Below are 70,463 nucleotides of genomic sequence, written 5' to 3' on the forward strand. Positions count from 1 at the left end.
GACTGATAATCCAATTTTTCTGATTTTTATGCAATAATCCAAATTTTCATCGATAATTGTGATATTTCAAGGTTTTCCAAGCGATATGCCAAGTTTAACATTGAAAAACCTTAATTTTCGGTTCATAAATCTAGATTATCGGTCTATATTATATTTTGCATCATATTAGTCGACATTTGGCTTGCCATAGAACGTAGAATACCAAGGGAAATCCCCACAGCTCGATCAACGCGGCGATGATGTACAGTACGTATGCTCATTTCAATAGTCCTGCACGCACATTGATCGGTTAGGCTGATGAGCTACATTGAGGACTATTTTCCTTTGTTTTTGCAAGAGAGGTTCGTTTAGCAATTTATGTGAGGTTCTATTAAGAGGCAAAACATTCCAAGAAGGGCATAATTATGTAAGTTACCACTAATCCAATTGATCTTCTACCAGTGAGTTAGGCTATCAAGCCAGGTCAAGCATAACTTAGGCTAGGCTACAGGCACTCTTAACGTTATGTGGGTGTACTCCGTGTTTATATACTATACACCTACATAACGTTACGAGTGCCTGTGGTCTAGGCTACAAGACCTAATTGTTACACACTTTTACACACTCAGCAACACTATTACGTTTAGTTTAGTAGAAAAAAAAAAGGATCAGGAGAGACACTCTCAAGTCCCAATCATGGACCTAATAGGAGAGGATTCAGGAAAACAAATTGGAGAGTCAAACAATCAGACCTGATTACAATGCTTAAACTTAAAGGGTGTGAAGACTTGCGCAAAAAGAAACCCTAATGCTGGTAATCTGACCTAGTTTTGAATGAGTTGTAACAGAAGAGTTAGACACCACCATCGATCCCTGAATATACGCACACAGCTTGCTACCTTTGGTAATTAAACACTAGTGTACAGTCAGTACATACAGCTTGGGTCAATACCCACAGCACAGTGTACTAACGATACAGCGATGGACATCTCAGGAGACTCAGGTCCAGCTTAAGATACCAAGGTATCATGTTTCATTACTGTCTGCATTTTGAAGCAACAGAAAGTTAACTTTTTCAGAGCGCGGTTTGGGGTGAGTCTTCAATGCCTTTAAAGTGCTTGTTCAAACCATTCTAAACCCATTCACACTACTGCACTCGCTTTCTCAGGCAAACCGTACCACTTATTCACAACCCAATTAGAAAAAAAGTTATGCTGAATATTAATCCTACTTTATGACTTTTGGTGTTTAAGACGGTGACCTCTGGTACAACTACAATTAGAAAACATGAACAAGTCAGTGAAGGATAAATTGTCAAAACCAAACACAATCTTGAAAACCTGAATCAAGTCACCACGTACTGTAACCTCCTAATTTCCAGTGTGGTGAGATTCAAAAGTTGTAACCGCCTACTTTATAATAAGATTCCAAGACTCCACAGTATACTCCACATGAGGCCTTAACAACTGCTTATCATGCCTAAACAACTATGTCCTCTTTCAGAAAACTGAAGTTCCTTTTGATCATACCTAAAACCCTATTACCTCTTTTAGCAGCTTCAACACAATGTTTAGAAGGTTGCAAAGATGAGTTAATGTAGATACCTACTGTAGGTCTCTTTCAACAAAGGCCTCCTGTAACTCCTCACCATATGATAAACATTGTAGAGCTATACAACTTTTGGTTACTATACTGGTCAACTATTTTATATTAATTGGACATTGCATCATTCATATTTGTTTATTTCACTGGTCTATTTATTGTTAACATGTACTTAAGGCCTTCATTTTTATTAAACCTAGGGGCCTAGAGTAAATTCAGCAAAATACTCAAAAATACCATATGATGGAGGGGTTAGTTGTAATGTACATTAGCTGGTGGTGTGTGGTACTTCACTCCCATGCCATTTCCTACCTAAATTATGACTGGACTTTCTATGCATATACTGTAGATAAGTTTGATAAAAAAATGCCCTTCACCAACCAAACAGGACAAGCTCTCAAGGTTCTTGTTGCTTATATTCAAGGGAACATAGAGTATCTTGCTTAATAATGTATGTTAGTTCCGGAAAGTTTTGACAAAATTTGGCTGCTGTTGCATATTGATTAAATCCCTTTTTTATCCTTGCAGATACTGGTATCCCATGTCTGTCTCAGTTGGACGTTCTTTGATCTTTTCGTCAAGGCTGCTAAATCTAAGCGTTCTACGTTATTCTGTCACTACTGACTGTGGCAGAAAACTATTCAGCCCACAGAGCTTTTCAATGGCTTCCAGCATTGCATCAGCTAATATTGCAGCCCAAGACTTTCATGATTTCCTTGTATTAGACTTTGAAGCAACATGCATCAGGAATGGAAGGCTCGCTCCACAGGTAAATTATCATAATTAAACATGTAAAGTAAGTGATAAATAGTCCATGAAATTTTGAAGAAAGAACCAATAGGTTTTTAAGTGCAAGACTGCACTTGCAAATTGCAGTATGAAACCAGTGGCATTTCCCTTGGGAGGGTAGAGGGCTAGGCTATTCAAAAACTGTCTGGTTAGTTACTACCCTCCTCCCCCCCCTCCTCTCTCCCAAGAAATAAATTAAAATTATGCTCATAATTTTTATTTTTTTATATTTTTATTTATAGAAAACAGATTCTTCTCCACCCTCTTAGTGCCCCCTAAAAAAAAAAATGTCTAGCTACGCCCCTGTAAAGAACATGTTAAAATATTAGATTGTCTGCTACTTTTCAATTTCATAATGCAGTGTCCACAGGTCTGTTATGTATGCTACATGCATGCTGGTTCCCTCTGCTATCTTACAGTACTGTTTCTTTGCTTACTTCATCTGTATAAAATATATATATGATTTCGCTTCCATTATGTGCCTTAAGGTAATAGGTGTAAGCCCTCAATTTTAGTATACTTATAACCTTCGTCAAAATTTTTTTCTAGGAAGTTGTTTCTTTATCATGACTATAATGTCTTGTTTGTTCTTCTTTCTCATTCAAGGAAATCATCGAATTTCCAGTGTTGAAGGTATCTGGTAGAACCTTTGAAGTTGAGTCAGAGTTTCATACCTACGTAGAACCACAGGTACATGAGGTTGGCGAATTTTGCACCGAGGTAGGTTTGATAAGCATCAGATCATATGCATTCCATTGGCTCAATCTTCTGATGTACAACAGTGGCATGCACAAAGAAGGGTACAGGGGATGGGGAGGGACAGGAGATGGGAGCAGGGGCACAATGGCCCTCCGCCTCCCATTGTCAGTTGGGGCAAAAAGGTTCAGTCGGGTGATTTTGGCATTCAGTGGAAGACTTACACAATCTCACGTCAAATATCTATAGCATAACCTTGCGTTTAGGTCTATATATAGACCTAAATCTAATTATTAAGTGTTTTCTATGTACCTCCACCTTTATAAAATCCTTGATTTGTCTCTGACCTGTCCCTTAGAGATTCAGCTCCCTAATTAATTCAGTCTGGGATGGTTTAATTTTTCTCCTTGTTCCTCTCAGCGCCTTCTGTTTACATATATAGAGATCTGGAAGAGATGTGATTAAATAATGAACTATGTTTAGAAAAATAAAGGCTCATTGCAACTTTCACCTCAACTTCACTCTTTCCTTCTTGTTTTTTTTGCAGTTGACAGGAATAACAAAGGAAATGGTGGCCGGAAAACCTCACCTACCAGATGTCTTAGAGGTTTGCTTTGTTTTTGGGTGGTTTTGTTTTGCTTAAAAATGGTTGCTCTCCACTGCATGGACATCTCAATACAGACATTTTATACAAAGATTGACCAGATTAGTATATCGTCTTTACATATATACTTTGAGCCCATTCTGATCATGATTGCTGACAACATCGGACTTTGAATACAAAATTTGTTTCAGGAGCGGGGGGAAGGGGGAAGGGGGCTATGATAAGCCCTTTAGATAGTAGAATGGTGGCTATTTATTGATTTCTTGATGGTTTTCAAGGGTCGTAATTCCTTTTTCATCATTTTGGAACCAAATCAGGGATTTGCAGATTTTTGCTACTCTAAGTTGACTTGCCATAACAACAACTAAAACTTGTTCGTAATTCTCGAAGCAAGTTGTGACAGATAAATCACATTAATAGTCCACACCCTAACGAAAACAGATGACACTTGCACTCAAGCAAGATTAACCTTTGACCTTTGTATTGAATTCACTGATGATTGGAGAAAATAGGGGCCGATTGTACAGATACGACGTTGGCACTTACTGCAGCTAATACTACACATAGCGATACAGAGACAGGGACAGCGATAGCGGTTCCATCTGTCCAAAAATGAACATAAGTTAGCAGCCAAAGCAACCAAAACCACTTCTCATGAGACCATATTTGAGTCCAAAGGTGTAGCATGCAAGATAATGTGTGGTTACAGATCAAAATGGTATCTTGTTAATTTACAGAAAGTTTTTGGTAAGAGTTACACATGGTTACGGCGATTAAACAGCAAACGACAGCTAATAAACAAATCAAAAAGGATCCAAAACGATCCTTTCAATTGATTGAATCTCAACAGTATCTCTAAACATTGATGTTAATCATGAAGCAAGTTAATTTTATTCACAGAAGAGTAAGAAACCCAGTGATATTTAATGTATCTAGAAGACACATCAACAGCCGCCTCAGTTTAAAACAAGTGGCATTCTGAAACTAACATTAGCAGTACATCTTTTCTGCTTTTATGCTATCCTTGTATTTTACACTCAGCAAAAGAGACTTAAACATTGATGATCATTATGATCACTGCATCTTTAAATCTATATCTCCCAGTGTTCATTACTTGACTCTTTCTCAAATTTCTATCTGAGAGTGTGACCCCTACTGACTCTAGTGCTATTCTGTCTGAGATCCCTACAGTGTGATCCCTACTGACTCCAGTACTTTTCTGCCTTAGAGTATGATCCCTACTGACTCTAGTGCTATTCTGTCTGAGAGTATGATCCCTTATGACTCCAGTGCTTTTATGTCTTAGAGTATGATCCCTAATGACTCCAGTGCTATTCTGTCTGAGAGTGTGATCCCTACTGACACTAGTGCTATTCTATCTGAGAGTGTGATCCCTACTGACAAGTGCTTCTCTGTCTCAGAGTGTGATCCCTATTGACGCTAGTGCTTTACTGTCTGAGAGTGTGATCCCTACTGACAAGTGCTTTTCTGTCTGAGAGTGTGATCCCTACGGACTCTAGTTCTATTCCATCTGAGATGGAATCCCCTGAGATGGAATCCCTACTGACTCTAGTACTATTATGTCTGAGAGTGTGATCCCTACTGACTCTCTATTGCTTTTCCAGTTCCACACATGTCAATGGCTAGCTTGTTGTTGGCCATTACCAGGATTGTTAACCTGGTTCCATTTACTGGCAGAGTATTCCATCTTGTCTCTGTTTCATTTATTACAGATGTTTCATGACTGGATGCAGAAGGAGGATCTTTTATCCAATGAAACAAAATCAATATTTGTCACCTGCGGTGACTGGGACCTGAAAACAATGTAAGTACACAATTACTTTAACACCCGTAAAAATAGAGAGTGCATATTATGTGCTAAATTATTCAGGTAAATATTATACATACATATTTTTGACCTTGTACAATTAGAACCCATCAAAAAAAAAAAGAAAATAAGCCTAATCTGGTATAAATATTCTTCAGGTGCATGCTCAAATTTTATTGCTTTATCATAAGAAATAATACTTATTAATAGATTTGAAATCTATTTTAAGACATTTTGGCTAGGATGGATTTGAAACCTGTGACCACATGGTGCTCTATCAAATCAGCTATCAAGTACTCATAGAAGGTGGTGATCCCTATTTCTAAACCATTTCTTCACTAGGGTGCCAGTCAGAAATTACGGTACCTTTTCATACCGTTAAAGCAGGGTTCATACCCCAATTTCATTGGGTAAAACCCAGAAGGGCTGGGAAGGGGGGGGGGGATTTCAAGAGATTTTATTGTTCATTGTTGCCATACATAGACAAATAAACAACAGCAAGGGCGGCGGAACCGGGGGGGCACAGGGGGCACGTGCCCCCCCACTTTTCCTCAGGTTAAAAATGTGCCGTTTTTCTTCATAAAAATTGAGGTGTCTCAAGTTAGCAAGAGGCCAGGGAACCAGAATGAACACTCGGGAAGGGCCGTTTCCGGCCATCTGAGGGGTTTGTAAAACCAAAAATTTTCTTGTACGCTCCACGCCAACCGATGGTGGCGCTCCGCTCAGATAGACGTGCATACAACTTTGCAAATCCTTGCTACGCCCCTGACTTTTAATGAATTTCTGTGCGTCAACTCAAAGCTATTTCGAATGAAAAAAAATGGTTAACATATTTACAAGAAATAAACTCTAATTCGGAAGATCCCTACATTAGCAACTAGCATGATTTCACCTCATTTTGTCTCAAAAGAAAACTTGTTCCTTGTTTCCCAATTTGCACATTGGATATTGCAGTGCTAGTATGCATATTTTCCTTGGGGGGGGGGGGGGGCATTGATGGAGTGATGTGTATACGCAAATAAGATAATACAATAAGAGTTATAAAGGGTACTAAATATAAGGCTGCATCAGTCCAATCGAATTTCTGCAAAGTGCCCTTTGATGTCGGTGCCCCCCCCCCCCCAGATTAAAAGTGCTTCCGCCGCCCTTGAACAACAGGAATGTAACTGGGAAAGAATAAACAAATTTGAAAAGGGACATGGCTATTATACAAATAATGAATGGTTATGAGTGCAATAGTGCAAATATTTCATGAGATGAAAGATGTAATTTGTTCCATTCAACGAGGCGCAGTCGAGTTGAATGGAACAAATTACATCATTCATCTAATGAAATATTTGCACTATTACACGAATGGAAACCATTCATTATTTGTTTTATACAACACCTTTAAATTTGGATATAATTGGATGTAAAATGCACTCATGCAACAGATTGTTTTGAACAGACAGGTTTCTCTGCTTTCTTACCATTGAAAAAAGTGCTATCAAAAAAGTATAACACATGGTTCTATTTCATAGAGTGCAATAGAGCGGATTTTGCATGCAATCGACAAGCAATTGACCAATCAAATGGCCGGAATATAATTAGGTGTTGTATAATATGTGATATACCACAATCACTTCTGAAGGTGTTATATTAAATCTTTACTACATGTAATCCTCATTCAGGCAGCGGACAGGCCTTTCAACTCACAAGTCATGGATAACAATCCTGTTCTTGCCAAATATTTCTTTCCCACTTTTGCAAATCTGGAAATTTAATAAACTCTCTGGCAAAAATGATCCATTCTGAATCTCTCTGGGTTGTAGTTGCGTATGATATCTGGTTAAATCCTTCTGTGCTACTGTACGATATATATGCGAGATACAGTACTATCTTGTTATCTTTGTTAGCACACCCTGCAAGGAAGTGTTTGCAAGAAAGGCATAACTTATTCCTGATGCCTCTGATCAAGCTCACTACAGCTAAAGTTTCTTTACTCATTAATGCATCTGTATTAAAGCTGATGTGATGGTGATACAGATCATTGCAGCTAATTAATCTACATTAGTCCTGACTCTTTTTTGGTGTCATAAATAGACCCTCATTATCATCACATTAATCATCCTACTCATTGGATTTTTGTTGGCCTTGGTAACATACGATGAGGATGTTCATTTATTGCAAGTGCTGTAAAACAGAGAACCGTTATTATTAGTGCATTTATAATATCTTTCTTTATTTAATTTTTAACAGGTTACCAGGACAATGTGACTATTGCAAGTTACCCATCAAACCATACTTTAACCAGTGGATTAATATAAAAAAGGTAATGTCCAGGGTCAGATCAAGTATTTTAATTCCATGTAGGATGGTCAAGGAGCTACCTCTCCCAGAATTTTTTTTTTTTTTTTTGGGGGGGGGGGAATTTTTTGAACATTAATGATTCATTCTCATTGAAATAAAAGCCATAAATCTAGGTCTACATAGGTCTACATGCAATGTTGTGCCAAGAACTACTTTTAATTTGTTTTGTGGGGCTTGGCAAGAGGAATCGGGGTAGGGGAGGAGGGGGAAGGAAATATTCACCTTCACGCACCCCATGGATCCATGCCAGATATAAAATAAAAACATGGAAATACACTTGTTAACAGACTTAGAGCAAATAAGGTTAATCATCATTTATAATGGCACCTGAAACTTCTTAAATATTTCATATCTTCTGCTATAAACAGGAGAGAGAGGATAAAACCAAAATTGATATGAGTGTAAACTACCAATTTTAAAAAATACTAGTATTAGATAATATTTAATAAAGAATGGAGGACAGATTCTGCTTAGGCTATCCGATAACAATTTCTGTGTAGAATAGAAGGATAGACAATAGCTTGTACCATTTGATATGTGAAAGATTGACTCACGGTGTAACGATGCTACTTAGTAGAAATATCAGACCTTCACAATTTTGTCACAATATGTCAAATCATAAGGTTTTCAGGGATCAAAAGAGGAGTATTGATAATGGATGAACCCTCTTGAATCAGAGCAAATACATGAATATACAATTTACCTCGATACATCAAAATGATAATATTCCCAACTTTTTGAAAAAGTGGTACAACATCACAGCCTTTTTTGTGATATTTAATCCATTTGTGGGAGAGAGAGAGAGAAAAAAAATAGTAAAGTTTGTGTAGTTGTCTGTTTTTATGTAGATGGTGTTTCATGGTTGTTTAACCAACTCATAGGAAGATTGAACACCAACCACCATTTTCAATCTACACTGGCTTCCAGTGAAACAAGGGATTAATTTCAAAATCTTGCTGCTAACTTTTAAATGTCTCCATGGACTTGCTCCAACATACTTACGAAACCTCATCCAGGAGCTGTATACGCCACATCGTTGCCTCCGATGCAGTTCGAAATCTTTACTGCATGGTTGCCCCTTCTGTGTCCACAAAGTCATACGGCTCTCGCTCATTTCAGTTCTCTTCTGCTATCCTCTGGAATGGCCTTCCGATCGGAATTAAAGAAGCTCAGTCTGTAACCAGGTTCAAAACACTTTTTAAAGACTCACCTTTTCTCACTTTTGTAGTTTTCCGGCCTTTCAGCGCATAGAGACTTTAGTGTATATTTGCGCCTTATAAGAGTTGTGTATTATTATTAATATTATATTGTAATGACACACTTCCACCTACTTGCTAGTGTTTGGTTCTTTTCCTAGGGGTTCTCAAGATCTTGCTATTTCATTATCACTGATATTGTTTCTTCTGCAGCCATTTGCTCGTGTCACCGGAGAATACCCTAAGAGTATGATGGCCATGCTAGAGAGACTTGACCTCAAGCATGTGGGCAGACATCATAGCGGTCTTGGTGAGACATTTTTGTCCTTCATTTGTCTGCAGCAAAATTCAGTGATTGTGGACAAATTGAAAAAGGTCAATGCCAAATAGCCTACTCCAGAGCACTATGCATATTGGGGCTTTTTTGTCCGGTAATGTCCCCCAGGTGACAACTGAAATTTAAATTGTGGTGATATTCTTATGATCATAATGTCTTCTGCATATTTAATAGCTCCATAGAGTCAATTTGTGCTTGCTGGACACATATTTACATTAGCATCTTCCTAATTTTTTACATTTTTTACCCCAAAATATGGAATTTGAGCGTAAAAGCTGCAGGTGCATGTAGTAAACCCTGTCTCCGACACTCACGGCTGGACAGATCGAGACATCTGATTTTTATTGAAGCCGATGTAAAAGTTTACAAACTTACAAACTGGACAGTGGCAATGACCCCTTCAAAATTTGAGGGGAAGAAATTATATTGCACCAAAAATATGACAGAAACAATAAAGATCTACCAACTACTTATCAGTTGCGCTGACAATTCCAACTGCAGTTTCACACCTGGATCATATGATCAAAAATTGGAACCTCTAGGAACTGAACCGCAAGAGAGACATACAGTTATTATTTATTATTTAATAAAACTATATGTTTTGTTAAAGAAAAAATATCGTTGTTCAGATTGAGATAAGTTAAATTTAAGAAAAATAGCAAATGAAAATAACAATAGAAACAAAAGGATTACGGTGGTAAAATTACTAGTTTATTGCCATTTTGTAGACATTTTCTCCTCCTCACGAAGTCTCCTTTTGAAATTGTTTGCAGATGATTGCAAAAACATTGCCAAGATACTAAAAGCCATCGCCGAAAGGAAATTCAGATTCATACCCACTGGTGCAAAAAGATGATAAGCACAGAAATTTCGGACTTTATGAAAGCTTTGTAAGTTTCTTTGAAATACTTTGTTTTCATCTAATTTGGTTGATTCACTGAATTGCATAAAAAGGCTGTGTACTTCATGGGATCTGTGTGGATACTACATTAGGTGATTGGCTTTACCCTTTAAAATATCTCCGATAAAACCTGACCTTTTTATAAATGATCAGATATTGTCAGATATTAATGTGTCTTCAACATCGGCTTGGTTAAACTTTTAACAACTTAGTACACTCATTCAACAAGTAAATTGTACTTGGAAAAATATTTAATTATATTTATATTTTTCTTTCTGAATTTACACTGTCTGTGTGTGAAAGAAAAAGTGTATGCAAAAGGTGTGTGAAAAAGTGTATTAAAAAAGGGTATGAAAACAACTTGTATGAAAAAAAAAATGTCTCTGTGACAAATTTCATTAAGTGGAAAACACTCTGATCCTTTTGTTTTTCTTCCACAATGATTTTGATAGATCTGTCGTTAGTTAAATACTGAGATACTCATGTAAACCTATAGAACAATCAAAATATATTTTCATTCTTGTTAGTATAATTATTAGTAATAATTGTATGCATAATCCACCTTAATTGTTTTACAGATGAAATGACGCCACTTCATGCATTTCTCTCATTCAATTCCGTCAGCCTCAACCTCCTGTGTCTTGAAATGAATCACTAAATTGTGCGGCAAGATTTGAATTCAACTTATTACAGCTCATCTTTGAATTATCCTGAAAGCAAGTTCAAAGGCCCTCTCAGATCAGACATCTGTGGAATGCTCATGGGTGTAAATCCAGCTCACCAGGGCTTGAATCTAGGTCTTGATGCTCGATATCATATTTTATTCTAAGATCACTGCCTTTATCCAATCAAACTCCATCTCACAGGTTTTTGTTTTTAGGCTTAGTATCAGCCATCCGGATCATTACCAAGCTTCTTGTAAATGTTTTAACTTGTTTGTATTCACTTTGTGAACTGTTTCCTGTATCGTTTGGTGAGAGAATTTCAAATTTCAAATAAAATAAAAGAAGCTTGTGTTGCTATTGCATTGGGAAGCTATAAGGAATGTGTACCTGACTGCAGTTAAAGCCATAGTAACTCAAATTATAGGTAGTCGGACAGCGTGCATGTGCTTGAGACAAGGGTCAAGTTATTAAGAGTTCACCAGTTTGAATTCTTTAGTGTGGGAAAGTTGACATGTTGCATTTTTTGAATGGCATTCGCCACAGTGTGGTGTTTCTTGCATAAAACTGTTTGGTTTCAGCAAATGTAACCGATTGCAGGGAAATATGATGTTATATCAAGCACCAGTTGTTAACATAACATTTTCATTGGTTGTTCAGTGTGTGGGGGGTCAGTTGTATGACTGAATCTTGACGACTATCCAAAACTGTTTCAGGACACAATTAGTCAGGGCAGTGTGTGGCCAGCTGTGCGGGATTGACTTGAAAGTGTAATAATTACGTTCATATTAGTTTGTGGCATTAAAAGCCGTAACATATTTGTAACAACTTTGAGAAAAGTCTTTTTTCCTCGTTCTAACTATAGTAAAGTTATCCCTTTTATTATTTTCAACTCTTTCATATTGTATATGTATCATTTGCCTCTAGCCTTTCTACAACAGTCAACTTTAGGATGTTTCTACATTGTAGTTCATTGGTTAATGAAACAGCCAATCATGTACAAGTTCTCTAGTAAATGAAAGAGCCAATCATGTAGAAGAAAAGCAGTTCATAACTAGTATCAGCAAAGACCAGTTTCATTGATTTAATCATTGTTGCTGATAGTTAAAAAATATCAAGTAATGACTTTTATTCGCAAGTTTAAATGTTATATGTACATGCTGTCTATAGATACTATATGACATCTCAGTTACAAAAAATGAAAGATTTAGTACTCATTTTATGCATCTAACAAATGCATCAATATATGCACCAATGGTTTTGTGTGGGGACCAAGAGCTAGGTTGCATACTCTATGCCCTTGTTTTTACCAGTTCACTCTGCAACAAAGAGCTTATAAGTCTGTGAGCATTGCTACAACCACTTGTCTATTACTGCAACAATGAAACTGTAGAAGTTCAAGTATTGATGAAATTACTTCAATTACCAGACTTTTGACAGTGGATGTATAAGGAATCTTGGTTCAAATTTGCTATATTGATTAGATGATTTGCCATGTGCATAGCATAACATACTATGGCTATTTCATTTTAGTTTTTGAATTCATTGATTTGTTTTATCGCCAGTTGTGTACAATGGGAAAGGAAGTCTCCTATAAAGTCTTGAAAAGACTTAACAAGGTACAGTAGGAGACTCCTTGGGAGAAAAGAAAAGAAAAATGTACAAATATATATAATACAGAATATATACGTAAGGATTAAATATACAGTAATAATATCCTTAATGATGCTGAGATGGATATGTGAAAAGATTATCTAATACTAGTACGAGTTAATGAATTCCTTTTTCAAATGTCTTGTGAATGTGGGTTTTGTAGTTATAGACTTCAAATTTTTTGATAGATCATTCCAAATTTGTATTGCTCTGTTACGAAGACCGAATTAAAGTGAGGAAGTCAAGTCGTTTCATACTAAGAGGATTCAAGTCAAAAAGTCAATTATAAGAGGAAGTTATAAAATCATACTGTGGGCCTTAAAGAAAATCGTATAACTATAAGGTTCAAAGAAACATCTTTGTAATTCTATAATAGTCTGGTGGATGGCAAATAGTACATGGAACTAGTACTAGACAATCATATGACTAAGGTTTAAAGAAACATCCTTGTAACAGTCTGGTGGATGGTAAATAGTACTGGAACTAGTACTAAACAATCATATGAGTAAGGTTCAAAGAAACATCTTTGTAATGTTATAACAGTCTGGTGGATGGCAAATAGTACGTGGAACTATAGTACTAGACAATCATATGAATAAGGTTTAAAGAAACATCTTTGTAATGTTATTACAGTCTGGTGGATGGCAAATAGTACATGGAACTATAGTACTAGAAGTACAATAAATGGATCAGGAGATAATACAGCACATGGCCCGGATCAGGAGAATATACTGCATGCGAATAAAGAGAACATATTGGATCATCATGAGAACATATTGCACATGGATCAGGAGGACACACAGCACGTCAGTGGATCAGGAGAACATACTACACATGGATCATCTTCAGTATTGTGACTCAATTATCAGAGCACTTAGCCATGCCCTAGGGCTTATTTGTCTCTTATATTTTCTGGGTATACATGTGTGTCATTATTTGTCTTTAAGAAATATTTGGGGTAGAGGTGGGGACAGTGGAGGGAGAGTGTAAGTTGTGTGCGTTGACATAATTTTTTTTTTTTAGAGGGGATCGAGCTAGGGGGTGGGGGTGGGGTTGTAGAGCATTTATGTAAAACTGTTTCAATTTATTTTCTTTCCACAAGATGGTCTTTTGTTCTTTTTTGTTTACTTTTAGCCATTTTTGTACATATGATATGAATGACTTCTGCTCTTCGTGAACCAAAAATAAATTAATCTGAAAACATGACTGATCGGTCTTTGATGAAAAAGACTCAAGATTACTTTCTTTTGATATAAAAAACACAGAAAAATATATATTTAACTAAAAAAATGGTTATATCTAATTAAATAGATAGGGTCACCTTTCAGGCTTTCCTTAAAGTGGTGGAACTTTTAATTGAGCTTTGAAAGGGTAACAACCGTGCCCCTGTCCCATCCCAAGCTCCATTCTCCCAGTTTCTATTCGTTACTAGAATTGTAACCATGCATCGTTCTATAGTCCATAACAAAAATCACGTACTGTATGGAATAGTTAGGTACTCGCTTGATTATTGAAAGTTCATTGGGTGAAAATTATACAATAGGGCGTATCTGACATGCTCCGTATGTATCATAAATATCTTAAAACTGGCGTCCGAATACAAGCAATTCAGTTCAGTCGGTAGGCATTAGGGCACTTACATACAAATTGCTAGCCTTTGCCGTGTGAGTAGCAAATCCTCAATGTGAAAGTCAGTTAAATTAACGCCTGTATTGTTATGGGACTTATGGCTTTTCGTGATACTGGTTGCACCCACTGTTACGAAGTCGAATTTTAGGGGGAGGGGGACGAAAGCGAAAAAAGCTGGTTTAAACTCTCCCTTGGGAGGGCTCTCAGGGCGGCGGGAGAAAAACTATGTTTCGGTAAGCCGCGTTAGGTGCAAACAGCCAACTTGAAATCAATCACAGTTGACATCGTGGATACGGTCAACGCGGAGTAGGATTCTGTAAAAGTCAGTGCAGCTACAAGAACACAACATTGTGCCACGAAGCTAACAGCAGACCTCTCTCGTTTAAACTCAATACGTAAACACGACAACGATTCCGCTGTTACACTTATTCTGAGCGAAGCGAACCTTAAATGAATGGCAGCAAGTTGACTCAGGGCCACGTATCTTGACACTCCAGAAATGACAAGAATATCGCTAACGTTGCCATCCCGATCTCGATAGGTGTCTGGTGATATCACGAAGATTCAGTTTGCGTCTGAAGAGGGTTAAGTTTTGCGCAACCTGTGCTCCTACGAGATTCGTAACTTATTCCTAGCCTATCGCGCCAGAGCCTTCTCGCCTAACGTTAGACAGAGCCTAAGCAGTTAAGGTCCAGCCTAGCAAATTTTGTTGCTTTGAACCAAATATCTGTACGGTTGAAATTCAACTGGGTAATGTTAGTCATGACTGAAACACTTCAGTAACATGTGAATGTAAGTGGCTGTTCAGAGACCTATCACATTCAGAGGAAAGCAAGTTTAGTTGTGTTCAGTCTAGTCACTTCATTCTCAAGTTAAATTAGGATACAGTTGTATTCAAGGACAGTAGGTTTGTCATCAACTGTCCAGTATCAGTAAGTTTCACAATATTTTGTGTAAGAGACCCACCATTTTGAAGTTTTGGTATGGTTGCAAGGTACACCTCGTGCCGTGGTAGCCCTAGCCAACACAGTTACCAACATTTCCATCCTCAATGCAATTTGTATAGATCATTATCAAATATCATGAGGACTGTTCAGACAACTTCATACCTCGACCTACCAGGACCAGTAGCCTACCACAGTATCAGATCTTAAACAGAACTTTGGAGGTCAAAGTCTATAGTGATATCTAAACCGGAAACGGACTCTGGTAACTCACAATGGCCCATGTACATAGAGACATAGGGCTCTCCAGTGAAGGATGGAGGATCATAATGTTGTGTGTTTTATGGTATATGAGTAGCCTTGGACAAAATGTCATAAACAAGCACCTCTTTCAGTACTTTCCATATCCAACCACAGTTTCCATGGGTCACATGTTAGCCGTAGCAGTACTTTTACAACCAGTGCTTAGAGTTTGGAGAGTACCTCAACCAGAGAGCATTGACAGGAGACATCTACTAATTTTAGTGCTTCCACTAGCGTTTGGAAAATTCTTCTCATCTGTGTCAGCAGAGTTTAGTATATTAAAAGTTTCTGTATCATTTGCACATACTGGTAAGATCATGTAGTCATTTTTTATTACTTGATTAGGATTTTTGTACATTTTTATATATACATGCAGGGTTGTCACCACGCCGGGCGGTGCTACCCAGCTCTCAAAATTTCCGCCCGGTACTCAAGGTCAATTTCAGCCTTACCGCCCGGCATAAATTAGCCTACAGTACCGCCAATAAGTAACTTGGTAAAGATTAGCGCGATTCAGTGCAAAACGCAGCTTAACTGTAATTAACCCCGCTCCAAATAAAGGAACGATATATACTTTCTCCGCACTCCAAATAAAGGAACACAAATTCCCCTCGCTCGCTGTTCACCACCGACAAAATGGGAGTGAACCGATCGATACAACGCTATTCATAGCGTGGAGGTAGGGTAAACCGATCGCTTGTAACCAACACACATATGCATCACAATTGTTTATTGTAAACATCCAGAGTAGGCCTACGAGTACGAAGTTTACGAACTTAGACTTAAAGAAAGTTTTAAACGAGAATAGTTTCGTGTTGAAGGGCAAAACATTTTTATACGTGTTTATTTTATTCCCCGATATGTTCTGGTTACCAGAAGCAATAAAAAGCAAGAAGGAAACTTCGTGCCTTATCCTTACGGCGTAACACTAACAGACCATTTTTTGTATTAACATTAGGCCTCGCGTTTTGTGTGGTGTTTAGGCACATTAGGCCAGTGTACGAGTACGAAGTTCACAACTTTGACTGAAAGAAAGTTTTAAACGAGAATAGTTTCGTGTTGAAGGGCAAAACCTTTTTGATACGTGTTTGTTTTATTCACCGATATGTTCTGGTTACCAGAAGTAATAAAAAGCAAGAAGGAAACTTCGTGCCTTATCCTTTCGGGGTAACATATCATTTTTAAAAGTAACATTAGGCCTCGCGTTTTGTGTGGACTTTAGGCACATTAGGCTAGGAAACGTTGCACTGAGTACTGTTCTAAAAACATGTCGAGACAAGACTCGGTGCTTTGGATTCTGTTCGCTGTTTCGCTATGTAGAGACGTTCCACTGCCAATCGTTTCTTAGCGATTTGCCAAGTTTAACTAAGAACAAGTGTTTCACACACATTGTAAGAATGTTGTACAGTACTGTAGCATGCAATTAAATCACAAAATCTCTAAATACAAAAAATACCAAAAAAGATCCCAGGAAAATTCAGTGATGCACATGAAAAAACAAAGGTATCTCAGGAGAATTTTGAGGATCAAAACCCTTTCTAAATGCCACCATTTTGCATGTAGGCACCATCAGGATTTGAAAAATTTTCAAAATGGGAGGGGGACACCCCCTCCCCTTATACCCCTCCCCCCAGGACGCAGATCACTGTCACAAATTACCCGGCTCTAAAAATGGTCTGGTGACAATCCTGTATACATGTAAAATAATTTGCCCTACTAGTAGTTGTCACATAGTGGTCATTCGTGAGAACTCAAGTAACTTCAACAAACATTATAATACCACCCGCAAAGCATATTTCCTCATTGAACCATTATCGTATTTCCTTTAACACAAGTTTGTACATTTTTGTTTGGATTGCTTGTGTTCCTGTTATGACAGTATCATGAAGTATTACTTAAATACCCCCTTACCGCTCTTTCAGCCCTAGCTGTTAGTTTTATATGTGCCACAAGAGGAGTGATTTGGTGTGACCTACTGTACATACAATATGCAACCTGGAGAATGGTTTCCATGTTCAGTAAGATTCAGTACAAGTTTGAAAGTGTCCAATATTATTGTACTGAACTGTACACTACTGTACATCGAGTTTATTCTTTCCTTTTTCAAATTTCATTTAATTGTTTTATTTTCTGTTGATAATATTTACTTGTTTTGCACTTAACTCTTGTTTCCTTTTCATTTCTAATTGAACAGTCAAAGCAACCATGCCAATTTTTACAGTATTCCTCAGTAGAATAATTTTGGGAGAGAAGCAGACTCTAAAGGTAAGTTTTTAATAGTTACTTTTAAATACTTAAAAAACAACATTTAAATATGAATTGTTAGCTAGGAAAAATATTAAATTTGAAATATTGTCTAGCAGTTTTGAAGGCTCTGATCTTTTTCTCATAAAATAAATAAATTCATACAATATTTCCTGTGTACAAAAAAATGCTTGACATAAATTCTTTACTTGTCTTTGCACTGGTACACAGCATTTTGCGATGCTAAATTAATGGATAAATTATTCCCTGAAAGTTTGAAACCATAAAATCCAATAATGGTCATTCTGGTTCAACTTTGAACAAACATTTCTTCGTTCAAATTCCAAGTTTATTTCTACCATTTCATAACATGCATTTATAGAATTTGAAGATTCATTAATTTTACTGTACATACTTCCATCTACAGTAGATAATGCATGGATTGGATCGTTTACTCAGACTGATGCTGATGTAGGATTAATTAACAAAACAGATGTGGTTGGTAGAGAAACCAGAATAAGCAGCTTTTCTAGTCTGGTCCCCCCCCCCCTCTTCCTCCAAAAAAAGGGGGTTAGGGTCAGCAAATGACTACAACAGAGAAAGAACAGTTAGAGGGAAAAAAATGAAAACAAGATTGTGGAACAAAATAAACCTCAGTACAGTACAGTACATGCCAATTCTGACATCCTTTTATATGAACATTAATTTACATTTATATAGACCTGTGTACAGTATATCACCACTCATACGTGTACAACATATACATTTGTATACATGTGCACATATACCCATATATGTACACAATTACACATGATACATACATACACTAAATATAATGTGTAGCAGTTTTGTTTTCTTTAAGAAAAAGTAGTGGAGCCAGGATAAGCTACATACTGTAAAGAGAATTACATGACGTTGACTGCACTCAAGAGCATTATAACCAACACTCAAATATTTTTATATTTTGTCTATTACTTGAACCATCCTCCATGTCCAGGAACAATGTGGAGACCCTATAAGCTGAATGAAAAGTATTTACCTTGGATAACTAGTGGTACTGTACTAATATTAGCCTAGTAACTTACTAGAAGTAATGGCCACTACAGGTGACATTTAAATGTCACGGGTGCATTGGCATATACTGTATACTAAAAGTATCCATTATTGTGAACTGAACCTCCTTCACTAACAGTGAGTTTACCAAAATGACTTGCACAAAGATGTTTTATTTGCTCTGATCACAACCTACTTGGAATTCTTAAATGTCATCTACCGTTATGTTTTAGACAGGAAAGGTCTATCAATTTGATCTTTAATGATCCCATTGTTCCTTTCCTGTGTTTATGGTGTTTTCTTCATACTTCCTTGTGGTTCCAGTTTTAAGTAATTACCAACTGTGACCAGCCGTAACATATAAGAAATGAATCATTTGCACAGAATTTACTCCTCGGTATCTTTGCTCCTGTTTAGTTTATAATAAGGCTTGTGTACAATAAACAAGCAATGGGGTTCTCCGGCCACGCCCAACATTGACACAGGGTGCCGTCATATCGAGTCCTTGAAATCTAGTTTTGAAATTGTAGAAATTGTAGTGACATTTTCTGTTCTTGAATTTTTTTTTCTTTTTTTTTTTTCTTTTTCACAGATTTACCTGTCTCTGTTTCCGATTATAATTGGGGTTATGATTGCTACCTTGACTGAGCTTTCCTTTGATTTTTTTGGTTTAGTAGCAGCTTTCGTTTCAACTATAACGTTCGCACTACAGAATGTTTATTCCAAAAAGGTGAGTCGGTATATACATGTAGTTTGTAAAAATTTGAAAATTTAAGAAATTTGCTCAAGAGTTGCATGAATTTACAGCTTCAATCTAGTTTAAGTTCTTAGCATTTCCATGAAAAGAGTGGGTTCATAAAAAATAAATTTCTGTTAAAATTGGCAGATTCCCAATGGGTCATTTATGTTGTTGTATAAAAATCTACATGTAGGGATATGGAATGGGTCTGATCTATCTTCTTGAATATTTCAACCTTTTTAGAATAATGGCAGATGAAGATTGATGAAGTTACAGTAGGATCCAAATTTTAGGCAGAAAATACTGATTTAATTGCTTCCTGATCTCCCGTACGGTTAACAATGGATATTTTAATGATTTGGTGGTTAATTGAGCACATATATGGCACTTTATGTAAGATATATTTGCAGATATTTCAAAGAAATCTTTATTCAATACACTTTTAAATGAATGTCACATGAGTAAACCGAAGGAACAATTTTCTCTCATAAACATAAAACACAAGGATTTTAATCTTGTTACAGTAATACTAATATTATTGAATTTTCATTCCTATTCATCACCCTAACTGTGAAAACAAATAGAGGAATAATTATATGTGTCATCAGTGTATGTTAAAAATATAAGGTAATGGATGTTTTAACGTGTGTAGCAGTTAGTAAACCATGTAACGTGAGTAACCACGTAACATGAGTACTGTACCACACAAGGTAAAACGTACAGAGTTTATGTACTGTAGGTGAAAAGGAACAGGCGCTAAATTATTTTACACATTCCCCTGAGTGCACAGCACCTTGCAAATCAAGGTGGCATACAACACCTTTACCCATCATGCAATGCAGATCTGGTGCTACCTCAGGCTGTGCACACACATACTGTACGTTCTACCTGTACACCTGGCACTGCACAATTTGCAGTATGTATAGCAAAAATGACTTAAGTTAGGTCCACTTGAAGAGTGCTAGTCCAAAAATCGCATCTGGTAGTATACTGCATAAAAGTTTAAAGTATGTGATGCAGTTTTGCAAGACTACAGTAGCTACAAACGCTCACTTTTCACTGGCTTTTGTGTTTCTTGGTTGGTTATATAACAGCTCAGCTTTTATTTGTTTGTGACCATGGAAAAGAGTGCAGGAATATCTGTCCAACTTATTCTTCCGAAAACCTTTCTTGTCATACAGTATCGTTAATATCTGCAAAGGACAACATTTGCAACTGCTCAGAAACTGGACACATAGCATTTCAAATGCATCCCACTACTGTACAGTACTTAAACATGGGCCATGCAATAGTATCTATGTATACAGTACAATATACCAGAACAGTTACATCATTGTCAAAGATACTTCTGCGGGAATTGTTCAGTTTTTGAGGGCTCCTCTGGAAAGCAGTGCTTCTGCACTGAGCAGGACTATCGTCATTAAAGATTACAATAATAAAAGAAATAAAAACAAGATTTTCATCTGATTTTTTTTTGGGTCAAAACATGTAAAGTACTGTATCTTCACTGTAGATGTACCAGAGGTACGGTAAGGTATGCAGAAAATGCAGAAACTATTATAATTTGAGGAATTCATGTGTTTAATGAGGGTGTTAAAGATATTCAATTTTAAAATACAAGTTTGATAAGTGCTCCTGAATGCTCCTTTAAGGCTAATTAAATGATGTCGTTTGTGCCCCAGTTGAGGGCTAATCATCATCCAGTACCTACGATGACAAAAAAAAAAACGGTTAATTTCATCAAACGACTAACTGCTCCAGATGAAAAGCAATTTGTACTTGGCAAATTTATAATCATGGAATGTAAACTCGTTACTTCCAAATATTGACTATTCTGTGAAGTTTCATTGATATTTTGTTGGCTTCAGATATGCTCAGTGCTGTAATGATGCTACTGTACAGTAGACTACAGCACTACTGTAGGCAGTCCAGGACACAAATTATTGTCTGAAGAATGGTACAGAAATACACGTAACATGTACTGACCGAAGGCATTCTGTTATAATTGTGCTTCAGTATATGAAAATAAGTGTTCTTGCTTCTTTCGGTCATTTAAAACAGAAATTAATATGGATATAAACATATTACACAGATTATACAGAAAGCCACCCAAAAAAAATCATGATAATAATAATGATAAAAAAAATAATTTAAAACAATCTGTAATGCAGAAGGTGGCCGTCTGTGTTGAAAGCATATACTGTATGCAGCATCTCTCATACCGAACATAAATATGACATTTTAGCCATTATTTACCTTGATACCACAACAGATGTTACCATAAACCCCTGCATATATATATTTGCTTTTGTTCAAAAGTAAGCCTTTATTGGAATAGCCTACATGTAAGAATAACAGATGAAACCTAAGTACTTTACATTTGCATATTAAAGCTACAGATGTAAGTTCTCATAAATTTTTTTTGGGTGGACTATAAAACTATGTACACAGGTGGGTTTTTGTTTATAAGTATACATTTTTTTATTTTTTTTTATTTTCGTTTCTTTCAGGCATTACGTGACATTGGTATACATCACTTGAGACTCCTGCTCATGCTGGGTCAACTTGCTGCTCTGATGTTACTCCCTATTTGGGTGGTTTTAGATTTTCGAAGAATCGTCAGCGATCCAGAATTGGTAAATTGGACGGGGTCGTTAAATCTTTGAAAAGTCGGCCAGATTGTGCTCCAGTCTTGAAAAGGGATAATACTCTGCAATCTGAGTTGATAGATGAGCAAAATATTGAGCTGGAAAACTTGGGGATGTGTATATCGAATAGAAGATACGAATATGTCAGATTTGGTGATATTTTGTGAATTGCATCTGGTAACATGTAGATTAATGATGTGACCATGGCAACTGAGCCAAAAATGTGTCAGTCTGCCTGTTATTTATAACATTTCAAATCATCTAACTACAGAGGAATATTTTTCTCCAAAAGTTAATGCTAAAAAAAATATTGACAGCTAGAATCAAACAATCCAATCACGTCACAATTTCAAAGATAAGTCAACAAGAAGATTTTAACAGGAAAGTAAAAGTAAAAATTGAGAAACATGGTGACATCATAGACCTATGGCTGTGATCCAGCTTCCTGGAGTAAAGGAGGCTTAAACCTGTTCAAATATCTTACATTCAACCAACTATATCTACAATAAGGGAGAAGATATCGATATGTGGTGTCCAAAAGACTTCTCTTTAAAGATACAGGATAGTGTGACATATCTGCCACAGGAATACGCCTTTAACAATCCAGTACAGAACCATCTTGTGTTGCACACAGTTATACAGTATACAATGAAGTTGGTGTCATTACTGTACATACTCCGCAGCTTGACGTATAATGTTACAGTACCTGGTGGGATTAAAGCGTAACTAATGCCTTAAATCATGTTATAATGTACTGGTCACATGTTTTCTCGTAGCAAACTCAACACATTTCGTCTTTTTAATAAAATATCTTATCACACATGACCTGTATCACTCACCTTGTGCCTGCGGATAATCAAGTTAAACAAAACGTGGGTGATCTTTAGTCTCTGTCTGTTGAGCTGTTAACATCATGTCGAAAATTAAGACAAGCCCTCCTTCCTCTCATTATGGAATGAAAAAAACACGGATAGCTCAAAAAAGTAAAATTTTGGACTTTTTGACCGATAAAGGAGGAACATAATCTAAGCATCACTGTGACATTTTGCTTTCGGCTTCATCCCTTGCCTCTTTAGAGATATCAATATATGTCAAGTTTTGCATGGTTTTTAAAGCGAACTCCAAGCAAGTGAATACATTACATTACAGTGGTAAAGATGATGGTTGGGTTTCCTGCTCCAGAATTCCAGTAACCACCAGGACTTCCAAAAGTATCTCTGTCATTTAGGCCTGTAGTAACGAGATTATGGCTGTGTTTAAAGGGTGTGAAGACTCGCGCAAAAAGAAATGTCTAATGCCGGTAATCTTACCTAGTTTCGAATGAGGTGTAACAGAAGTGTTAGACACCACCATCGAATACCAGAAAATACACACACAGCTTACTACAGTCGGTAATTAGACACTAGTGTACAGTCAGTACATACAGCTGCGGTCAATACCCACAGCACAGTATACAAACGATACAGTGATGGACATCTCAGGTGCAGCTAAAGATAACAAGGTATCACGTTTCATTACTGTCTGCATTTTGTAGTGACACACACAAAACTTCACTTGCAAGCAACAGAAAGTTAACTTTTTCAGATGGCTGTACGCGATTTGGGGCGAGTCTTTAATGTCTCTATTACGGCCATTTGAGAGTAGTTGAGAGAGTGGAGTATCAAGGAGGTCTTTGGAGGAAGAAGGAGTCCTTCACCACCGACATCTGAACAAAGCATCGACTAGGACAAGGGAGACGGTTTTATACTGTTCTTTGAAGATGTCACCGGTTAAAAATATGTTAAAGTTTGCTTTATATACTCACACACACACACCATTCAATGTATAAATGTGACGGCAAGTACACAAACCTGGAGTTTATAAATGGTGTTCGTTCACACTTTCATTAACGTATCTTTCTTCTTTCACAGATGGCTAGTCCTCTCTGGACACAGATCCTGACTCTTCTATTTCTAAGCAGTTTCTTGAATTTCTGCCAGAACATTTTTGCCTTCAGTGTCTTAAATCTGGTGATGCCGTTGAGCTACTCTATAGCGAATGCCACTAAGCGGATAGTGGTCATATTCCTCTCCTTGCTCATGCTCAGGAATCCGGTGACATTGACCAACATCTGCGGCATGACTCTGGCTGTAGTTGGAGTAGTCTGCTACAACTTGGTGAGTTATGACAAAATGAGACGGCAAAAATAGCCATTTTGTAGTCCGAAAAACAAGTTTCGGCTGAAAAGTTGTTTGATGTGTTTGGTTTCAGCTGAAAAGTTGTATGATGTGTTGGGTTCATGACTTTTGTGATATTCTGAACAAAACCATGTGGTACTTCAGACATAATTTGAATATTGATACCAAATCAGTTCACAGTACATTGAGTCTGATAACTACAAAACATTTGACAGCTCATATAGTCATGAATATAGGTTGAAATCACTTACTAAGTACAGATATATATGTAGAATCAAGATATTTGATGATGTCATAAGCAACCGTTTTCAACATTGTGCCAAATTTAATCATTGCTTAGTGTGAATTTTGTGGTGGACCTCATGAAGCAGGTTGTGTACCTAGGCAAATGTATTTTTTTTTGTTCAAAAGGGAAATGAGACATTACAGATTGTGGCAAATGCAACTTAAAACTAAGGCTTTTATGAGATAAGAGGTGAAAGCATGCTTTGTTCTAATTGGTCAGTCAATGAGACCAGCAACAATTTGTACCATTGGTTGGTGGAGGGTTAATAGTGAGTGGACAGAGGTAAATCTTGACCTCATGAAAATATTGCAAGACCTCAAATGCAATGCAGGAAGTTTTGGGAGAATTGCCAGGAGTTTTTACAATCTCTCAGATCTCTTTAACCCAGGGGGTGGTTGAAAGTAATTAGCAGTGAAGTTAAATGCAAATAGTTTATGGAGAAACGCAAGGTGTTACCTATATTAATATTAAGAGTGGCGTCAGCGATCAAGTTTCCAAATCAATCAGAGCCTTTATTACTGTAACTACCGACTGATTAAAAATTCATTCGGGCAGAATTTGGGGAGAAAAGAAAGAAAAGCAGGGCAGGGAATAATTTACTTTGTGTGTAGCAGCTTGGAGTATATTTGTTCTTTCTCAAAATAAAAACAAAAACAAATACCAATGGTCATCATACAAATACTGCAACACATTTATCCAAAATGTGTCCTAGCTTGAAATTAGCCCATTCTACTATGTGAGACTAGATGATTTCCTACAGATTCATCATAGCATGGTCAAGTACGGGTGTTAGTTTAAAAAAATTGGTGGTACTGTAGGTTGATAAAAATTGATGACACTATTTGTATGACTTCAATCTTAGATTTTACATTATGTACTATCGTTCCTATACGGTTCATTTACCAAATTTCAAGTTTCAGGAAGTTAAACGATGAAAACATTTGTACGTGAATAGTTGATTGTTGAGCTTTAACAGTGATTAAACAGTAATAAAGGGTCAGGTCGACGGATTTGTACGAAACTGACGTTACAATCCTTTCTAGCTACCTGTATAATATTAGCAATCTTTGAATGAAGAAAGCCAAGGCGATAAGTTTCAGCAGGCTTGCAATTACATAACTTATAATGGATGGGGTTCTCCAGCCACGAACCAAGTCAACAGATGGCGCTGTTTCATAGGACCCATCTAGTTCAGCAAAACTTGACAAGTTGCAGTACTGTGAGTTGATCACTAGTACACTAGTCACTCACCCAGCTCATCAGTATTAGAGCCCATCCCATAGGGTTTGCATGCTTGTGGGCGCTTTCACCGGATCACGTTACTTTGATTCAGAGATATACGTCATAGCGCTTTACAATATCTCTGCTTTGATTCAGAGATCTGTCAACCGTATAGCTCACTCGCAATTAGGACCGTCATGACAGCGCCCTCTGTTGAAAGGCTGCCGACATAGTCAGTTTGAAAAGAACTTGATGAAAGCGGCCTGATGCTCTGAACTGTAAAAAAAAATATGAAAAAGAAAAACATAACAAAGTGTCTTCACTACCTACAAAGTAGAATAGAGGAATCTTGCTGGAATGTAAACTCTAGTGAATCTAGGTAAAAGGGAAATGTTACGAAAATGCAAACAAGCTGCTTTTAACAAAGTCGTATGAAATGCCTGTACCTGCAGAAGGTAATTATTCATAGTATGTATTACAGAAGACTTCATTGATTGGGAGATGTTGTTAGCACTGCTCACAAACACTGATTCTGAAGTTTGTATTTTTTAGTGCATCCATCGGTTCTTAGAAAATCTTTTCACTCTTACGTCCAGGTCTTTTTTTATTCCTTGCCCAAGGCAAAAGGAATCTATGTGTTTGTGTATGTGACATTTGCTTGTAAACGCTCTTAACTTCAGAACGATAACTGGGGTATATTTCATATTTGGTATGTAGGTCAGGGTTCATTCAAGCTCACCAGGTCTCAAACCTTGAATACTGTAAATTTCCGGATAGAAAACTGCAGTAGCTGGTATAGATGGCTATGGCTTCTCTGTATTTCATGAGTATAAGAACCCTATTGTTTTAAGTGGAGGGTACAGGTCATTTGGGTTCAGCAAAGGTTACACTCTGGAAATTTTAAACATGCTTGACATGATACGACATGGCATATGACTTTCTTATAATGAGTAAAGAGCCTAGTAATTCTTTTTGAAGGTCAAAATTCATTTGCGGTCATTAAGGGGGAAGTGGTAAATCCTTAAACAGTATTGTAGCAGGATAACTTTGTTTGCAAGTTGAGACTTCTAATTTGCTTCAAGTCAATGATTGTTTAAGGCTAGCAGAATTCAATCCCTGAAAACCTTTCTTCTTAGAGAGTGGCCATTGATTAGCTTTGGATTTCAGCATGACCATATTGTACAGGAAAGCACATAACTGGGCAGATCTTAATTGATATTGTTGTTATGAAATTGAGAAAGATTTGCATCTTTAAGAATCTAATTAGTACAGTAATTCCTGAAAAGTTTACACCATGTCAGGGGTTATTTTACATTGCTCTCACTACCTGTATCTTGGTATATATACATTCATGCTCTCGCCTTACTTAATTGGTACAGGTTGAAGATGCTGTGTAAGATGTATTTATGTTTAATCAGAAAATACTGCACAATATATTAAACTGCTCGGATTTCTCAATATTTAAAGACCTCAGGGATTTAATCTGCCACAAACCTCTTGACCTAACCCATGTACAGTTGCTCCTATTAGTGGTGTAATTACAACAAGTACATTTAGTAAAAGATATTGTCCAAACATTTGCCCAAGTATGATGCTGATGGAAGGTCATTTGAAATCAACAGAGGTCAAAGTCTGGAAATCCTTGTAAGCTTGCAAACTCAATTCTTTGCTATAACACTAACTGTTATAGGATTTGACCTTTCCTCTTTTAATTGACTGAGAGGGTTTTCCACTCTCACTAATGACTATCTGTTATCAACATTCAGTAGGGTAATACCAAATTGCATGATCAACTTATCTCTTATGATGTTCTGGTACTTGACTTCAGGACACATTTTCCTCAGTCACTCTACCAATCAGGTGATTCCATACACAATTTCAACTTGTAAGACAAGGAATCAGTAAGCCTGCTGGGTTTCTTCTTTCTTGTTTTTTGGTTTTGATAAAGTGTTGCTAAGCATTTCCTTTGTTTGATTTAAGTGCCACACTGCCAGCATCCCGATATTTCATGACAATACAGTTACTATCACAACGAGAATAGACATCCGATCTGTATTACCCAATATACAGAGAAGTTTGCCAGTTGGTGAAAACGGTGTTATCATCCACGCTCTGAAACAGTATGTCTGAACAAACTGATACAGGCTGAATATTTCTTAATCAGTTTCTGCTTCCATTGTGTTACGATTGCAGCAGGAAATCAGTATGCTATATGCCATTGACAGGAAGTTCTGTGGTCTAACATCTAAACTTAAAGTAAATAATAATAATACTGAGTAATATTTATAATAGCGCATAATCAGCAAAGCTGCTCAAAGCGCTTTACAAGTGTAAAAACCTAACAACAAATAGTAACAAAAACCTAAATATTAAATATATATAGAACCAAGAAGGCACAACATGTACAAGCCTTAAAGCAACAATATAAAAACACCCATATACTGTATATACTAAATGAAAATAATTAATGCCCTATCCGCATATTTAGTCCAAAGCGAATTCAGAAATACGTAAATAGTAAAATAGTTTTAAACAAAAAATACACAAAAGATTAAAACATAGTCAATAATGAAATATAAATAAGTAAAAGCAGTGATAACAGTATAAATGGGCTAAAAGGCTGGAAAAGTGAGTTGGTGGAGAATGGTAGTGTGTCAGTGAGGTCACTGGGTCAAGTTCCATTTCTTGACAATCATTTCTGTATCAGTAATCAATAATCACTGAATATAACAGGATGCAGTCTTTTCCTGAGCTCAAAATCAAACTGTAACTTGTTTTTCTCCCCTCTCTCCCTCTCGTAGTCCAAGTATGAGGCCAGCTTGATGAGGAAGAAGGAATACCTCCCGATGGTGGCCTCGGACCTCGTCGACGGACGTCTCATCTCGCACGAGAAAGAAAACGGTCACGTATTACATCAGGTGTGATGTCATCATGTGCATACTTTTGTTGTAATTTATAACTATAATAAAAAATTAAAAAATGGTCTTGAGGGTTTTTTTTCCCTTTCAAATTAGTGATACTGTAGATAACCAGAGGAATCACCAAAAACAAACACTTCACCAAAGCATGTATTGTAGATATATCTGAGTTTTATAGGTTGAGAGAAAATGGCATATATATTAGTAACTTTTAAAAAATACCCCAAGCACCCAAAATGTTTTTAATCGTATGCACATGGCTTGTGAATGTCAGAACTCGCCTTGTCATATAATTATTGGTGCTAAAACAGCCAGTATAACTTAAGTTAATTTAAATGTGATTGAGAGGCCCACCTTTGTTGATTCCTCATCTGAAAAGGTTTGACGTAGAATGGTACCTTAGAGTTGCAAAATCTTTTAATTCGAAACACAGTGTTTGGGTATCTGTACAGTGTGTAGGAATCTGTACAGTGTGGCAGCTGTGGGCGAGAGTGGTCCAATTAGGTTGGACATTTTGGACGTAGAGTGGATAGATGATGTCACCACTATGTCTGTACTCTTAAAAACTTTGCTGTTTGTCTCATGGTATCAGTTTTAAATGTCATCTCTCTGTAAGTCTGATATGTATATGCCTTGGAATTTCCTATTTTTGTGAATTTTTTTTTGTGAATTTTTTTTTTTTTTTAGAGGGAAGGGGGGGTGGTATTTATCATTAATATGAAGGGGAAAAAATTCCTTTGGACTATGACTATAAAGTAACCAGTATTTTTTGTACTTCTGGAATCAAACATGTACTAGGTACTGTATGCTTGCCACTCATTTCTTACTTTCAAACTTTTAAACATAACATGAGTGAATTCATGGAACACAGCTGTCTCTTTTTCTTGTTTTTCATTCCTCTCTTATCCTTAGTTTGTTGTAGTAGTTTCACTTTGCATGTCGTTATCCTATTTCTTATCTGTATGTAATATTGGTTTTAGTTGCAAATTTTGTAGCAAAAGTTAGTATTATTTCATGCATCGGTTAAAAATCTGGGTTATTACTTTTACTTGAATAAAGTTAGCCTCAAGAGAACAAGTTGGAAATAAGTAATTGACTGGAATTAAATTCCAAGTAGAATAAGTAAACCTGTATAACAAATTGAGGTTGGATGTCAAAACTTAACTTGAAATAGTTTCTCACATGAATATTTTTCAAAAATATATGTTTTGTTTCCTATCATTTTTATTTGATCTGTTTTTTTTTTTTCCATCTTCCTTACATTATACAGCTGACATAAATAGCTGTTTGGGCATGTTATTGTTTTATAAAAATAAATATATATATAATTGGCACTATTGATAATATCTTGACAAAATAAAAATAACTGTTGGTAAAATTGGAGTGAAGGTAGGATATATAGTTTGTAAGGAATGAAAAAGATAGGAAAGAAAAAATGTATAAATTCCTTGATATACTGAAAGCAAAGAGCCTGAAGGTTTATTGTAAATGTGTTGTGTATAATGTTGGACAAACGTGGGTGAAATATTCTCTGTGATATTTCCATTCGTCAGTTAGATATCATGTGGAAATTGTGATGAAAAAAGTCAGTTGTAACCCGTGCTGACAGGAAGATCAATTCTTGTGAAATAAAACATAACCTTTAGAGATTTGTCATATTATGGACAACCTTATTATCAGGATCATCTGGACCTCTTTGATCTGGGATTATCCCATATCCAACATTCCAAAATATTCGTCATTTCCTAACACCCTGAGGATACAGGGTATCCCAAATGCCTTGAATCTTATTGACAAAAATTTTGGTTTTGTCATTCATGTTTATCTATCTATAAAAACGCATCGCGCAGCACGATGCAGGCAAATGGAATCGGTACTTAGACGAATGTTACAGGAAGACTAATATCATTCTCCATGTATTCGTTTTTCATATTTGAACTACCTCCGATCCTGAAATGTCCAGATGTATCCAGATTTTATCGTTATTAGTAGCAAATCTATTGAATAATGCTCCTTCAGTGTATACTTTTCATACAAAGCAATTATGGTCACAGTATGTAGAGCTGAGTTTTAAGGGAAAGTGTGAAGTGTTTCTGAGACAATCAGAGACATTGCCTAAGGTATTTAGGCAATGTCTCTGAATGTCTCAGAAACACTCTACCATCCCTTTAAGTTTATAACTTGGTTTTTACTGTCAATTTATATTACATAAAAGCTGCATGTCGTGTCAGATTTTTGCCATAAATTCGGTCGCACCTGGAGAAATGATTTCTTACTCTTTGTAACAGGTAACGGAAAGAAATTAGGTGCTTTACAGTAAATTTAAAGGGCTGATAAACAAAGGATTGAAAACATTTACATAATTTACTGGGACACAAAACTTTCTATATTAGAATTTACAGTTTTGTAAAAAGTTTCTAATGACTGAGAACAGCCAAATGATTGTCCAACTGTATGCAAATATTACACGACATGGTCAGAACATGGCAGCCTTAGACCTTTCTTCAAACCATAGCTTTACCCTTGTCGAAACAAGCAACTATGCTATTCAGACAGCGATAAAAATGGGGGTCTCCAGAATTCCCCAGGAATGACCGGCAAAACGTTCTTAGTAATTATACCTCGGTTCTATAGGATATGAGTATTAAGTGATTAAAACTGATATTTTACTAAGACTAGTCTAAATATTTAAAGAGTAATATCATGGTTCACATCAATATTTTTGCTATACTGCAAAGCACAAATAAGATATGGCTGACATGTTTTCTGAATGACAGAAATTATGCTCAATATTTGTACACAAAAATAAAACCTATATTCAACAGTGACATTATAATTCATATGTCGTTAATTTGTTGACGAGTCACTAAACATTCAGTTGGGTCTCTTTCCTAGACTCCCATTGCACGACCTTGGAAGCAAAAGGAATTTTGTTAAAACTACCTATTTGTAGTTTTATGATATGGGTACTGAATAACTGCAAAGTGCTATATGACTGGCTATGCTATCAGATTTGTGTTCAATATCTTTTGTTAATTTATACTCAATTGGCATATGAGGGGGTACCTTTGCAAATTTCGTACCACATTGTTGATAACGTTGAATAGAAAACTGAAAGTGAAAAGGTTATACATAATAATTGCTCGTACAACCTATAAATGATGTTCATATCATCGGACATAACCCCCAGCGTTGTCTAGTTGGAGTAAGTTTCCTTGTATAACTATATTGTTATACTGTTGGGCAGGTCACTAAGTACTGAATATTCAGTTTCGGCTGTTGGGGCGGTTCTTATGACAAGCCTCCGACACACCCACAGAAGAAGGACTACATTTAGACTTAAGTGAATAATGCAGGTAAAACTCCACGTCATTTGAAATGAAACCCTACCCTACTCTATTCTACTCTAGCTGACAAATTTGTCCCTGCAATGGTACATTAATACCGGCATATATGATTTTTTGCAAATTAAATACCAAATTGTTGATATTATAGTTCAGGGTAAGCTGATGGATTTGTACCTGTAATGGTACATAAATACCGGCATGTATGATTTTTGCAAATTAAATACCAAATAGTAAGTATTATAGTTCAGGGCTAAGAGTACTGCTGCCATCATGTGCATATGCTTTAAAGTTTGTTTTCACAGCCTATGTAATATGGCCTGCATTACCAAATATAGTTTGATACCTGCGAGTTAAGTGAAGTTTAGCACCGTCGGTCAGGGACGTAGCCAGGGGGGGGGGGCAGGGGAGCGTCTGCTCCCCCCCTTTCAGTGTCGAAAAATATGTTTAAAAACTTGTTTTTTTAGCATGGTAATTTGTCAGTGCTCTTTTGATCTTGAATACTCGTCAGCTGAGTTAACTCGATTATAATCGTAGTAACATTCAGGCCTACTGATTCAACTACTTATACTTAGTTTGGCAGCTACAATTAGCTAAATGTATAGCCTATAGCAAGCCTACAGTTGGCCACTGCGTAATAAAATACATATTGCCTACCTAACCGCACTCGATGGGGTGTTACGAACCGTATGCACAACGACGTCGACAACGTTTGTTCTCATCCTTTCTATGATTCGTCCTAAGTTGTTGCACGAATAGCATGTTATGAAGCTAAGCTAGCAATCGTACTTCCTATAAATAAGTATTGTACTGGTAAGACACTGCGATAACGATATTTGTATTTAGGCCACTGTACATCTGGCTGTCGTACAAAATATGAAATTTTATATTGTCCATCAGTTAAGTTCGTCAAATGTATTTAAGTCCAGACATTGGACAATAAACAATAACCATCCTACTGGAAAAGTGTAAAAGAGCATTATGTTTGTCTTTCTGATATATTATGTAAAAGAATTCAAACAGGAGACAAAATCTGCTGATAATATATTATCATATGATAATGATGGAACTGGCAAAACATTGCACCAGATCGCATCTAAGGACCTTCAATTGTTCAAAATATCTCAACCTTCCCTTAGACCCCTCCCACATATCAATCGCAAAAAGTGCTCCCCCTCTTTAAAATTCCTGGCTACGTCGCTGCTCTATAATTGTATGATTGTATATTCCTGATACAGTGTTTTTGTAATAACTGGGTCTGATATTACTCAGTGGTGTGTTTTGGCGAGAAAATATCTGTAACAGAGGTCTAGTTAGCTATTTCTTTGTCAGATCTACCTCTCTGCTGGTTGAGTTACACGGTCTTTTATTGAAAGAGAACGAACAAATTGAAAGTCACCATTATTACATGGGGTATACTGGAAATCTTCGAGCGTAACACAGTTATACACATTGTTATATCGCTCCAAAAGGTTTGCACTGATAACCCCCCCCCCCCCCCCCAACAAAGAGCCACGTATAAGGCTCTGCATGTCAAATAAACTGACAATTCGTCCTCCCCTCTAGCTATGTACGTGAAAAGAAATTGAAGAAAATATGTTCATGAAGTTACATTAATTCAGAGATTCTTGTATCACAAAGGTGCTTATGTATCACCAATAAGAATAAGAACTAACTCTCTCCCAAACCTGATTCGTGTATAGAAGAGGATTTACAAAAAGTTTTGTTTTGTTTTCGTTGCTTGCATCGGACAACGCTGGTACTGACGTATTTTTTAAATTAATTTTGCTTTTCGTCTTGTAACACCGTTGGTTCAATGGGGTCCAAAATGATCGAGTTCCTAGATGGTAACTGTTTTCTGCAATATTGTGAATACAAACAAATATTTAAAAGTTGTATCGGTCGGTTTATGATCAACTTTATTGATGGTATCCCATACTTCAATCCTAGAACTATAAGTATAGGTTATCAGTATCACCTGTCAACTGGCATATTGTTTTCATGTTGTATTGTTTCCAATCTGCCCATGATTAATACTTAATTATAAAGATGTGCCTGGTCGACGAAATATAGAATTATTTATTTATTTGCTCGTTAACATGTCATTTGTCAATTGGTGATATTTTCTTTGAAATTGATAAGGTTTTTTTTTTTTTTTTTTCTATACGTACAAGTAAGATAATATAGTAAGTGTTGACAAACATGGTTTTGGATTGGGTCACAAATCCTCCGTTCCCTCCCCCATCTTGCCCCCTCCCCCAGAAAAATCAATTAAGATAAGATACAGTCAACAGCTTTGGTTGACAGGTTTAAAAATTAAGGCAACTGTATCAACTGAACCAAGGTTTAGACAGAACACATACACAAGTGTATGTTTACATTCAGATTATGTACCCCATTGCTTTTTTTTCGTCATTGCTCGAATCCAAAAATAATAACCTTTTACCAATACTCCTTAACAATATAATATATTTTGTAGACTTGTTGATTCTTTTCAAATGACAACTATATAAGGACTTGTAATTCATTTGTTCAAGTCCTCGGAATAATAATAATAATTCGAAATAATTGCGCACACATGTGTGCACGCAAATATATTCCACGAGGAGTTGCCTTATTTTCATTTTCTCAGGAACAGTTTCCAATCTATCAGGGTATTTTGCCATTATCTCTATATTGTATCAATTGAAATGTAAAGAGGAAAAAAAAAGAAATTAAACTATGCTAAAATTGTCTGTACATATTTTAGAACTCTTGTATGTAGGTCAATTAATTAATTAAAAAATAAAGGTATTGTGAAGATTAGCTAGTCAAATGGTGCAATTGGTCATGGACACTTTTCCTTTTCAAGTAGATATCGTTCGCCCTCCTTTTTGTAATGTGTTGTTTGATGCTTTTATTTTGTTAATACATTGAGTAAATGTCTATTTTGCATCGAGTTAGTCCATGTAGCCTCTTTGTACTGTAGGCTGCTTGGCCTTCAAAGGAAATAGTTTTACCAACAAATAGTCTGTTAATTCAGTCCACGAAAATCGAACCAGGTAGGATAAACTTAGCTATTAAACGATTGGTTTGCAAAAGACGAATATAGAATTTGCGGGACACAAAATTGTCTATGTAGATTCAACTAAACGGTTAGTAAGGAACAACCCAGACCGTTGTAAACATACAGAATGATAAGCTATCTTGATAAGCTATTTTGAAGGTGGACACATTGGGTACTGTGTAAGGAAAGTAACCCAAGCCTCGGCAGGAAAACTAATTGGAACCAACTGTATCCACTCTCAACCTCAGCCACCTTTACATCGGGGCTGTAACGATGACACGTCAATTGTATAGGCTTAATTGTGGTGTTATCGAATCTTGTGCAAATGTTACATCGGCTTTTGAAAAAAATTCGAGCATCTTCTGTGAAAGCCAAGAGAGATTGTTGTCGGACAAAAGTGCCAACACTTGCCCCGCCTCAGACGGCAAACTCTATTGCGGCTCCCTCGCCCCTATGTAAGTCATTCGGGGGAATTTAGAATGGACTCTCCCCTCAACCTTCAAACCTTGAACACGTCACTGTCTTGATTAGCTGGTGGTCTATCCCCAATTTGATCAGTGCAAACCGCTCTTTCCCTTCGAACATGCCTATACCAATACGGTTAGGCCCTATATGTTGGAACTGCACTGCTATGGGAACGCCCACATTTATCCAACGTACAGTATATAGTCCTTTTGTAACCAACAGTCTGTATGCCCCGATGGCTGAATCCAAAAAAAGTCAAATCGACGCCGATACAATTATTCAAACTTTATTTCAACATAGTGAGAAAAAAAATACCAGCAGTTTAACAAAAACAAATTATAAGATAAACAGAAAACAGATAGAGAAAAAAAATACTAAAAGCTTTGTTAAGTTGTCTTGTTTTTGTTTTGCACAGAAAGAAGAAAGGCGATAAAAACCAACTGAGGCTGGTAGCTCTACAAACCCCATAAAAACAAGAGACAACAATAAACATATACTTTTATACAAGCATACACACACTAAACAGCTCAATAATATATGTCACGTTAAAGTAGAAATTTTGATAAATTACGACACGATATCACGTATACCAGCCGACGTTGTTTTTCAAACTGTCTGTTCACTTAATGATCGACTTCGTCATCTGGGTCGACAATGACAATGAGGTTGGTGCAAAGTTCACGCGTTTACACGCGCACCAACATCACTGGTTCAAATATCATCATTATCTGTCTGCAAACTTTGACACATTATGATCATTTATCATCTGTCCACCCTCGGGAGTATTGCCACTCAATGAAACATTGCCTTGTTGGTTTCGATGATACTCGTAACCTTTGCATCCACGATGGCGTACGTGTGTGTGTGCGTTTGTGACGCCCAGCTTGTACGATATCTGAAGAAGGGAAGGTCGGACCAATTTCATACTTGGTATGTAGAAGTACCACATTGAGTCCAAGAAGCCTGTAGTTTTTGGTGGAGGTCGAAGGTCGTTCATCAAAGGTAAAATTGTGAAAATCTTGTAAACATGATATTGCAAGAAGGGAACGTTGCACAGATCTCATATTTGGTACGTAAATGTGCCATGTCAAATTTAAGGAGCCCATTACATTTATTGATATTAGTGGAGGTCAAAGGTCATTTGAAGTCAACAAACGCCAAACATTTACTTCACTCCCCTCTTACCTGTCTCTCTACACTAACACATCTCCTAAACATAATGTCGCAAGGGAAGCTTGGAAAGATCGCATATTTGGTATGTAATTGTACCACATTGAGTACAAGACGCCTAATGTAGTGCCATTGGATGGAGGTCAATGGTTGTTTGAGTTCACCAGGGGTCACCATGGGTGAAAAACATGTTTTACACAATATTTCATCAAGGAAAGGTGTCATATTCAGTATGTTGATGTATCACATTTAGTACAAGAAGCCCGTTGTTGAGGTCAATGGTCATTTCAGGGCAGCCTGTGTCATTGTGAATATATTGTTTGTCACAGCAAACTGCTTTTCACTGTATTACTAAGATCAAGTTTGTTGTACACCCTCACTATACATTACGTCAGATTCATGATGAAAACTGCCCATGTTACATCATCGAAACCGCAATGCATTTTTGCATTCTGGTTTTAATCGAGAAATGTTTATATGGTAAAGAACACTTTTGGAAACATCTAATGATTTTATCACAATTTCGGGCAACACTGTTGAGAATGTTCAATGAGTATACGTGCTTTCTAGGGAAAATGTTTAGTACAAAATTCTCCCTAGCTGTCCTGATATTATTCTATATAACTTCTACCCCCCCCCCCCCGCCCCTTCTCCTGCCCACTCACAGTTTTATACATAGAAAACATTCGTAGCCTACGATGAAAATTCCATCGATGACAAATTCTACGATGAAAATGTCGTTGATGAAGTGTTAGTTCAGTACCCTGGTTTACGAGTAAGGTATATATGAAGAGAAAAGCAAATTCTTAAAACTGGTAAAATAAGGGTTGAATTGTTTTTAATCAAAGCAATATTAATGGCTCATCATTACATTAAAATCCTAAGCTCTTCGTGCTATTCGTGGCCTCTCTTCATTGTTTAAATTTCATATTGAAAGCTATATAAGCTTTATTCTATATAATAAATAGACTATAATAATTTGTAAACTCAAATGCACTTTAAGTTGCACGTAACTATCAGTATCAGTAAATAAAATGAATACAAGCACTTCATCAAAATAAAATCCATAATTTATGTTAATTAGATGATCTCAAGAAGTAAATGACAAAATAAATATTTTAACTGAATATTAAGCAATAGCAGCTGCCCCCCTCCCCCTCCCCTCGCCCCATATTCTTCCAAATCTTTTGCGAAGACCTCTAAAACCGATGAGTTCAAAGTTTTCCGCACTGACTCCAACGTACTTGTAGCCAGATCAAGAAAAACAAAATACTCAAACTCAAAGTACTTTGTCTGAGGTTTCTATAAGAGTCCTCTAAATAGTTCTTAGTTATTGAAGAGTGTTATAACATTAGGCAACCAAAATGGTTCAATGATGGACCATTTAGGTCGTTACAGTTGATATATATAGTTAGAGTGAAATTATTATTTCAGTGGACAACGTTGATTCCTTTTACATTTCGGTTGACTCCATGACTATCTGCACAACATGTTTAGGTTGTTAAAAAGATAACTTTAATCAGTTTAGGCGCAACATTTACTTTGATCTGTTGTAGACCGATACAGAAGAAATGACCACTTTCAGTTCAGTTTCGTAATTCTATAGACAATTGCTTTTAAGTTTTTTTTGGGGGGGAGAACCCCCCCCCCCCCAGCTTAAAATAACTGAAGTTCATTGCTTGAAGTGACTGGACTGTATATAGTCTAATACACAAACCATTTGTTCAGTTCCTTAGATTCAACACAAAATGCATCGGGAAAACACAAGACTTTATAGCTTTGAAATGACATGTTTACACATTCACATGGACAAATGATGTTGAATGTCATTCAGTAATGATCTGTTGTTTATATGAACTTAAAAGAACGTGTTTTTTTTTTGAGTTGCGTTCTCTTATAATTTATATAACATAGGGGATATATATTACAATTAAGGCCTGCACTGGAAGCCTACCTCATCATCCATCGTCAAGGGATTTTAACATAGACTTAATACCATTTAAAAGTGACTGGTGAAAGTGTTTTTCTTTAGACGCTGAATGGCTAGGGAAACATTTAGGGACTCGCAGTATTTCTTTCTTTCTTGCACTATAACCATTGGCGAGATTACAGAGGGGCAAGGAGGGTACCGCATCCCCCATTTTTACCAGGCCTTTAGTTGGCTTTTTATCCTATTCGATCGGTAATTTGGTTGTTTATGCCACAGCAATACTGACAAGTTTTATACTAATTTATGATATATAATTTGTAATGGAGAATGTTGTTAGCCGGTGTGCCACATTTGAGTGTGTCAACGGGCGCCGTTTACAGCCCTTCATTGGTGGTAAGATTGACCATTTGTTACTTTAATTATGGCAACACTTTAGTGAAGATAGCATAATGACATTTCAAAAAACACTGCTAGTACTGGGAAATAACCTAAAACTATTGCACCATATGACATTTAGTGGCTTTATAAAATCCAAACCTTTCTATAGGGGAGGGGTCCCCCTCCTAAGACCCCACCCCCTGGTTTTCCCACTGCTTTCAGACATTAAGTCTCGCCCCTGACTATAGCATATAACAACTAATATTCTTCCTATATAAACTAATTCTAAGGTCTCCTACATATAGTGATAGGCCTACATGTTTGCAATTGTTGCAATTTTCAAATGCTAATACCACTCTAAACTGCCCTCCCATACCATGTTCTAATGCATTCGTACTGAGAGTATGAGCAGTTCCTAACCTTTATAAGTTGATAGACACATGATATTTCTACTGTCAGTACGAGTGCTTTGACGCGGAACATGAAAGTACAGTATAGAAAAATCGTCCCAACTGGTTACAGGGCCAACAAATATAATTTGCCTTTGAGCTAAAATGCTCGTAAAAAGGAACTCCATTAGACAGCCTAAGACAAAAAAACAAATCCATGTGGAAAAATATCACAGTTTTATCATTTCTTCATAGAAGTTATTCATGATAAAATGTTTAGTTCATCTTGGAGAGGAGTTGCCTTCATTGCCCTACTAGGTCCAACTACCAGGGAAGTGTACCCCCCCCCCCCACCTCCACTCCACAAGAGTTTACTTCTATCCCATTAACAGTAGTCCCACCTCCTACGTCCCCTTACCAAAGATGTTTTCAAAATTTTCTCAGAATTCCTTGCTAGCATTCCTTAACTTTAAATTATAAAGTCTTGTTTGGTAGTATCCCCACTAGAATAATAAAATGGGAACAGGCTAGACTGAGTTATTGAACCCTTTGTTCGTTGTCTCGCAACTTCAGTAAAGAGAATTAGGCAACAGGTGCATTGAAGATTTAAGTGTATTTATCTGCCGTTCGCTCTCCCGATGGCGATTTGTCTATATCTCTGAATATATATATATACATACATATATATATATATATATATATATATATATATATATATATATATATATATATATATATACAAATATATGTATATATATATATACATATATATGTATATATACATGTATATGTATATAAATTAGAGCGCATGCTCACTTGTACGTTGGTATTGTTTAAAATATCATTGTCCTATTGTTTTTAAGTCGCCATGTTAATGCGACATAACTCCATAAATTATGATTCATTCCTTTCCAATTCAAGATACCAAACTATAAATTTGAACTTCAACAGCTGTCACAGTTATGATATTTTATTTTACGTTGAACTCATCTTTTGTTCAAATTACCTTTCACCTACAAAAAAAAGAAAAAAAACTTGCATAACTTGAAGTTCATATAGTGTTCACGTACCCATTCTGCGAAATTGTAGTACTGACGGAAGAAGGAAAAATCTGAACAAAATGTCAGTGAATGCGCTTTCGAAAATGAACGAAAATGAAGTGTCATTCGATCAATCGTGTGGGTGTAGGAACAGATGGTTGGGCAGAGGAGGAACCTGTCCTCCCCCCCCCCCCTCACTATGGAGTATGTTTCAAGTAGGGATGCACTTCACGGCAGTGCTAAATTATACATTAGATCTATTGTATACCGTAAGCAAAAAGGGAGCCAGGTAATCAAATGATCAAGTTCCATTTAATATACCTCAAAGACAATTGATTTTGTTTTCTCGGAACACAAGTCGACATTTTGACGTGAAAAGTCACAACTGCGTTTCAAACACTGAAACTTTTGTATTGCATTTGTAGCTCATACGGAAAAGTCGTCGCAAAATGAGAATTTAAAAGTCGAAATTGCGAGATGATACTAAGCCACATTTCGAATAACAGCGTCAAACTTTTGAGTGATTCCTCCAAATATAAACGACGATATAGTCAAGATTTTGAAATCAAATTTAACGACAAAAAAAAGTAGGAATTTCGGGAAAAAGAACAAGATATCGAATTCAAATCACATTTCGGAGAAGATAGTCACTACTTGATCATATAGCTTAGTGCGTAATACGTATTGATCAATTAATCTGCGAAAAGCGCCTCTTTCAAGGAATCCCTACTTTTGTGTGACGTCACGGGTTACATACCTGATTCGTAGCTTCGCCTTCTTCCCCGGGTCGTTGTTCGAAATAAACTCTCAATGTTTCATCTCGACAAGATATGCTTGTTTGGCACAAATCACTAATATTACTGTATTGCAGTATAGTCCAGATAACAAAAACACAACTATTCTTTTTCAGACATTTGAGTATTTTAGCGACTCTTCTTTGGCTATAGAGAACGGTGTATGTAAATCGATTAAGAGTACAAGTATACGCAACATTCTCGGAACAAAAAGAGAAGCATAACACATGTATTATTTTTAAATTGAATCAACTAAAATTCATAGAATGTCACGCCATAATTATGTGGCCAGGTCAATATTTTACGTTATTTTATGCACACTGGCATTCCTCAACGACAAAGTCACGTAACTCCTGCATCTCTAAGGTCGGTGGATCATCCTCCGTCGTGTATAAAATGTCCAAATGAGACAGTTTCGTAGGGACACAACATGGCGCCGGATGCAGGGACGAATTAAGACGATGTAGAGAGGATCGAATCACCGCTAGATCATTTCTTGCCAGCGAGAGGAGGCGGTCGTCGGACGGGCAGCTACCGGCACATTGATAGGTGGTATACGTCTTCGGGTAAACGATCCAATTAAGACCGATATCATCGAATGTGACGGTTATAGGAAACTGGCAACATAACTCACTTTGAACGTTGCATACTTGATGATTCGTTACCGCAGAACGCCTTCTTCTTCTGCGACGAAATCTTGGGCTTGTTTCTAGAATCAAGAGCCCTACCATATCGCCGTCGTTTTCAAATGGGCCGCTGTGCACAGTTGAAACCGTACTTGTAAATTGATTTGCGTCTATCACAATTTCAACTCCGAAGTTGCTCTCTGGATTTTCGCACCAAAATTCAACCGCATCGTACAAGTCAAAGTCGATCGTTTGCTTTCGTCCAAAATTTACGGCCTTTGAATCTAATAGAATCAAGTTTCTAGATTTATGATCAAAGAAGTGAGTAATTTGATAAGCCTCCATTCTTATCTTCCCCGGTAAACTTTGTTCGGTTACATTGGTCATGATAACGGGAACGTCAAGTTTTAATTTTGCGGTAACCAAAGTTCCTTCTTGAGGGCAACGGTTTGATATATTAAAGAAGTAACGATACGAGTAGGGCTGGAGAGGTTGATGCCACTGTTCAACGGAGACGCCACGTGGAAGAAACTCTGTTACGGGAAAAACAACAAATAAATACATACATATATTAATGGGGGAGAACATACGTATGAAAACATGTTGAAAGGTTTTCAAGAGATTATATGATAGAACTACCAAAATGTGATCTATCATATGTTTAAAATGAGCGTAAAACCCACTTTCCTTTCATGTTTAATAGACAAGATCATCAACAGATAGATCAAAATTATTCGTTTAACTTAGTCCAGATTGAAGGGTTAATGAAGATTTTTACGTTTTGTCGCCAAGTTGATCAAACATTGGCCTATCCAATATAATAATAATAATAATAATAATAACAATAATATGATAACAACTGATCAAAAGAATACCTTTAGGCACACAATCAATATTGATATTTTGTAGACAGCTCAAAGCTATTCATCGGTTTAGTTTATATTTCTCTACCACATTTAATTTTTGAGAATGACCCTTTAAACAGTTGAGATTCATCTGATAAAGTGACTGGACATAGTAGTCTAACACACATACCACGAGATCAGTTAATCCGATGCAACACAAAGAGCTAAATGGAAAGAAATAAGTTTTTTTTGCGTCTCAACTGTCTTGTTTAGAATGTGTTACATGTTTTGTCAAAGACAGATGGTATTCAACGTCATCTAATGATACTTTGTTGTCTACAAGAAGCTAACAAGACATGTTTTGGTTGAGTTATTAGAAGTTGGGAAAAGACACAAAGGATTAACATTAACTATATAAGAACCTGTACCGATGAGCTGACGTCATCATTAATATAGTCTTAAAGGAGCATTCCGGAGATAAAGCATATACTTTTAAAGGTGGATATCTTGAAATCCGGAATAACTACAGAAACATTACTAGCACCCATATTTCCCATGTTTCCTTTTTTCTTATTTTTCTTGGACTATAACATATCAAGTCTTAAGTTCTGTCTAAAGTCATCCTGTAAATTAACTTGAAGACAGATTGGTAAGGAGTTAGATGAAATGACCGGTATATATATGTAATTTTAGTATATAATGTCTGTATTTAATCCTAGAATTTGTTTTGTTGTCCCTGCACTTTTCATGGTAGCATAAAACACACACAGACATCAAATTGGAAGTTAAAAGCAAAACTATATATTTTCAATGGAAACGTTTCTAACTAATTTTAAGAAATGCTTTGCTAACAGATCTTGATACAAATACATAAATGTATACTAAATGGGTGAAAACATCAGCGTACCATACAAAATAGACCTCCTTTAACATTATATTTGTTTATAGTTAAGGATTTTAACGTGTTTATTGTACTCTCTCGCCTATTGTTTACGTATTGTCACACCTGTACATTTCGGATATAATCAGTAGTAACAAAATGGGTCTCCAGAGTAATTAAAATATAGAATTATGACATCCGTTTCCTGAACTTTTCAAAGCCTTCTAAATAAGCACCTGAATGTAATTCGCAGAAAGTCAAAATGAAATGACACAGAGACTAAGAAAACTATAAAGATACTACCAAATAAGGAGACTGCAATAAAATATTTTTTATGTTCTTCAGAGACAGAATGAAATGGGCCCTCGAGATTTTACGGAAGAAAACAATAGCTGAAACCGCAGAGAGATCAAAATAAACATTCGTTTGCGTTTATTTCAGAAGATTCAATACTACCGTCAAATAGTTTAAGAAATGTTCAATAAATCACAACATCTATTAGACTTGATTTCAAAGAAGGATTATTTAGACGTTTTGTTTAGAATTAGTCCAAATCAGTGTTTTCAAAATATAAACGTTTGCAACTGAATTAAAGATTCTTCTTCAGTTCAAGGAGAATTGACTAGTTTTGGTCATGATGGTGAGTTACATTTATATATGACAGTTATCTCTATATATCATAATAGAGCAATGATAATGATGGTGGTAATGTTTGTGTCGCCTTTGAAATCGACCAATCCTGGCATTGACTATTTATAATCATAATGGGTGAGCATTTCTGATTCTGATCCAAATAAAGATAACGGCGAAACATAAACAAACATGATTAAGGAGAACCGAATCCAAATATTATCATTTCATAAATATAGATATATATTATGATGAACAAACTCTCACGCAAGTGAAGAAGTATAAAGTTTGGCTAAAACTGATATTATGATGTTACTAGGTCTTGAATTTAGTAACTCCTATCTGTGTTCCTTATATCTCATTTATTGTCTTTGGTATTGGCCGGGGTGTTTATTATTAAATGTTATTGCTATAGTGCAGGTGAAGTTCACCGTATGATCAAATATTGGCATAAATGTCAGTAAGAAAGACTTATTAATGATATCATGAAAATATGAAGAAAAATATTAAGAGGAAACTGTAAGACGACATAACGCAGTCCACTGGCATGAACGTTGAACCAGGATACCCACCAAACGCAACAAGCTTTTATAACCTGTTAAGGAACTAAGGGGAGACAGAAGGAGGGGTAGGGGAAGGGGGCAGGGGAAAGGGGGCAGGGGAAGACTATTCAGAAGGAAATAGAAGACACTTTATCGTATAAGATAAAGATTATTGTTGGGTTTGATTCCTCTTTCAAAATATAAATTTAAGTATATGGAGACAGCTTTTCCGTGTTCTTATTAAGTTTAAGAGCAGTTGAATACTTTAAGTCCTAAACTGACAAGGCATAATCTTTACGAAAACATATCAACTTTTGAAATGCTAGTATCCCCTTGATTATATTGTGTTGTTCTGAAACTTTTAAAGATTGCAGTTTAAATCAATCGGTAACGATAGATAAAATCATCTGCTCTAAACGGTGAATTAAATTTGATTTGATTTTGCTATAATTTGATTTAAGACCATCAGTATATTAGTCGTCAATTTGTGCCTTCCAAAAATTGCTAGAAAATTTCAAAAGTAACCTTTTCATAAAGGCTAATCTGGTCGAAATAATTTACAGTCGTTGAAATAGACGTTGGAATAGACGTTCCAACAGACGTTGGAATAGACAATTAAATCGAACAGTTTGGCCGAAAAAAAACGCTTGTTGAAATTTGAGCGTGGTTGACCATATTCTGACTCTCTAGCATGTTTTGGGGGTCAAATACTGATTGACATTTGAACTCAACCGTTCCGTTGGCTTAAGTTCATTGTTTAATAAAATTGTCGTAAATTTTCTCCACCTTTAAGCCAAAACCACATTTTAGCATTTAGAGATATAAATTCTTAAACCTTGGTGAAATGTTATCAATGCATCTGTTAACAACTGAATTTAAGAGTGATGTCAGCATGGCTATTGAGCTGAAAAATGAAGTTTTTGTTCTGATAAAATCACTCAAACATTCTTACAAAAAAAGTTGAATATTGATAAAGTTCTATATGGAGAGAACATTGAAAAGTGACAGGGAAGCAAACATTCCAACTGCATCACATTCCAAGTATAAATTAATAATATAGAAATTTAAAGCTATTAAAGAATGTACTACCGAAATGACATTACACAGGACCTATGTTCCACTTCCTGGAGTATGGAAGGGTTAAGCATGTGATAAAACAAATAGTTTACATTCAACCAACCATATCATGTTGAAGAAGGATCAAATTATTTCTCAACTACAAAACTCAAAACGTTATAATTTGGAGAGTGGTTTTACATATCAATTTCAAAGTTAAATTTCAATGTTTCATTCGTTTAATTAGCATAGATAAACTTAAATATTGTATTTTTGGGAATCTGTACCACTTTAAATAGTAATAAATAGGTTAAAGTGTTCTTTTTTTCTCGAATTTGTTACCGCTTTCTTATATTTCGTATAATAAGGTAAGAATATATTTTCCCAAATACTTACCGCTTTCTTGTACTTTGTATACTTTTCTATTTCCTTCCGTTGCTATAAATTTCTTCTCCTCCTTCTTCTTCTTCCATAAATCTTTGTACTGACTTTTCATAAGTTCAATGTTTTCCGAACTATTATTCATCCTTGATGTTGTTTTATTAGTTCTGTGCAAATGTTTCATGAAGAAACTTTTCGTTACCTGGAGATGTTGCTCATGTAGTTGTCCAGGATTCAAACTGTTCCCTTGACTACGTCCCACGCATCTCCTGCTTGATTTGATACATGGAGATAAAATGATCAAAACCATACCGCCCATCGCAAAACTGTAAATATGAGAGACATTCATCACAAAAGCAAAGTTTTGAATCACTTTAATTCTGATTTCAATTTCGCCCCTAACAGCTAACTTCCACAAATCTTTTATATAGGAATATTTCTTGGTTTGCCTATAATTCTTTTCTTACGTGTAAGACGCTTAATTCGCGCGTGTGCTTGTTAAAGTTCCCTTTTTTTTTTGGTTCCCGGCGCAAAAAGCAAACTACTTTAAAAGCTGCAAAGCTCCACTTGCGTACGAAAAACGGATAACTTAACTGATAGAGATCGGCTGTCGGCTTCTTCACCGAGAAAGGGGATAACTCTGTATAAGAGAAATTGGAGAACTCGTATATCCCAATGGAACTATATACTAAACTCCCACGCGTATATTTATTGTATATTTAAGCTGCCAAACAACATGTAACCACAATTTCCGGGTGTCATGTTTTATGAACCACAGTCCACCGACACGTGCCTTTGAAATTGTAGCCAATTTTTGGTATATTTGACAAGTTCTTTAATGGGTTGACGTTGGTTCCTCGCTTCAGATCAAAGAAGATAGATAACCACAAATTACGTTCATATTAAATAGACATAAGCAAACTGCCAACGTTTAATAGGTGAGGAAGAGGAGAGATTGCGTGTGAGGTCTGCTTCCTGAACTGCTATGGGGAGAGGTAATATACCTTTATGTGTATATATATATATATATATATATATATATATATATATATATATACACACACATATATATATATATATATATATATATATAGCTGTGCATAGGCGTAGGAGCCCAATTTAATTTACAGGGTGTGAGGGTGGGAGGGGGGGGGGGGCTGTAACGATTTGCCCGAAAAATACACCCAAAATTATTCGCGCGCTCCGCACGCGTTCAACACCTTAACGTACATATCATATGGGAATGCATCGTTTATTACATCTCATGCCAATAACATACAATCATTTTCAATGTTATTGCCCTTCCATATTGGTTATAATTTTTGGGAAGCCGTTACAATAATAATGATAATAATGATATAAGTTTAACCATAGAAAAACACATTGCAAATTATTTTTCTTTCAGTGGGTGCCTGAAAAATTCTCAGCATATTGCCCGAATTTTCACAATAATATTTGGCTGGGGCTGCAACCCCCAGCCCCCCCCCCCCGCCTCCTATGCCCCCCCCCCGCCTCCTGTGCCTATGGTTATAATAATATAAGTTTAACCATTGAAAAACACACTGGTGAATTACCGAACATATAGGTGCTGTTGCAATTCAAATCACCAGGATTTTCAGTCACCGACATCCCCTCAAACAGTAACGTTGTGCATATTATGCATGACTGGTTGAATAGTTTAGCTGTTAAAGAAAGTTCTCAATGAAACATGTAGGTTTTGAACTGTTACCAACCAAATGTACATGTACCACGGCTCCACTGTTTGTTAATTCTGATACACAGGTAGGTAGCAGTATTCAACTGTTGTAACGTTTAATACTCCCTATACTAGATAGACTCGTCGTTTTAGTACATGTACCGTATGGTCCGTGAAAGTTGCGCAATATACCACGGAATGCTAATGTAAGCAACGAAATGTCTTATCATGTGTAGAATCTGTTCCCTTTCGAGGGGATGGTGATGCACACCCGACGATGATCACACAGTCACAGTCCCGATGCAAGGGGACTGGGGTTGAGAGCGGATCAGTCGTTTGGTAGTTTGGTTTTCGTGCCCAGGTTCTTTCCTAGGCGACTTTTTCTTAAAAAGTATCTTATGTAAGATGGAGAAAAAAGCATTGAGGGGCAATTATGACAAAACTCTCTTTTACATTAGTAATGGCGAATTAGTCGGGCAAGCTTAGAACTTTATTTTAATTACCAAGGAGATTTTTTTTAAACTAATGATTTCCTTTTGCTACATCATTGCAATTTAATTTTATTTCAGTAGGTGCCCGAAAAATTTTAAGGATATTGCCCGAATTTTCACAAAAATGCTGCCCCCGACCTCCCCCGCCTCCCTACGCCTATGGAGCTGTACTCTCTGATGTACGTTCAGTTCCCCTGTAGCCCAAGATGTGCGATCCCAAAGCTATATGCGATCCATGATATGCCGTGGATTATGTTCTATTAAGATCTACTCTCTTATAGGCGATTCACAATTTGTGGAAACATGTACCGTTACTATATGGAGATCTACTGCGCGGTGAGACAGTTAACACTGATGTTCTTGATTCTCACATTTGCCTGGTTACGAGGTTCCTCTTTCATGTGAAGACTGTTTGTGTTTATATGATGTACGTGACAATCAAGTTACAACTAAACTGTAGTGCTTTCCCCGCTATTGAAACAAGGGAATTCCCCTTCGGGGAAGATAAGCTTAGGTCATTCGGAGTGTACGTTTTCTATTCTTCTCTGCAGGTATACACAGTAGACAGTGTGTGAATATATGTCTATCTGTTTGACTATATATATGTATATATATATATATATGTATATATATATATGTATATATATATATATGTATATTTATATATATATATACACACACACACACATATATATATATATATATATATATATATATATATATATATATATATATATATATATATATATATAAAACAGACTGCTTGCTAGTGACTGACTCCCTAAAGTTTGGTTATGACATTCCAGAGACGTGTAGTGTAACTTCCCTCTTACTCAAAGGAGAGAAGGATATTAAGTTGGTAAAAAATTTACATGCCAACATTTTTATTAGCATATTGACTATTAAATCTTTGGAGGACATTACAGGAGGTCATTACGTAGAATGGACTAAACTAGGTCGTCAATCTACATCTTGTCAACATGCAATAAACTTGATCTTGTAACTCGGGGTTCTCGCATACGGAAACCGCTCTGTCATACCACGTTTTCGACTAAGCAAAAACGCTTATCTGAGCCCATAATCTCAAGCATTGACAGGAAACTGAGATGACACCTTCAAAGACGCACACGTTAAGCTAGGTTTACTCACAGATCGTTTATGTTTGTTCAATTGGCCGGAGAAAATTGAGTTTTTCTTTCAGTTTTTCTTTCACTCCATTAATACAACTGAAGAATAGCGGTTGCACGAAATAATTTGTATCATTTCCTGTGAACATTACAGTTGGCATGAATTTACCCCTTTTTTGTCTAATTTTTATATAAAGATAAAAATATATTCTCTACAAAACGAAAAATAAAAAAATTGGAAAGGAAAAAACAAAGATACATTGGCAATGAGGTTGGCTCATTTATTAGGGCAGGCATAAATGTTAAATATAAATTAAGAAAGTATTGTGCCATACTCGTTTAGTGATACTTTATTAAATAAAATGTTAGAGAAAACTGTTAATCTCTTCAGGAAGCCACTCGTCCGTCTTCCTATAAACAGTAACAACTGTAAGACCGTGAACTAAGAGTAATGCATTTGTAACCCCAGGTTGATCGCTCCCATCCAGGGGACATTAGCCTTTAGGGAAGCGGGGGTTCTTTGGCTGTAATGAGGTCAACTACCTGCACCGAGATACTCGATACTCCTTAACCGCACACATATAAACTATGCGCCTCGTGACGTATAAGGACCCTACCTTACTACTGATGTAACTACTGGCTCGTCTGAGTCAACACACAAACAAACAGAATAATACAAAAGCGTATGTTTAGTTATGCGGTATATATTCATAACTAACTAAAGAAAGAGAAGAGAACAGAAAATAACAAATGGAGGTTAACAACGGTATTAAACAACAACTGTCACTAGTTGTCAACATAATTAAACAATAAAAGTACAATCAATCCAATTTCGGGATGGACCACTATATAGCTGGGGGCTGGGGCTCACTCCCTCTCTAGACCCGCTCGGCCGCCTTTCGAATCCGGGGAACATCATGGCCTGGTGGGGAGGGGGCATCTTAAGACCAGGACGTTTAGACACGCCCACCCAAACCAAGGACCTGTTTAGAAATTAAAGAGTAATTTCTAATGATGATGTCTCCGACATCCTAACGACGGCTGAGGGCTGTCAAGTGAGTGGCACAACTTACATACCAAAATTATAATCAATACAATGGCTCAGTGCCAACTAAAATATGGGACAATCTATAACAAGTACACTCTAATCATTAAGGCTAAATATAAATGAAATATGACTCCAGTAAATAGCATTATAAGTAATAAAGCACACATCTAGCCGACGTGGCAGTCAATGACGGACACCAATGCAGTAAGTCTCAGTCAAGTGCTAAATGCCCTAACCCAATTACTAGCATGTTCCTAATAGACAACTAAATGCATAAATACTAAAATAACATAACACCATATATACCCTATATGATAAGTCTCTCATAAACATAGCATATGTACCAACAAACAGTATAGCAAAACTATTTAGGGTCAACCTCTGACAAGGACTGTCACCAAGGGAGCTATAGGACATACATCAGCTAATATGGATTCCACAAAAGGGTAAAATCTAGTATACATGTAGCATATCATGTATAGGCTTAGTGTAACTTATAGAGTACACAATACAGAAATAATCATAATGGGATAAACAACATTGGTTTTATGTCATTATCAATGAAACACATAGTTATACTAAATTACACAACGGATGGTAAAGTATATCAATCGATGGTATGACTTTAATTAACTTAGATAGAAGACATCCCTGTGTGCTTGGAGCCATCACAGAGTAACTGAACATTACTATTAAACTTAAGAAGCTTACTTCTGAAAATTACAAAGTGGTTCATACCTGTTTAGAAATTAAAGAGTAATTTCTAATGATGATGTCTCCGACATCCTAACGACGGCTGAGGGCTGTCAAGTGAGTGGCACAGATCGCTGGTAAACTGGCCTTCTTATAGAGCCAGGAGACAGTACCCTAAGACAATACAACTTCCTGCCCAGCCCAAATAAGGAGATAAATGAACCAGCTGATCGGCCTACTCAGTACCGGAAAACATCAACATTCCTCAAATAACCACTAAGACAACAGGTGTAAACAACTTAGTGACGTAGTCCCAGAGAACAAGTTCATACACAAACAGGTGAACAGAGGGTCACCTGTTTGCAGAAGGTCTCTCTCACTCTGGGGACAGCTTAGCTCACTAATGGGTTATGGTGGTTTTACTCTCTGGTGCACTTAGGGGACAAAGCAATGTCATTCCAAGAATACAGATTTAGTCATTACAACTTCCTGCAATGAAGTGACAGGCCACTGAACTCCTAGAGCACCGAGAATTTGTAGGGGGAACCTATCACAGGGAGGGGGAAATCTAAATTCTAGTACTTCCTAATTTACCAAAAAATTAGGGGTGCTACACACTCCCCTCACAAAATCTGGTCGTCCTCGACCAGCAACTGCTAGTCCAAAACTAAACAAAATCCAACTAAAAAACAACCTAAACCAAACAGAAGATTAAGAAAAAACAGACTTTTAAACACCAAACTCAAATACCAGTACTAGTTCAGTAAGGGCCCTGTGGATGACATGTGATCGCCTGGTGCACTAAAAATATAACTTGCCATATAAATCTGCCAACACTCATGACTCTGCAGCTTGAGCACAAGTAATTGCAAAATACCCCGCATAGGTAATGACAAAGAAACATTAGCAAAGCTCAATCGTAAAGGTGGTAAGGTGGGCCCCTACCAATGATGGAGTAATTTCACCTAGTGCAAACCCCATACCCTACCCTTATCAACTATATGGGACATCTCCCGTAGCACTTAGTGTCCTGCATATTTAACTCTCCACATACAGTTACCTCTATCTACCAGTCTTAGCCAGATTGGCGGGTAATTAATTCTGCTTGAAGAATTTAATTTTACGTCGTTACCAAGTTTCAACAAACTTAAGGTAAAGGACAACTATAACTTAGTCAGCTATAGTGACAGAACACAGTCTATTAGATTGATAGGAGGGCTAGCTTCAACTATTCAGGGTTCACTCACTGTCCGCTTGCACACTGTCCTCCGCAGTCTCCTACATAAACGCTACTAACTATAGTTCTAGGCAAATGGGCCCAGACCACTATGTTGACCAATGTCCCGTCAGGCAGGTGCCGGCAATACCTAACCAACACAACACTGATCCACATACTGATCTAGATTGCACCCCCGAAACTATACTTGGGATGACCCAAACAATCAACCTAGTCTGCAAAAAACTAAAAACAACAACCACTCCCAAAGGGAATACAAATAACAATCCTCTAAGTCATAATTAACTGACCTAGGGTAACAACACAACCAAAAAACAATGTTATAATGCAATTACAAAATACAAACATTCCTATGTGAAGTGCCGACCACTCTGGTTCTTTTGGAAAACTTTTGGTACCTAATGATATACGATCCTTACCTTGCACTCGGTGGGAAAATAACCTGTACCACTGACCATCGACCCCAGACGCCACACATCTATATACCCAAAGGAGATCAACTTGCAAAACATTAAAAACAATAGTCAAACTGCAAAACATTGAAAACAATCTTCAAACTTGCAAAACATTAAAACAATTCTTTTATTACTATAGGGCAAAACATAATGTGTATATGTCAGCTCCATATCCAACACAAATATTAACTAACAATCTCGAATTTGGTAGGCTCAAGCAACTCTGGCCTTGAATACAAACTTGAAGTTAAGCCTTCAATAAAGCGACGAAGCATAAGGCGATAAAAACAACAACAACAACCACAACAAAACTTCTGCATTGCTTAACGACTTAAAACTACAACAACAAAGAGTCAACAAATTCCAGTAAACCTTACAATCTGCTATTTAAAGTACAATACATACTTGTAAGGCAAAAAATCAGCAGAATAAGCATTAACACAAATCAAATTGAATCAATATACGTCACATCTACAATATCAAGGATAAATAAATATCAGTGATAGAACTTCAAATGTTTGGGTCAAGTATCTCTGGATTCAGTAGGACCTTTTAAGGCACTTATTACCTTTCTAATAATTACAGCCCCACGTTGGGCGCCATTTTTGTAACCCCAGGTTGATCGCTCCCATCCAGGGGACATTAGCCTTTAGGGAAGCGGGGGTTCTTTGGCTTTAATGAGGTCAACTACCTGCACCGAGATACTCGATACTCCTTAACCGCACACATATAAACTATGCGCCTCGTGACGTATAAGGACCCTACCTTACTACTGCTGTAACTACTGGCTCGTCTGAGTCAACACACAAACAAACAGAATAATACAAAAGCGTATGTTTAGTTATGCGGTATATATTCATAACTAACTAAAGAAAGAGAAGAGAACAGAAAATAACAAATGGAGGTTAACAACGGTATTAAACAACAACTGTCACTAGTTGTCAACATAATTAAACAATAAAAGTACAATCAATCCAATTTCGGGATGGACCACTATATAGCTGGGGGCTGGGGCTCACTCCCTCTCTAGACCCGCTCGGCCGCCTTTCGAATCCGGGGAACATCATGGCCTGGTGGGGAGGGGGCATCTTAAGACCAGGACGTTTAGACACGCCCACCCAAACCAAGGACCTGTTTAGAAATTAAAGAGTAATTTCTAATGATGATGTCTCCGACATCCTAACGACGGCTGAGGGCTGTCAAGTGAGTGGCAAAGCAATGGGGCTGTGCAACAGGAGGGGTAAACTAGTAGCCTGCTACACATTGATATGCATAGGCGTAGGAGGCGGGGGGGGGGGCTGGGGGGGCTGCAGCCCCCCAACCAATTTTTTTGGTGAAAATTCGGGCAATATGCTTAGAATTTTTCGGGCACCTACTGGAAGAATAATAATTTGCAATGTGTTTTTCATTTTTTTTTTGGTGAAAATTCGGCAATATGCTGAGAATTATTCGGGCATCTACTGAAAGAATAATAATTTGCAATGTGTTTTTCAATATTTTGGTGAAAATTCGGGCAATATGCTGAGAATTTTTTCGGGCACCTACTGAAAGAATAATAATTTTCATTTTTTTTCCAATTTTTTTTGGTGAAAATTTGGGCAATATGCTGAGAATTTTGCGTGCACCTACCAGTGGCGGAGCGTCCATACAGTCAAAGGGGGCGGATGCCCCCCTGACGGACTCAAATGGACTGCTGGCGCCCTTTCAGCTTTTTACCACTTTTTACTTATTCGCGATTATTGACTTTTTATTACGCTCTCAAATACCTATTGACATTTGTCACATTTTGTTGGTGCAATTTTCTGACAAATGGCGATGACACCTATTTATTCTTCGTTTATCTGCAAATTAGCAAGGCCCGGCAAGGGTCATTTCCGGCTATCTAGGGAGTAACTTTACTCAAAAAATTTCTGTACGCTCCGCGCCAACCTGTGGTGGCGCTCCGCTTAGATAGTGTCAAAAGCGCCCCTACAGACCATTCTCTCTCCCCCCCCCCTGACCAATACCCCCTAGCTCCGCCACTGGCACCTAGTGAAAGATGAAGAATTTGCAATGTGTTTTTCAATGGTTAAACTGATATTATTATTATTATCATTATTGTTGTAACGACTTCCCCAATAATTCTAACCAATATGGAAGGGTAATAACACGGAAAATGATTTTATGTTATTGGCATGTGATGTAATAACTGATGGATGCCTATATGATATGCACATTAACATGTGGAACGCGCGCCGAGCGCGCGAAAAAATTTTGGTTATATTTTTCGGGCAAATCGTTACAGCCCCCCCCCCCCCCCCAAATCAAATGAGGCTCCTACGCCTATATTGATATGCCGTCAAGTTTTCTGTAACACGATGCGTAAAATGAAACTTTCAAAAATAGATGGCGTCATTCTAAATTTCTCCTGAAATATTTTCGAGACTTTTTTTTTTTATCTAATTGGCGGTGTATTGTATTGCATGTGATATTGTGTTTATTATTTTTAATTTATTTCTGCAGGTTATTATAATAAATAAATATTAGTGACGTAATAAAGACTATACATAAAATAAATATAAAATGTTAAGCTTACTGGTAGAAAAAGATAATATTGCTACCAATTTTAAGTGTGAAACATACCAAAACTAGTATTCATGTTCTTGTTAACATCATACGTTCATGATTAGCTATAGAGGACACAAATGGTTAATTATATATATAATTATATATGCTTACAATACTTGGGATACATGCCAACAATTTCATGTTTGATATATTCTTAGCCAATCAGAATGAATTTTTCTATGTCCTCGTATCATCATTTATTCATATATTGAAAAAATAGATATATATATAATTCATATATATGCGGACAGCAAGTGGAATTAATGGTCACAATGTATTAACCATTTATGCCCTTTCTGGCCAGCAATACATTACACACGCCAATATATTATATATAACATCTTGTAACTTATCAAGATATGGTGAATTAACGACGCCACAAGAAACAAGAGAATAATATATCCATTCACATTTCAAATATATATCTTATTCAAATGAAGGAGTTAGGGAGCAGGTCCCATTTTCAACCCGCCACCCCCCCCCCCCCGGACCAACTTCCACTTCCAACTGACTCCTGTACATAGCCCTTCATGTAGATAGAACATATTATACCATTATTTATATCATTTACCGAAGAAATCATATATTCATGTATCCCGTGTCCTCCCTATTTTTCTTCAAATAATTAAAAAGGATGAAAGTGCGGTATTTTATATATACAAAGATTCTGGCAGAAGGCAAAACCACTGTGGTAAGGATGGCTCCTTGTTTTAAGAAGCAATTTCCCGAAACGGCTTCAATTTCTCGAAACGACCTCAATTTCCCGAAACGCCCTCTACTATGCTACAGTCAACGATAAGTTTTTAATAACAATTAGTTCACGATGTCATTTTCTAACATGATGTGAGAAAACGTATCTACAGTTTGAGTTGTGAATTCACTCTTGAAGTCGAATTTTATTATATTTTCGGAACTGTAGCATTGAGCTCTCACAGGAATTTAAACATATCAATTTTAAAATATGCCTTTTCAAAGTAGTGTTCACGTATCAAGCATTTCACGAGATTTGAGGTACTTGATGTAACAGTAATTACTCGATTGACTGCCCTATACAATCGTATACATTTGAAAAGGAAGGTGAATGCTTGAAGTGTCGCTCGTTCAACGGGAATGTGTCTGTGAAGTCAGTTGTGAAACGTTTTCTCCAGAATAAAATAAGGAAAAAACTTGAGAACATACGGATGAGTAATATTGCCGCACAAAAAAGTAGAAAAATCTTTTCGTAAAGTCGAAAACCCTTTTTCTTACTTTTGAACTCTTGTGTCAGCAACACGCTTCCGTAGAGGCGTACCCTAAAGTGCGATGATTTGATTCAACTGTACCACTGATTTTAGCTTGTCAAGTTAAGGGCAGTATTCGCAATGAAAGTCCATACTGATAAACCATTACGCAGATGCATTGCTCCTATATATAATCTTATATTAAACATTTACTACGCATGGCGACAGACAAACAGGGATAAAACAGCTAAACTCCAAGAAAAATTGATACAATGTAACCCCAGTCCCCATACAACCTTATATGATCAGGAAGTTCTTACGTCAATTGCTGTACCCACGAGTCCTAAAGCGCTTGCCTTCTGATGGGTGTATCTTTCTTCAACTCTCTGCTTTCATCGATCGATAGTTGTCACACAAACTTACACAATTTCTAGGATATATACCTATATATAACTGTACCCATGCATACAGGAACATATTGTACGGTAGTGATATACCCATTTTGTGTGGTGTGCTTGACTATATATTTCTTTACATACTTTACTGTAATATAAGACGCTCTTCCGCAATGCCTCGCGTCAATTTCGTTCTTTCTGCCTCTCAAGATGTCACGGATACCCTCGGGACAGCCTGTCCGTCCCTAGTGGGACACTTAAAAGCATTCCATTCCTCACTTCGATATATATTATATGTCCTTAACAGTGTTTAGATGTGCAGCAGCAAATGCCTCCGTTCGAATATGTAATGACTTCCGCGAAAAGATTTAATTGGCGAATATATACACTTACGCATAGAGGGGAGAATTATTGCTCTGCAAACATGCAAATATGCAGAAAGAAATAGTCCGGAAATTTTATATAGTTTGTAGGTGAATATTTTCCCAGCAAATGTTAAATAAGGCTGTAAATCTCAACGTATTTCGTTGCACTAAAGCGTGGTGGTCAACTCTTAACTTTGCCTATAAGTTTACAAATTAAAGCAAAACAATTCGTTACTGGAAGGGATATATATGGTCACGATTCAATATATAGAAAAACCAATTTATGCGGTATTTATGACCATATATCGTTTATTAAAATATGTGTATGTAGGCTACATCTTTCTTATATTCCTCGACGTTACAAAAAAAGGGTATTTTTTTTCTTCTTCTTTTCTAACCATCCAAACATTGAAGTTCATGTCGAAGAAAGGTGTGACTGATCAACAATTCCACGAGATGTGATTATTTCAAAGTTGGTATGCCATGTTTGGTCAAACCTAATGTTTAACAGTTAAAGATGCTCTTTGTAAAGAGTTATAATTTGGGTACAAAACAGTCATGTATATATGTTCAAAAGTGTCACAATGTACGTACTTATATATCATCATGACTACTGCCGTTAAGCAAAACGAAAACAGAGTACACAAGTTGAATGGACAGAAGGACAGAAAAGTTAATTGAAACATTGAACAATGAATATGAAACACTGTTACAACAGACTAGTGGATAGTGAGAGGAAGCTGCCCATACATCACCTGTTTCCGTTCATCTCACTTTCCATCTGTTTGGCTACTCTATTCATTATTCAATGTTCTTCGTAACTTTTCTGTCCATCTGGCAAGTCAACTTTGTCCTTTGTTTTCAGAAGAAGATCCTGCCAGAATCAAAACGTCAACCAGCTAGCAGTTACATATATATTTACACGGGTGTTTGCAGTAAGATTTGTTATAACAGTGTGTGCTCTTCTTTTTAAAAACTATATGAGATAGCACAACAACAAAGTTTTGACCGCTTTTAGTATGTTAATCTCTGCTAACCTTTCAAAGTGTGCATATATATATGAGGACAATGTGCAGTATGCGTCTCGATTCAGAACATGTACCAGCCTGATAGTTAAAATCGTTTTTAACCACCCGTCGTCGGTTACATGTCCCGCGCATATTTCTCGAGTAACTGTTTATCATTACCATCTGTGTCTCTGCCGTAAAAATTCTCACCACTCACAACTGTCGCATTGGAGTATTACTCCCTCATCACTGTATGGGCAAAGTGACATCATAAATCAGGCAAACATATAAGCAGGGGGTTCCTATCTCACTTTCGAGAATTTGAAGTGCGAGAAAAACAGAACTCAATAAGCTGGCGGCGTAAATTCAATTTGTGATAAATAAATCCTTACACGTTTTTCTTTTATTGAGCTAGAGGTTTAAAGCATGTGCGGTTTTACTACTCATAGTCATATATATTAACGTTACGATAACTCACAGAAGTATTGGATGACTTCTGTAATAGAAAGAAGAAAACACATAAACAAGAGGAAGACTAACGCGGTTATATACGTGGTACGCTAATATCAGGGAAGTATATTGTCGTGGATTTCAAGTCGTGGAAGAACCTTTTTATCAGCAGGAGATGTGGAACTGTAGATATCAGTATGATGGAAGAAGATGGAATTTAAATTACCTCTAGAGTAACCTTTGTCTACCCAAGGAATGCAAATTACAGAATCTCGGGACAGGTATGGTAGTAAAGTTTTATTTCAATTTAGGCAACATTTTGTTTCTGTATTTAACAGAAGAATGTTCTAAGAACGTTTCACTTTTTTATCAAAGACGCGTGTCGTTAAAAGGGTATGGATCCTTAACAAACGGGCAAACGTTTGATGACTTTTAAAGAAATTTTTAATCTGTTCACTTAGGTGGTGCTTGGGTTAGATTTTAGGGATATACTCTCCTTCCAGATTGAAACGCAATTAATTTCAAACTACTCAATTGAGGAATAGTATCTGGCCTACTAACGTAAAGTGTGTTTCTTAGCAAACATAGTTCGAAAAATAATCGTATGTCGCACTGAAAGTATACTAGTATCTAGTATTATGATTACATAAACTTGGTTCAAAGATGAAATATGTTGAAGTTAGCCACATGCAACTTAAACTAAGAATTTAATGTTATAACTTGGTTCGAAGAATTACAGACATACTTCTCAAGTTAAACTTAAAAGTAAGTGGTGTGATAACTTAAAACTGGGTTCAAAGTATGGAAATATGTAACAATGTAAACTTAAGATTGTCTATTATGGTTACATAAAAAACTTAGTTGGAAGAATGGACATATGTAACTGAACCATAGTAGTAACTATATAATAACATTAACCTTGGTTCCAAGAATTGACATATGTCGCAATTTAAACTTAAAGTAATTATATGGTTACACAAAACCTGGTTAGAAGGATGGACATAATGTTACAATTTTAAACAACAACAAACATTAAATGGAATATTATGATAACATTTACTACCAGTTGCACAGAATAATAAGAAGAAATATAACATATAAGAAAAAAAATTATGAACCATTGGAGAAATCGGCTTCCTTTCCATTTCAGTAATATATTTCCACATGAAATATTATCAATGTACACTGATGCATTATGATGTATTCTGCAAAACTTCCGTATTTTTCGGTATATACTTTAGTAAACACTATAACGTTGCTACTAAGCGAAAGAAGCTTGAGTGTATATTTCGTAATCGTGGCCTAGTTTAATTTTTTTTTAATTATTTGAACACTTATTGACGTGTATCTATGTGTATTTTATATATATCCCCTTGGTTTTGATACCTAGGTGAATATTTGAATTTTGTGTCTGTGCATAATTACATAATTTAGTCATTGATAAAGTCGATAATAACAAAAGAATGTTGGTTCTATATTTTATAATCTTCTGATTATTTGGTCATCTATTTTAATATTCAGAGTTTATAAATCGCTACTAGATTACCTATAAGTAATGTGCATATTCCTGAAATTGCCCTTTCCGACATTTTCACCATACACCTTCCAGAAACAAACGTCCATCATGCCTGCCTGCCTGCCTGTTTTTCAAATCCCCAAATTCCTTCGCATAAATACAATCCCGCTTGACAGCAATTGTTTATTTGATCGATTGATTTGAAATTACCAGTTAAATTGGGAATCCTCGCAGATAAGGATGTTTTAATGCTGAAGGGATCAATATTTCCTTTCCATCACCATCGCTGCCATTGCTAACGAAGGCAAATCAAAAGAATTTCAGAATATTATAGTCTCTGTTTTTCGATCAATTTCAAATAAAGAGCTGAGTGTGCATGTGTTATATTTTGTCCGCAGAATTATTCACTAGTTGGTCAATGAGAAGAGAAGACCACGGGAGAGAGAATTTCAATATGAACCATTTGCGTTGGCTGCTATATTATGTCTGTATCGTTTGCGCTGTCGTGGTGTTAAATGAAGCATTCGTGAGTATTACATGCATCTTTCTTTTATCAGTAATAACATTTTAATCTTTCGCCCGAAAAAATACAGAAGTCTATAGTATCTTCTTCACGTGAAATTCGAATGCGTACCATGTACTTTACATATAGATTATAGCAAACATGCAAATTAATAAGATGGATACATTTAACGGTATATGTGTCAATAACCAGAGAAAAAAAACCATAACAGAGTTGAAGTTAGTTCATCGAAATCAGCATAATTTTGTGCTGAATAACGGTTTGTTTAATAAACGGTTAAGTTGGATTGCTCAGTAAACTATACAGTCTTATAGATTGAAGTTCAGTTATAAATGTCTCCTATAATAAAGGTAAATAAGGGTTAATAAAAATGATACAAGTAAAGGTTTGTTGCTTGACTATAATAATAAATTTCATCGTGAAGCATGAGCGAAGGAATGACTTAAATTGGATTTTGTTCTCAATAGCCATGACCTTATTAGAATAAACGTGACTTGTCTGCTAAAATAGCTATAAACATTGAACTCCTAGATCGTTAGAAAGATTATTGACAGAAATATTAGGAGTCCATACATGGTATAAATAAATATTAAATATATTGTTGAGTTTGCAAAATATCCATATGTGTGTTGGCTTTTAGGTAAAATTGTGCCGTAATATTTCATTCTATCTAAACACTTTATATAGACAACTCCAGCTCAAACATTAGTGCTTTCCTTTGTATTGGGTGACTTGCTTGCTTATCATGCTGTTATGCATATGATGTTCTCATCATTTTGACCAACAAAAATATTATTGTTTTGAATATTAACATAACATAATATGCTGTGGTATTTCTACTAGTTATAAACAAAACACTGAACATATACAGCTATTTAGAACTACTATCGTAGAGGATAAAATTAACATGAACTGACATGTTGATAGCTTGTAACACGTTTTTAATTAACAATTTAATTAAACAAGTTTCGAATACATTAATATCTGAATATGAATTAAATTGCACAAAATCTGATCATATGCCTATGACTATAGTGTTTATTCTTACAAAGAAATTATCCCAGTCTCCCTCCTTGCCTTACTCCCAAAAGAAGGTCGTCAAAACTGTTGAGCTTTCCCAAAAGAGACTTCTTTATTTTCGTTCGCCATTCAATTTCTTAAATGAAAAGCTTGAAGCTAATACCGAGAAGACGACTCAAATGGATGAAATACAATCTATTTCCTTGCTTCCCGTAAATTCTCCAAGGTACGGAGGCTGGTAACTCGATCTGTTCATTCAATTGCTGCTGTAACTCCGCAACACTAGACGAGTTTTTTTTTTCGACAGTAAATAAATAATAAATGGTTTTCCATGAGCAATGGGCACTTCGCTTGTATAAGCAGCTAAAGTAATGCTTTTATATAGTCCTGTGTAGCCAAGTAGTCATAGTAATGAATAAGGTTTGCTTTTCTATGATTAATTGCCGAATATCTCGACTTCCATTTGTTACATGTTCTAGTGACGGTTTTATCGTATTGTGTAATATAGATTCAAAGTCGTAGCTAACATGGGTCTGTACAACATATAGTCTATATATTACTGTAGACTGTATTGATACGTTTGCTTTGCGGGTACAAATTAAAGAACGGGGTCCAGAAAGAGGATTGCACTTAGTAACACTGTAGAATGTTAGTAATTTGAGTCTAATTACAATTGTCGAAGAGGGTTAAGACAGGAAGGTATTTGCGTTTCATTCCTCTACTTAAGCTGAATGTGACACGCTATTCTCTCTGTTTCATTTCATATACGTTGCTATAAGAGCTAAGAATGACCAACCATGGACGATTACCTCTGACATGGTTATACTTCCATAGACCACATATATATATCACGGTGGAGTTAGATCCTCTGCAATACACGAATCCCTTACAAATTTAAATTATAAAAAACTTTCCTTGAAACGTTGTTAATGTCATATAGAACAGGGTATGCAAAATGGGTATACCGAAACCAAATGGAAGGCTGTAGCAGTTTGGTATATGGTAGGTTCTGTTAGGGCCTAGTGTTGTGCTATATGTAGGTTATAAGCACCGTCATCCGGTGATGGGGAAAAGTAAGGGTGTGACTTAATAGGAGGATACATGATGATGGGAATTACGTACAAGGAAAACATATCAAAACATTTCTGATTTGAACAGTTATGTTTAAGAAAGTTTGACCTTAAATTTCTGTAGTTTATGCCCATGTTTTTTTGTCACATGTTTGGATAAAATATTTAACGAAGATATATCAGTAATGAAAATAGTAGATAATATACTAATATATATGGAGCCCACATCGTAAAATTGAGATACAATTTAGGTAGGCTATGCAGAAAGAGAGAGATCAAATAAGTTTTGTGAGAAAGAAGATGTCAGAACTCACATAAAATCTAAAACGAAAAAGAAAACTCGCTTTACCAAAACAAAGCCGTATATGTAACATTTCAAAGAACTGTAATGAAAATAAATGTCATTTGAATGCATGAAACCGAAGGCAAATTGGATAAAATTACAACCGATAATTGACAAATCGATCAAGTAACTCGATATCTAATTCACACAACCATTGATTGACTTAATCGACATGGTTCTATACATTATTTGTCTCACAGCTTAGGATGAAAATAAACGTGACTTTGTGCTGATCAATATCTCAAATTTTTATTTTCATTCAAGTCATTAAAATGGGTATTTAAACAATGCTTGTTCTTCTTTTAAGCCAACTCCTGATTTAATTTTCTTATCAGTGATAGGTCATCGGTAACCCGTACTGATTTATCAATTTTTGCCCTCAGAAGTTTTGTCAAGCAAGGACGGTAATCAACAAACAATATTACTTAACTGGTTCCCGGGAAGTCAGTTTTAATAGCAGTCTCAAATTCTTGGAATGTTGGACGTGCTGAAGCATTCGTTAGAAGAGATTAACGATCCGCCCTCTGTTTGTGATATGTTAAATGCTAACGGTCTAGTACCAAGCTGATAAGGCCGCAACACCACATACTTGCGAGGTGATGTCATCTTATTTGGATGAGCAGCGGGATGCTTGTGCGGCTAGTATTTGGAACGGTTGCAAGTCTCACCGTCAAATGAGAAAGTAACCGGATACTGGCAGCAATGACGATATGGGTTATGTAAGACTGCTAAGCCCAATATCGGTTTATAAGTATTTTTTGCCGTACAAAACTGACCGAAAACAAGTGACATATTGTGATTTAATCATATATAGGATCAAAACTCAGTTGGCTATTCTTCATGAATGAAAACGTAACATAAAAGTACAATTTAACACTCACGCACACAATAAAACAAAGCTGCAGAGATCATTTCACGCTGTTGAACAGTGGTTCATATATTGTTATTATTGGCGTGCACTAATATGCTTTGAGAAAGAAATTATTTGAGCTCAACACTAAATATAATATACTTATGTCTATCTGAGAAACTCAAGCACGCATCACTGCATCAACAAACATTGCGTGTATTGTTTTTTATGTGCAAGACCTTTCAAAGGCTACTGCGTGTTCGTATCTTCTGTTAAACCATTTAACACCTTCTCTAGAATGTCGTCGCATACAAGGCCTACTCGTTCATCTTGTTTAAAGTTAATTGCTTTAAGATCAGATCAAAATCCAACGAGGAGTTGAGATACACATAGTATACTAAAAGCAAGCTTTCACAAATACAATACGAAGTGGAGGTCATGTAAATGACACATTTTCATAATTGACAACTTCACTGCAAGGTTAACGTGATGAAGAAGCAAGGATGATGTTGTCTATATTAGTTAAGTGCATTCTCTCTCCAGGCTCGAGTCGCTCGCTCTCACGTTCTCTATCGTATATATTTGTATAGCAAAGAGATATACGTTGTAGAGCTATATAGTACGTTATTTGAAGCATAGGTTCACTGTGTGCAAACATTGTTATGCTTACCCGAGGCGTCTATACTTAAATTGGCATATTTTTTTGCACTGAGTTTGAAGGCTTAGGGGATCCACGAAAGGCTGAAACAGCCTGTTACTTTAGTACATATTCACGTTTTAACTCTATAAATATATACGCTTTATACTATTTTTGTTTTGTTTTTACATATTAACTTCAATATCTTAAATATCTGTGTAGGAAGAGAAGAAAGGAGTTCGCCATGTAATGAGTTCAAACTGTGGAATGCTTAATTAAATTAAGTAGAACTTTAAGTTCTATAATTTATAAAATATATTAAAGGAGTTAAGAATGATATTTTAAAATTCAAAGTTCATGTTTAAGAGGTTGAATGGAAGGTTCGATTCGAATGCCTATGTTTGGGAAGGTTGAGATTTTTTGAGAAATAATGTGAATATTTTACGCATTATTTTACGTATGTTTAGAAACTTTAGTTGGAATCATAAGAAACTGGTGTGGATATTAATGACAGAGATATCGTGAATAGTTACCATGTTTGTTTATCAACAAGAAACATTGCTTTTTTTTTGGCAGCTATGTTCTTTATACTTTTCAGGAGACGACACATTACGGTGATGTGTCTTCGATGTATGAGATACGCTTCACGACATTTATGCGTTGTCAATGATTTTCAATTTTTCAAATGAGTTTTGAAATCGTTCTATCTAGGCCTACATTTGCGTTTATCCACCGCGTGAGTTAATCCACCGTCCCCGCACGTGTTACTGCTGCAGTCTTATATATAAAGTATGGGTTTGATTAGTTGTTAAGCCCCTGTAACGCAAGCTGTAACAAATGAGAACATTTCTTAATATGGCGTATTTCTACAATTGTTTAGTTGTCACAACACCGGTCTGTCGATGTAGTTTCCATTTAACAAATGTGATACTGTATGACAAAAACAAGAAGGATGTGATTTACTGTACACATATGCTTTATTGTTTTCATTAAGTCATCATCCTCGCTAATCTTGGAGTTATATTACGATAAAGTATAAGAAACAACTCCTTCCGCTCTTTTTTTTTTACACAAAACCTTCGCAATTATGACATTAAATTACAACAATACCTTATCATGAAGGTCAGTCCAATTGTTCTTCAATTTCATTCAGCAAACTGAAAACTTTGAACAGTTTATAAAATACAAAAAGTCTTCCAGCATGTTGCCACATATACATTCCTCTGGCTTATTGATAAAGTATGTATATCTACAGTCTAAATCAAATTACAAGAATCAAGCAATTAACGTAACTACTCGATGTAGGGCTTAAGTGCTTACCAATCCAATCCAAAGTCTGTAATTCGACTAATATATGCGAGCCGCTTGAGTTTAATTACATTTTGAGTAAAGTACAGTTCGTTGATATTGAAATACCATTTGTACCCATGTCGTGACTATATATATATATATATATATATATATATATATATATATATATATATATATATATATATATATATATATATTTATATACATATATATATATATATATATATATATATATATATATATGTATATATATATATATATATATATACGTCGTCTTTATGCCCAAGCAGATGATGATTTCAAGGTCGACTGGTTGCGATGTTGAGCTTTCATTGGAAGCTTCGACGAAGTTCCGATGTAAGCAATATAGTGACTGTCGGCACCTGTCTTTAATATTAAAAATGAATGATTAAAATTTCATTTGTCGTGAGCCACATGTCATATACATCTCGGAGAACTAGTTACAAGGTCTCGAATCATATTGAAGAGTCTTGTAATACCTCAAGTCGCTTGCTTGTACGAACATGAAACTGGTCACTGATAGCATCAATTCAGATATATGAAACTGAAAAATCTAAAATAACAAAATGAAGATATATTTTAATAAATTGAAAAAAAATTAATGAAACAGAAAATAATTACATTATTGTATATGATTATCGTTTAGGATACGGAGTAGTCATATGGCTAGTGGAACAGTTATCACGTATACTTGGTGGTTGATGCAACCCATACAGCTAAGTCGGCAAAATATATCTGTTACACAGCGGTAATGAGAAAAAGCTGTACCCACTGTTATCGGTTCCCAGCTGTGACGTCAGGATGCTGTAAAAACAAGAATGAGAATCGTATTTCTGTAAGCACATCCAGTCATTTCCTTTATGTAGTTTTTGTGGATTTTTATTTCATGAACAGATAGAAATACCAAAAAAACATTTTTAAGAAACGTCTTTTGGATAGATAAATTTTACTTGAGTTCTAGTTACGAAAAAGATGACAAGTAATATATTTATTCGTAAAATAAATATAATAATATATATATTCCTCCAGCTCACTTGACGGTGTGGCTCATAAATCAAAAAATGTTGATATAACATATTTCGTTATTTCCCAAAATGAGCTCAAATTTCCCTCCCAGTCACAAATCAACCATGAAAGTTTTATTTGTATATCTTCGTCGTTCTCTTTTCTCCTTATAGGAATACAATGTACTGTTCTGCGTTGATGATTACGAGTGTATGGAAAAAGACCCATGGCGGCCATTTTGTTTGGCGAACGAATGTCATGAGAAATACCAGATGTTGATGTGTATGTCCGACGATGACTGCAAGTCCTCCGAAATATGCAGATCGTATTACTGCAGGGACATCTTATTCTGTAAGTATATAATTATGTAATATTGTAAGTAAAAACAAGAACATGGGGGTTTTCCTTATCGATGTGACGTCATACTTTACCCAGGCGACCGTGCAAATCTATAACATTGGGTTAGAACAAATATTTAAATTTGTAAGTCTTAAAGTAACTCTGAATTTTCGTGTTCATCTTATATGATCGAACACATTTTCGGCTGTTCTCTAGATATATCATAAACATAAGTGTGTTGAATCATTTTTGTGAAAAACTAAATTATACCCTGAATTCAATAGAAATTTTCCAATACAACCCATTTTATAATAACTTTATAATGTTACAGAGAGAATCATCTACAATAAAAATGACAAAACTGTATCTACTCTGCAGACTAGATCAACAAAAAGAACATCGATCGTCGAAGTTAACGAACAGAAATATTTATACTGCTCAATTTCTGCCTACGAATGTCACTGAGGGATAGGCCTACAGAACCTTCAGTAGGCAACACAAATTGTGTATTGAAGAACTATGTGTTTGCCAGTATATAGCTGGAAAACCAAAAACGATTTTTTTTTTCTTCTGAAATTCGTTCAGTAGAGTGCAGGGAAGAGATAGAAGCAAAGTGTAACCGTACTTAAATTGATATAGCTTGGGATAAGACATGCCTTACAGGATGAAAATCCCTCCAATTTTTTTAAGAATATTACGTGAGTAACCTAAAAGAGTGTACCACACTGAAGAGTCAATTAGTCAGAAACTAAAACAAAAGGAAGAAATCATCACGTACAAAACAACAAGAGTAAAAACACACGGCAATGCTTCTCCTTGACCTCGTACGAACACACGTACTACATTACTTCACAGTTTATTATATATGTTATATTTAAATAGCAATGCACGTCTACCTGTGATATACATGTTAGGTAACTTGATTTTGTATATTTGGTTAATAGTAAAGCTATTCCGACTTAACCTCATGTTTATCTGTTGATGAACAAAAATGGTCTACGACTAAGTAATCAATGGACTAATTACGATGTTCATGGAAACGAAAATCCAATAAACGACTTGTGTAGTCTCGATTAATCCTTCAAAGGTCAATGGTGTTAAACCATGACTCAGTTATAGAATATCTAATCATATAGGACGAAAACGAAAAAAAAACGTGACAAATTAATTGTTATACCCAAGAGATTTCTGCATCTGGTAGAAACGAACATAATGATCCGTACAAAGGAAGTATTTCTGAATCAAACCTCGTCATCGTCATTTGCTAGCGCCTGATTTATCCTTCAACTCGCCATCATGCTTATGAAGTACGTTAGTAATATGAGCCTATACCGTTCGTTAATTAACTGAGTTGTTACTTCCCCGTGAAAACAAAATGCGGTTTGTTTTGACAGAGGGAGAGATTTGTCTCCGGCAGGGACACGGTCATTGGATTAATGTAGCTGAAGTTATCACTCATTTACGATCACTCTCCGGCATCGGGCGAACAGCTTTACGAATAGACAAGAATCCAAGGCATGTCACACAGAGAATATCTTGTGTCTTTCGTATTTTCTTGAAAAACAGACGCAATTGACAGTTGCAAATTGCGCTGCAAAGAAAGAGTGAGAGAGGGAAACATGTATGTCACTGTACTGTAGTGTACAGTACAATATGTCTGCAAGCACTGTACATAATATGATACATGAACTTTTACATAGGAAGCAAATATGATGATAAGACTTGTTTTGGAAAATTCACAAATCAAAACAATATGCATAGAGTATCTCATTTGACACCCGACCAAATCATCTATACCAAATACTGGGAAATACATAGGAGTAGGGGTACGAGATGGAGGGAAGTTATGGTTGGGTATAGGAAGAAATTTTCAATCCCTAATGAAGGTTTTGTACCTTCACAGAAATACACTATTATTAGACCTTAAAACAGAAGACTAATTTAAGATTGTGATCTCATACTTCATACGGTGTGTGATCTCATACTCATACTTCATACTGCATTCATACGGTTACAGTGTCATATAATAAACAATTACGAGGATTTGGACTTTCACAGGAGATGCGGTGAACGATGTTAGGGATTAACTTTCTATGAAAATATTTCTCTCTCGACTAAACACCGTATTCACTGCACTATTCCTCGATTTTGTCGTGAAACGTAGTGATACTAAATTAGATTGCAAACATTCAGCATTCTTAAGGTAATGAACTATACGTATTGACAAGTACACTAGGTTCACATGTGTATAGGAGAATGAGTAGATGTCCAACGGGCTTGTAAAAAGGCAGGAAAATTCCAAGCACCATTAGAATACATCTCTTTTGAGTGACGAACATAGACTGTTGCTCAATCTTGAATTAACACGTAGAGGTACTGAAGAAAGTTGTTAACATTCTGCATTCTGGACGTTACTAAGATTATCAGTCCTTGTAATCATTTATAGAAAATTACAACGATTTAGTAATTCCTTCTCCGTCCTTTTGTTATCGTTGCATTTCGAGACCTTACATAAGTAAGTCGCACAATGCAGTTTCAAGAAAGCATAATAATTTCTGTCCACGTTTCTGATTAGTTCGTATTTGATTTTATTACATGAAGCAACATCATCTACTAGTGCTGCCTCGTTGTCCCTGATGTGTATGTATCTGTGTGTATGTTTTTACGGATGGCTGTTTGTTTTCTTTCATATCTCAAGAAGTACCTTCAATATCGAATAGGCCACTGTCACTTTCAAGCCACAATATATGTAATGCTAAACGT

At 36.2% G+C, this 70,463-nt stretch overlaps 3 protein-coding genes and 1 long non-coding RNA gene across 8 annotated transcripts in view; 3 read left to right on the plus strand and 1 right to left on the minus strand.

Annotated features, from left to right (window-relative positions):
* Positions 1-214: 214 nt before the first annotated feature.
* LOC139976176 (ERI1 exoribonuclease 3-like) lies at positions 215-12,703 on the plus strand. 4 transcript variants are annotated; one of them, XM_071984698.1, is made up of 9 exons: positions 215-341; positions 2,110-2,350; positions 2,977-3,090; positions 3,614-3,673; positions 5,404-5,495; positions 7,737-7,809; positions 9,257-9,353; positions 10,154-10,270; positions 10,860-12,703. In XM_071984698.1, the coding sequence occupies exons 1-8, from the start codon at positions 298-300 to the stop codon at positions 10,234-10,236; spliced, it is 804 nt and encodes a 267-aa protein (XP_071840799.1). In that variant the 5' UTR covers positions 215-297; the 3' UTR covers positions 10,237-10,270; positions 10,860-12,703. The 4 variants fall into 4 exon arrangements, with proteins under 4 accessions (XP_071840799.1, XP_071840791.1, XP_071840804.1 ...); XM_071984690.1 differs by having other exon boundaries at positions 10,906-12,703; XM_071984703.1 differs by having other exon boundaries at positions 245-406; positions 10,906-12,703.
* A 1,717-nt stretch (positions 12,704-14,420) lies between these two features.
* Positions 14,421-34,188, plus strand: LOC139976162 (solute carrier family 35 member E1-like). Its single transcript, XM_071984646.1, has 6 exons — positions 14,421-15,781; positions 17,667-17,737; positions 19,362-19,499; positions 22,019-22,144; positions 24,067-24,312; positions 28,642-34,188. Exons 1-6 carry the CDS (start codon positions 15,445-15,447, stop codon positions 28,762-28,764), a joined length of 1,041 nt encoding a protein of 346 aa, XP_071840747.1. The 5' UTR covers positions 14,421-15,444; the 3' UTR covers positions 28,765-34,188.
* Positions 34,189-35,885: 1,697 nt separating this feature from the next.
* On the minus strand, positions 35,886-47,040 carry LOC139976155 (bone morphogenetic protein 6-like). Of its 2 annotated transcripts, XR_011796017.1 has the most exons (3): positions 46,290-47,040; positions 41,278-42,473; positions 35,886-36,508 (listed from the first exon to the last, which is right to left on the minus strand). XR_011796017.1 is itself a non-coding variant. In XM_071984630.1 (2 exons), the coding sequence occupies exons 1-2, from the start codon at positions 46,621-46,623 to the stop codon at positions 41,626-41,628; spliced, it is 1,182 nt and encodes a 393-aa protein (XP_071840731.1). In that variant the 5' UTR covers positions 46,624-47,040; the 3' UTR covers positions 41,045-41,625. The 2 variants fall into 2 exon arrangements, 1 of the variants encoding a protein (XP_071840731.1); XM_071984630.1 differs by lacking the exon at positions 35,886-36,508 and having other exon boundaries at positions 41,045-42,473.
* Positions 47,041-58,763: 11,723 nt separating this feature from the next.
* Positions 58,764-70,463, plus strand: part of LOC139976211 (uncharacterized) — a 20,130-nt gene continuing 8,430 nt past the window's right edge. The window contains exons 1-3 of the long non-coding RNA XR_011796036.1: positions 58,764-59,346; positions 60,980-61,107; positions 67,535-67,712. This is a non-coding gene — a long non-coding RNA (uncharacterized lncRNA). The remainder of the gene's footprint in view (positions 59,347-60,979; positions 61,108-67,534; positions 67,713-70,463) is intronic.

The sequence above is a fragment of the Apostichopus japonicus genome, chromosome 2 (genome assembly GCF_037975245.1).
Source record: "Apostichopus japonicus isolate 1M-3 chromosome 2, ASM3797524v1, whole genome shotgun sequence".
In the NCBI taxonomy this organism is placed as follows: Eukaryota; Metazoa; Echinodermata; class Holothuroidea; order Aspidochirotida; family Stichopodidae; genus Apostichopus; species Apostichopus japonicus.

What these genes read in the sequence shown, in the direction of transcription:
- LOC139976176 (XM_071984698.1), top strand. Translation starts at nt 298, where the DNA reads ATGAGCTACATTGAGGACTATTTTCCTTTGTTTTTGCAAGAGAG. An exon ending in TTGGCGAATTTTGCACCGAG is followed by an intron (nt 3,091 to 3,613) that starts GTAGGTTTGATA and finishes TTTTTTTTGCAG; the next exon opens with TTGACAGGAATAACAAAGGA. An exon ending in ACCTACCAGATGTCTTAGAG is followed by an intron (nt 3,674 to 5,403) that starts GTTTGCTTTGTT and finishes CATTTATTACAG; the next exon opens with ATGTTTCATGACTGGATGCA.
- LOC139976162 (XM_071984646.1), top strand. Translation starts at nt 15,445, where the DNA reads ATGGCCCATGTACATAGAGACATAGGGCTCTCCAGTGAAGGATGGAGG. An exon ending in TGTATCATTTGCACATACTG is followed by an intron (nt 15,782 to 17,666) that starts GTAAGATCATGT and finishes CTAATTGAACAG; the next exon opens with TCAAAGCAACCATGCCAATT. An exon ending in GAGTAGTCTGCTACAACTTG is followed by an intron (nt 24,313 to 28,641) that starts GTGAGTTATGAC and finishes TCCCTCTCGTAG; the next exon opens with TCCAAGTATGAGGCCAGCTT.
- LOC139976155 (XM_071984630.1), bottom strand. Translation starts at nt 46,623, where the DNA reads ATGAATGTCTCTCATATTTACAGTTTTGCGATGGGCGGTATGGTTTTG. An exon ending in ATACAAAGTACAAGAAAGCG is followed by an intron (nt 42,474 to 46,289) that starts GTAAGTATTTGG and finishes TTCCCGTAACAG; the next exon opens with AGTTTCTTCCACGTGGCGTC.